The sequence below is a fragment of the Scleropages formosus genome, chromosome 2, assembly GCF_900964775.1.
Source record: "Scleropages formosus chromosome 2, fSclFor1.1, whole genome shotgun sequence".
In the NCBI taxonomy this organism is placed as follows: Eukaryota; Metazoa; Chordata; class Actinopteri; order Osteoglossiformes; family Osteoglossidae; genus Scleropages; species Scleropages formosus.
The window spans coordinates 32,163,162-32,232,967 of NC_041807.1; the positions used below are offsets into that span (position 1 = coordinate 32,163,162).

The window sequence follows — 69,806 nt, forward strand, 5'->3', positions numbered from 1 at the left end:
AAATACGAAATAGTTTGAGCATGATTTTGTAATGTCACAAATTAAACTGCAGCTGGAAGTGGACTGATCCCAGTCTGCAGAGTTTTCACTTACTATAGTATGTTGGTAAGAAAATATTTTATATGATTTGTATTTCATGTCCTCTTAGTTTGTTTTCTTTTCTCAAAATGCAGCGACTTCATTAATATCCATTCAGTTGTTTGTTCAGTTTTTTCCCTTCGTTGTTCCTATTTTTGACATAATGCTTAAATAATACTTCTATTTTCACATGGAAAAATATGGTTATTAAACCATGGTTATTGTATGGTTATGAAATCTGAGGGTGTATTTGCCCTCACTTTTCCTCCAGAAATGTGAAAATACAATATAGTCATTTATCACTGAATGATTGATTGATTGATGGTGTTCGGAGACAGAACGTGTAGGAGGTGGTTGTGAAAGCAGCCCGCTTGACTCGAACTCATGTGTCCATAACCGAGATAGATGATGTCACCGGGGGAAAATATCTGCCTGCCCTTTTCACTGCCTCCACCTTCAATTACAATATAAGGAGTACTTGCGATAAAGCAATTCGTAGAAGTTAGCAACCGGCAGTTTTCGTTAATCTATTCTTTTATATTTTAGGTCTTCTGACAATTGAACTGAGGTTAAGTACATAATTCCAGTGTAAACTGTAAAAGGCCCTTTAAAGTGTTCTGCAGCTCTGCATTATAAAATTTTATCCAGAACACAAAATTTATAAGCATAACATAGCAGCTTGTTGGGAGTAGCTGGTAGGGTAGTGGTTAGAGCAGCTGCCTTTGTATCTAAGGTTGCTGGTTCAAATCTCACCTTCTGCTCTACTGCCCCTGAGTAGGGTCCATACCCTAGTACATGGCTCCAGTAAAAACCACCCAGCTGTATGAATGAGTAAATAATTGTGAGTAAGTTGCTTTGGGGAAAAGCATCAGCTGTAAATGCGAATCGAAAATGCTCAGGTTTATTGGAGCACGCCTTACTGCAAAAGAAGATGTTGAGCTGTTCCGTTCGCTCTTACGGACGAACGTGTCGACGGCGAAAACACGGACTCGCGGAATTACAACCTTTCCTGAATTGCGTGTCGTGGGGAACCTGTAAAAGGTCTGGCTGTAATATGGGGAAGTTTCCATTCTGCAAGGCCTCGATATAATTATGTAGATGGTGTGTGGGCGCTCCCCCGGACCACGGAGAGGCAGATGCGTCTCCGGGCTGCGACGCAACCAGTCAAGTAATCAGCGGGAGGGCAGGGGGCGCGGGGGGTATGAAGGTTGCCGACCGCAGGGGCCGAGTCGAACGCCCCTGCAGCGCGCGCTCCCCGCGTGGCTCTCGCTGAGTCCTTAGCGTGGCCATGCGGAGTGTGTGCCTACCCTCTCCTGTCTGCTGGGACCCCCGTCATTTATCACGCTCGATCGTGTAAAAACTGCACCGCTACAGCACCGCTGTACAGGGACACCATTTGGTTTAACTCCGCTCGCCTCCTTGTACGAGTTCACGTGCGGCCGCCGGCCGTACCCCGCGATTTCCTCGTATTTCCAGAAGTAAAATACAGAATTTGTAACAGGACAGTAAGAGCTACAACAGATTTTTTTTCTTTCGAAGCATTTTGTGCTGGATGTGGCAAAAAGCGCAATTTGCGTGTTTCCCAGGTGGGAGGTGACACATCTGCTCCGTCGCGACCGCGGTATATCAGCCGATGCACGCAAAAGCACGGCCGCTGCCACTTCCGCCCGCGCTGCCTGAACCCACGGCGGCCCGTGGGAATCGCCGCAATGCTAAATGCTTCGGGAGACTGCCTTTCGCTCCACTCCGACGCGTAGTTATGGGTTCTGCTGAGCTGCAGTTAAGCCATCGCTAGACCCCACTCTCACCCGCTGTCCCGCATACGCCACGCCGCAGCGCCCTACCACGAGGCACGTCCTCGTACGCCCCGCTTCATCCCTTTGCCGTCGTCCGTACCGGCTATACGCACAACAGCGTGCCCCGCCGCGACTAGCTGCTCCCCGCTCGACTTCCAGCGCGGGCCCTCGTGGCAGAGCGCGGTCGGGCCGGACGAGTCCAGGCAGCGTGCCGCCCGGTCCGGTGGCTCTGCCCGCCTCAGCACCGTGCCGCAGTCAGCATTGTTGCATATTTAATGTCCTGATGAGCGCTTCCACCTGCTGACACAGGCAAAGTGACAGAACAATACACCCCACCCCACCCCCTCCCCCAACTCCTGCCCGGAACACCATCATCAATCCAGTCCGCCCCCCCCTCCCCGCCCCACGCGCCTCCCGTTCCCCCCCTCTCCCTCTCTCCGCCGAGTCCTCGCCCTGGTCTCGCGGCTCTCTCCTCCAGCCCCGTCCTGCTGTCTCTCCCTATCGCCCCCACGCAACCCCGCTCTGTCCTCCTCTCTTTGGATCCGTCTCTCACCTCCTTTTGCAGCTTTTCTCTCCCCTAGTCGGCGGAGAAAATAGGGTTTATTAGTAGGCCATCCCCTGCTTTTCCGAACGCCACGAGAGCACCGAACGAGTAATGCGCACACGTGCCGCTCTTCTCCGTCCTATCCCAGTAAACTTGCGGTCACCGTCAATATGTGTCATTCGCTCTGCGTTGAATGCAGCGTTTTCTCTCCGCGCCGCCCTTGCATGCCTCGGCGTTCCACCGCTGGCGTTCCTTTTAGGGCTTTGCTGAAATTTCGCGTTCATGACCAAAAGGGCGTTGACCGGCCGTCGCCGCCTTTTGTCTGCGGGCGTTACATCTTGCCGCTCAAGTTGCGGTAAAACACCATAGTTTTTGACTTTAATTTTCTCTGTTCTTCGGTAAGCACCGTCAGCCGTGCTGCTTACATCTCCGTGCGGGTTCACGTCCACGGCCTGGCGGTTCCCACGATTCCCGCGGTCGCCGGACAACGCTCGTGTAACGTTTGCAACAGCAGTTCGAAAAGCTGTAACCCGTATTTTGATCGCAGCGATCAAAGTGTCCTCCTGATCTACTTGGGACCCTGCGCTCCTTTGTCCTGCGTTACGCAGGAGAGGTGTGAAAATGCGCTCCGCGTCCCCATGTGCACGTACGCCATCTGCACTCCGTTCCATCGTCTGTCTCGTCCGTCCCTCCGTCAGGTTCATCTGTCCAGCTCCTGCGTTCTTGTGTTTTCCTCACAATACGCTGGTTCCCCCCCGCCTGAGATACATACTTCTTTACATTCCATAGCTGCTCTTGTTCATATGGGCATATAAAGAAGTATGTCTCCCAAGCAGGGTCTTTCACTGCACATTTCTCCAGAAAACAAAAATGACGGCGCAGGGCCCCGGCCCCCAAGGGCCTACGGACCATGATTCCCAGCCCGGGCCCAATCTCAAACTTATTGATTTATCTATATTTAGACTGAACAGCCATTACCTTTAAGCTTCTGTCTTATTACGGCACTTGCATGATTACTTTTTTCAACAATTTTGCGCTGGGAGCATCACGAAAGAAAAAAAAAAACGACACCTATAACAGTTTTGCAGCGCTACGTGGAACCCCGAACGGTGCCTTGCAGGCGAAGTAACTGTGCAAAACTATTCAGGTTATTTTCCACCTCATGAATCACAGTTTTTATTTCAATCCTAAAAGCTCGTGCAAAACAGATTAAAAAAAAAAAAAAAAAAAAAACAAGACGGCACGAATTAATTTTCTCTACTTCATAAAATGAATCAAAATTGCACGTTTAGCTCTTTATTTTAAGCATCGCCCGGTTCGTTCCTCACTGCCCTTCTTCGCGCTTCACACCAGCCTATATTAAAATTGCGTTCCGGCAAATAAAACAGACGGGCAGGTGTCCTGCAGGAGGACGCTTTCCCGCACAAGTTACACAGAGCCGCACACCGTTCACCTTGAGTGTCAAGCCAAGAGACGCAGCGGCAACGGAGGAAGACGCAGAAAGACTGGCGCTTACCTACAGGACAGCTGTCAAGTTCGTTCTCGTTCTCTTCTGAGAGAACATCGCACCAGAAGGAAATAAGACGTGGAAGAAACACCTCTGTGTTCTCTCCTTTTCCTTTAATCCCTCAGGTTGCCACTGCAGTCGTTCTCAGTGGGTCCCTCTCTCTATCTCTCTCTCTCTCTCTCTCTTGCTCTCTCGCGCTCTCCCTCACACAACCCCCTCTCTCTCTCTCTCTCTCTCTCTCCCTCCCTCCCTCTCTCTCTCACAGCTCTCTCTCTCCTCTCTCTTTCTCCCCCCCCTCCCTCTCTCTCTCTCTCTCCCTCTACCTGGAAAAAAACATAAACTTTTATTCCAGACCGGAGCTGCTCCAGTTCTCTTGCTCCTCGGATCTGGCCAGCGGAGAGAAGAGTGAATGGTATGTGTAATAGCAATATGAAGCTTGGGGATGGAAGCCTCTTTTCTCCTCTTTCGCCACTTCTCTTGCTCACTATCCCTCTATACTTTGCTCGGCATTACTCTCTCGGCACGCCCCGGTCCCCGTTTTCTGCCCCCTCCTCCCAAAAGCTGTTTTATCGGCGGGCTGAATGCACAGACGGGGGAAGGCCATGTTGAATGGACAGCTTTCACGCTCTGGTGCCCAGAACAGAGTTTTTTTTTTTTTTTTTTTTTTTTGCTCTTGGATTTGTATGTGCGCGTGTTTGCGGCCGTCGTAGCGGTGCATAGCGTGTGCTGCGGGTACGGTACCGAAACGTTCCCCAGTTGTCACGGGGTTGGAAATCCACTCAACCGAGGCTCCGCAGCAATCCCCCTTCCCACACACGGAGCCGTTGTTTCTGACCCGAAGCTCCTCCCACCGCCCCTGTCCCAGTAGATCAATACCAATTTATAGGCAAATGTGCAATGGCTGTCTCGTGCTTTTAATTAATTTGACTGAATCGTCTCCCGTCAAGTCCTTAATGAATAATTTGAAGGGGGTTTTAAGTAAACCGAAAGGGAAGGTGCCGGGTGGCGAGGCGGGCCGGGGGGCCGCAGCGGCGGCGCCTTCCCGATTCTCCCCAAAGGCCCGTTTAGCCTTCGCTCCTGGCGGTTTGATTGTGCTCTGATGTGGGAGCCTATGTGTCTGCGGGTTGTTTCTAGTGCAAATGAGGAGCACGGAGACAGCAAGCACTTCTGGGGCAGAGAAGCATGCATACCAAGGCCCGGCGCAGCGAAGGGGCCCGGCCCGCGCCAACCAGACAGTGATCGTGGCCACCGTGACTTTGCAGGCATTTTCGTGGCTCACAGACATCTTCAACGGGGCACACTGGAACACACTCGCTTTTTAACAGTGTGAAATTACAGGAAATTGATGTTTATTTGGCCTCGGTAGGTGAATGCACCACTCGGGCAATTTTTTTTCCGAGGTTGCGAATATGGCTTTGCTCAATGGAACAGAAAGACTTTACACGCAATTACGCCGCAGGGAAAGAGCAATGAGATACACACCGTTTTGCTAACACGCTTTTCAAATCAGGTGGAAATGCGACACAAATGCGACAGTCGGCCTGGTGCAAGGGAGAGAGAGACCGAGTTAGCGGGAAGGGGAGGGCTTGGCGTTCCGATGCTTAATATACACACGCACGTTAAAGTCAGTTATGTGATACCTACAGGAAAAAAAAAAACAAACAAACAAATGATTTTCGCGCAGTTCTCACCTTCCCACAGCTCGGCAACCCCACACCGCATATACCCACGTGCGTAGCGAGTAATTAAACTAAAAGTCCTTCTCATAAATCAAAGTGGTTTCATTCCGTCTCTCCCCGGCCACTGTCAGCGAGAAGCAGGTTTGCGTAAATCACGGCCCGCGTGACAACAACGCAACACACAGCCCGGACAAGTCTTGAATCACCTGCCATTGGCCCATTATCACAAATTAACGGCTCCCTGTCCCACTTGAGCCGCCAGGCGTCCGCCGCATTGTTCGGTTATCTCGGAGAACACGTACGACTGCGCTGGAGGAGTACCGAGATAAACTCGGCTTCCCTCTGGAAGTTTTTGCCCGAGCGCCGTTCGCTGGAGGTGTGAGGCTGCACCCTGTTATTTTTCAGAATACACTTCCTTCGCAGGGCGTATCAGGCAGGGGTCCTTCGTGCCCATTTGGGCAGCAGTTCGTTAAAAAGCCAATTAATTAAGAAGCACGTGTTGTTTATTACTGCCTCGTCACATCTGCGATTACAAGTGTGTTTATTGTACTTGCGTGTGCCTGAAAATAAATAAAGTCGAATAAGTATTTCTACCTTTCAGGCACCCTGCTTTACAAGACAAAATTTTTAACTGTGTTTATTTTATGTTTCATGCTGATGCAGCTGTGTGCAGGCCTTCGGTTCGGTCGCATGAGCTACTAGTTATGTTTCTCACCGATAGTTCATGACGGGTACGACTTCTGCGATGAATGCATGCGCTGTAAATTAGGAAGGATGGACATTTATGGTAAGGCTGCGTTTTAGGGTTGGAGACTAAAGGTGGATAGACAGGCGACTGCCCAGTGCAGCAGAGGGCACTGTGCTTGTTCCCAATGGAGTCACCCTCAACCCCCCCTCCCCCCAACCGTCTCACGGCCTTCGACTACCGAGAGCGTCCTGCAAGACACACATGTGCTTCTCATATCTATAGATGGACAGAGATGCTCTCTCTGCCCTAAGAGCCAGCCAGGCTCGATACATACGAGCACATCTCCCCAGAGCCAGGCTCTATCAGCACCCCCTAGACCCATGATCCAGAGTCGGGTTTCACCCGTCGTCGGCCTTTCGGAGTCTGCTACACGCAAAACTATACCAATCACAGCAAGTTGCCTATATCCTCATAAAAATCTCGACTTTTCAAAAGTCAACTTCGAACATATCGCATAAAATAAAAGTTGGAGTGGAGCTATGATTATAAAACACAATGTGATTGAAAAAGGCAAGTTTGCTAGGACACTTTCGGTACAAATGCAAATTATTAGAACAGACAGAAGATATGCATGAGGGGCCAGTTTTTAAAAGCACGGGGTCCGTTTGTCGGCGACGCGGAAGTTAGTTCAACTTGCTGTTTTTATCCTAACTACAGAATGATACACCAGTTAAAGGGGGGCACAAATACGTTGCCTTTTTCTAGCTCGCCGTTTTTCATGCACCCACAACGTAACAATTTTATTTTTCTCTCGGACATCTTTCAAAAGGCTCTCTCTCACCTTGCAAAGTGATCGCGTGTCAGAGGTCTAATGTTTCAATGTAGATCATCCCAATGGGGACTGCTAGCACTGCAATTTTTTATGTGCTGCGTGGTGTACAAAAGACAAAAAAAAAGGGGGGAAGTACGATTTTTCAGCGTCAACAACAAAAAAAACCTAAAATGATCTCCCAGCATATTGGTCAGTTTCTTTTTTTTTTCCTTTTACAATTAGGAAATAGTTAATTAAAAAAAAAAAGGTGCAGATTTGAGAGGAAAAAAAAATCTTGCTGGGCATAACCATATTTCACAGTCATCCTGAAACACAGTATTTATGAAGGGCCCTTCTTTCAAGCTCTTTTGAATGCGCCACACTTGCTGTTTACTGTGCGCTGCTGCTGGTGTCCCTACCGCTTTGTAAGCAAGAGCAACTTTGACAAGCGCAGGATGCTGCCTGACAGCAGACCTGCTCTGCACTGTCACTGTGGAAAAGTGTCGGAATCGCTGAAGGATCGGGAGAACTGCCGGAACTACCGGCGCAGCCAGGTACACACGCGCGCACGCGCGCACACGCACACACACACACACACACACACTCACACATTCACACACGTACCGGTGTGACGACGATCCAGCTGCGGCAGCCCGTGTGGAGCAGTTTGCGGAGAGTCCGTTTGCTGGAGCTGAATCAGCTCTTGAGGGTTAGGGATGCGGAGAGGAGGGTCAGGGAATCGCGAGGAGGTAGCCTGGCCTCGCGTCCCACCCCCCGCGGCCAGAGGAGGAAGAAGAGGAAGGGAGAAGGGAAAGGCCAAGGAGGAAGGAAGAGAGGGCCTGTCCAAAAACAGGACTCTTTCGCCCTTAAAAAAAATTGTGTGGAGTTAGATTGATGTTAATTTGTTAAAATCAAAAAGAGACGAGTGACCGCTGCCTCGTCCTCTTCCTCCCTCCTGTCTGATCAAAATTCATTTAGTAAAAGCGAGAAAAAACAGAAACAAATTGACGGGAGAGTGTGATGGTGGAAGGTATGCAGAGCTGAAGGACAAAGCTGAGAGAGAGATGGAGCAGAAGCGAGAGAGAGAGCAAGGGAGAGAGAGAGAGAGAGAGAGAGAGAGAGAGAGAGAGAGAGAGAGAGAGAGAGAGAGAGAGAGGCTGCTGTCTCTGGAGCTTCAGGGTGAGGGAGCAACAGAGACGCAGCGCAGCGAGGGGGATCCTTGGGATACGGCCCCCTGCCTCCGTTCTCTCCGTCCTGTCCATCCCATCCCTCCCGTCCGCAGAAGCCCTTCAGGTGGCCGCAGCCTCTCCCCGCGCTCCGCGTCCTGAGGTCACTGGCGGAAAACCGGAGGTCCGAAGCGAACAGGCACGTGTGAGAGTTCGGACAGAAAAAGCAAAATTTTGAACGTTCAAAAATAGCGATCCGTCCCGAGAAATGAGACGGTTGTGGCCGCCAAGAACGAAGATGCTTCAAAAATATATAGACAGAGACACCACGCATGTACTGCATTGAGCTTTGAGTGTATTTACATAGCAATTAATATAAAGTAAAATAAAATTAAAAACAACAAGAAAAAAATACACAAAGAAAACAGACCCAGAGGCAAGTGGAACAGAACTGTAGTCAGAATAACCACCACCTTCCCCGGGCTTATATACCTAGGCAGGCGTGAGGGACACACACACACACCCCTGGGTAGCCTGCTACCCCTCCTCGCTCACACCGCTCACACTCTCACCCACACCGGTCCCTCCCTGGCCATATTTAGTGAAGCATGGCAAAAAATAGCTTTTGTAGATCATCGAGCGAAGGGGTGGGTGGGACAAGGTTTGGCGAGAGGGAGTTCCGATCCCACTCTCGGCCAATTGACTAGTCTACCCTTTGCTGCCCTCCCCAGCCCTATTGGCTCCTCCCCTCCTCCCTGTCATCACCCTTGACTGACATCACTGGTTTCCTCCCTCGCCCCAGCCCACACGAGCACACATACATCGCACAGCACCATCCCTATAACCAAGATGGCCCCGATTATTTTTAGACAACCCAAATAAAGAGGTGTCCACTCTTCCACCCATCTAAAACCCACCCCCTCCCCGTTACGCCCCGCCTGGTGCCCTCAGCCTTTGGCCCCTGCACCACGGCATGGTGGCAAGGTGAGATTGGGTGACACTCATAGGGTCTTACTCTATGTATGGTAAGGAGTGGTGCACTGCTGTTGAGGGAAAGCATGAGAGAGTCTACGCCATTGTGACTAGTGGTGGCGCGCTTGTATTTATCCAGCTGCGCTTCCCCGTGACTCTTTATGTCGTACCGTGTTTCTTACACTCTTCCGTAGAGTTTGTCTCTGCGTCATAAGTCTGCTCGTCCAGGCACGCAACGGAGGGCCGTGCAACCAACAAGGAAGTTTCCAAAGAGGGACCGTGTCTTGAGAGAGCGAGAGTGCAAGAAGGGAATTGAGAGGACGGCAGCGCTGTGGGGATAGGAAAAGAAAAAATATTGATTTCTACCTTAAAGAGGCAATCTCCGCTGCTCAAGAGCTCCTGGGGAAAAAGAGGTGTGCAGTATAAGGTTGTCATCATAATCTGCTGCATTGTTGTAGGACTTCCTTTTATGTATCCTCCCATAGTGAACATATTTCTCTGTCAGCCACCTCTTCGGTGCCCAATCGCATCTTGATGCTGTGCTCGAAGACGAGTTACGTGGGGAAGCCATGAACCCAGCGGGTGGCCCATTTCGGTAATGCTGTAATGAAGAGTCCTGCAGCTCCGCCTTCGTTACCTGGATGCCTTCAGCTCAGTTTAGGGTCTTAAGTTTGAAGGAAATATTTCATTGAAGACTGCTGAAACGGATGACTTTGTTTCAGTCAAAGATCTCTTGGAATTTTTCGGGGAAATTTTGTTCATTTAACAAAGTGCCTTCATTCGAAGAAATGGCATTTTTCGTTTTAACATCCAAAAACTTTAATGAAACGTTTCGGCTCCTTCTTTAAAAAAAAAAAAAATAAAAAAATTAATTATTGAAAAAAATTTAAATGTAATGAATTCCGAATTGAACGAAACAGAGTTTTGAAAATCTTCAGTGCACAACGGGTTTAGATTGTGTTTCGAAACGCGAGTGACCCAGCGAGTGAAAAAGTTACGCTAAAACACACAAAAAGGCAAATCTTCTTGCAGTGTTTTTCAAAAAGAAGGGGGTAGACATTCTGATCACTGAGTTTCTGTGTTGCAGAAAAGGTGTGTTCAGACTGATAAAGTCCTGGGTCACAGGGTATCTGTTTTTAGTGGGTTATTTTGTATGTGTGGGGGAGAGCCGAGCTTAGATGGACGGTTTGCTCACTCTCGGAGTAAGAGACACCTCAGGACTAACAAGCTTCCGGGCGTTTGTGTACGAGTGAGGGAGTCGGATCTGTACTGACAAGTTGACAGGTGTGTGTGAGACAGAAAGACAGGATGGAGGATTACCACACCTGTGTGTTACACAGACATGTTTTATTCATTTAGCTGACACTTTTCTCCAAAGCAACTTACAATATTAAGGTTATAATTATTTACCCAGTTATACAGCTGGGTAATTTTACAAGAGCAATTCAAGGTAAGTACCTTGCTCAAGGGTACTACAGCTAGAAGTGAGGCTCAAACCTGCAACCTTGGGGTCCAAAGGCAGTTCCTCTAACCACTACACTACCAACTGTTCCAGCTTTCTTGCCTCTCTATGTGATTGAGTTTAATTAAGAGTTACTTTGCAGAGTTTGCATTCATCAGAGACAAAGCAGGATATAGACTGTTGTCTGTGTATGACAGCCACACACACGTAGAGATGTAGAAGGTTCTCAAGGATTTAGTATTTTGACCACCACTTGGTCATAGTTACATGTACATTTGCATTTATTTATTTATCAGAAACTTTCCTCCAAAGCGACTTCCAAAGACCTCTATGTAGTGTTATGAGCCCACACACCTTATTCACCACGGTGACTTACACTGTTAGATACACTACTTACACTGGGTCGCTCATCCATACGTAGTTGCCTTCCATAATTTGCCTTTTCAAGGTAGACTCGGGAAATGAGATCCTCATAGTCACTTCTTTAACTTGGCAGTGCCGTGTGGACAGTTTTATCTGCCTTGTGTTACTCTGGCACTTTGGTTGCCAGTTGGCATTCTTGGCTCAGGTAAAACACACCCCTCACCTAAAATACTAGCAAGAGTGTTTAAGTAAAACGTTTTATTTTTGCAACGGTCATTTGGTACGACAGCCTTTAATAACAGCTTAAGGACTGGAAAACATTCTTTTGTATTGTTATATAGTGATGATATTAGAAATGTTAGTAATGAATTAATACTAATACACGTCAGACAGGTGCAGACAAATGATCGAAGAGCAATAATAACAAGCTCAGAAAGCCCACAAAAGTGAAAAAAGACTGAAGGACACAATTGCAGGACACGCTGGCCTTATCAGATGGCGTGACTGGGCCCTTGAGTAAAAGCTAATAATACCAGCAGTGTGGTGTGTGTGCGCAGAGACACGGTAAGTGAGAGGAACACTCTTGTTCTAATTGTGCTCACTTACGGTATCCGTGCCACGGGCGACGGCGGCGCGACCCGCCCACCAGGCGTTCCCTGGACGCATCCTCCGAGAGCGCGCGTCACCCGCAACTAGATTTCACGGCAGCCCTCTCCCACGCTACTTTGCCCCGCAGCGTTTTCTAACGCTCACCCAAGGCTCGCGTCAGTCCGCCCGGGGCCTTTCCGTACCTTCGGTCGGGTAAGAAGGTGGGAGAGGGCGGAGGGCTCTTGGCTGGGGTGCAATTAGCGTGTTGATGGGCAGAAGGACGAACGACACATCACAGGATATCAGCCAGGACTTTTGAAGAGCGCGAGAAATGAGAGACTTGTCTGACCCGGTGAGGGTTCCGAGGAAGTGTGCCACGGAGTCCTGGAAGGACAAAAGTCTGCTGAGAATGATTGATTCTGTTAACGCACATAACGAAAGGCTGATTTTGTTCGGTCCGCACGCGCTGACAACGAAAGGTGGGGCAACAGCAGCAGGCCCTTAGTTTGCGTCCCATCGCAATCCTCATGAATTCATGAGATGCTGTCTTTTTTACGCTCTTACAAAAAAGTCAAATCTAGTCCACCCAACAGATGATAAATTGAAATGACCTTAATGTTTAATGAACGCCACCCTATGTCTCCGGCGCCCGTGAGCTGCAGCTCGTCTTGGAGCGGCGGGAAGGAAGAGGCGGCGGTGACAACATTTGCCGTCCCTCTCACGCTGCGGGGTGGAGGATGGTGCCTGGAGAGGGGGCCGATGGGGGTCCCGCACCGGCCGTGCACCTATTTGTAATACTCCGTGGCCGGGCTGCTCCTCTTGATGAAATGAGCTAATGAGGCCATTGATTAATTCTCATTTCCGCAAAGCAGAGCGTTCGCTGAGGCCCACCGCAGAGTGACGCCGGATGGTTTTCTTTAGCCATCTTTTCATTTGCGCGTACGGTTTCAGCCCACCGTTGACGGGCAGCGAATCGTCACAGCCGGACAAAGTGTGACACCGGTGCCACGTGACCCTTTACGTGATGCCTGCACGGCAGTTACTATATGTGCTTTTTGCCCCTTATCCCGTAAGCCGCGCCCTCCCTTCTCCTGCATCCTGTCGGTCACCTGCAGAAGCGAGCGCCTTTCTGTCCCGCGTGTCGCCAGAGATGCTCCGATCTGCCCAGCTGTATCTGCTGACTCCGAGCCGAGCGGTTTGCAGAAGAGCGAATGAAAACAGAATGTTTGCTTTGTGTTTTTATTTTTAGAATCCACTGTTTCTAAATAAGAAAGATGCACCTCCGTACGTTCGGCCAAAAAAATAAAGATTAGATAGCGTTACGGATAAAAAAAACGTTGCAGGGGCACAGGTGATTAAATATGAGATGTGAAACAGACCTTCCACACAGTGATAAGAGCTGTCATGTTTAAAGTGGGGGAATTTTTTTAAGCGCGATCTTAATTAAGCAACCTGCTCGCTCCGGAATACGGCTTCCAGTATTGGCACAGGAATCACGGCAACCAGATGGTATTTGTGCTGTGGTTCGAGAGTAGAACACAGAAGGTTAAGTGGTCTTGATAAAAATGGTTTCCAGTTCCCTGTAGTTTTGCCCTTTGCTGGTTTGCAGTGATTGTTCTCTAGCCTCCTGACTCAGTAATCCGGCTCAGGGCTGCGGACCACTTTCATCAGGCATTTCTCCTTCTGTGCTCTAGTTTCCTTTCACTCAAGTTGGACCCCATTACACGAGTCAATATCTGGGAAGACGGTTTTATCTAAAGCATTTGGTTTAGCTGAACATCACACACACACACACTCGCACCTCATGTCCTATACAGGGTCACAGTGAGCCGGAGCCTAACCCGGCAACACAGGGCGTAAGGCTGGAGGGGGAGGGGACACACCCAGGACGGGATGTCAGTCCGTCGCAAGGCACTCCAAGCGTGACTCGAACCCCAGACCTACTGGAGAGCAGGACCTGGTCCAACCCACTGCGCCACTGCACCCCCTTTTAGCTGAATATTTTATTTCCTAAATCAAGACAAGACCAATATCATACTGAGCAAACACACACTGCTCTAACAAACATTGGCAGAAACACTCTTTGGACTCAAACCAACCACCTTGTGTACCTTAACCTCCTCCACTTTACTCACTTACCACAATGCCATCCTGAGAAGTCTGCGAACATCAAGGTAGCTCCCGTTCCCTATGTCATCCTCCCCAAAGCTTCTACCGCTAGTGTGTGTGTTGTTTACCATCCCCGTGATTTAATGGCAAAAGAGTTTTAACCAGTCTCGTGACTGAGCCTGAATTATAGCTCCCAGACAACGGTGGAATAGTGTGTCAGCGCAGAATCAATAAAAAGGTCTAAATATATACTTGTCTCTTGTAACCGAAAAAAGCTGAGAAAAAATAACTCTTTTTTTATGAATATACTGTCCAGCTGTAATTGTAGAAGGGAAGCATTAGAGGAGGAGCTCTTGTGGAGGTCATCTTAATGATCTTACGCACAAAATGTACGTGGAACGGGAAGCGTGCGTGATGTGAACGAGTATTTATGTCAAAGTCCGGACCGTGCGAGATGTGTACGTTTGACTTGGCATAAAAAGTTATTCTGCGGCAAAGCACGCTCTCACCCCACACAAGCCACTCGCTTTGATTAACTGTATGTGTGCGTGTCTATAAGCTGGGGTACGCAACGGGCGCTTGATGGATGCCGCATTTGATAACTTGCCTTACTCCACGCGTAAAAACATTTAAAAGATGGCAAGGAGCTGCGCAGAAGTGCTGCTTTTTAAAGATGTACTAGAACTATTAAAGAGATGTAGTAGAACCTCTCACTCCCTCAGGACTGCTGCATCCTTTCCAGGGTTTGAAAAGGTCTGAAAACACATCACTTTAGACTCAAATCTCTCCTGATCTAACAGTTCCATGAATTTGCATCGCTCCATCTGTCACGAGCACCTATGTATTTCCTATGAGACTCAGATATATAGGCAGCTATGTGTGTGTAATGCACACGGGCAAAAATAATGGTGTGTGTGCAGAAGTGACTGTGCTTGTTAATCGTGCATCTGCATCTAATGCTGTTCACGTGCTGAGAAATGCACTCATGTACTCTGAATTGTATGTTGCTTTGTAGAAAAGTGTTTGCTTAATGAATAAATGTGGATTGTAATATGCAACAAGAATATCTTTGGTACACTGTTTTAGCGTGATGGACATCGGAACTCAAAAAACACTACTTCACGGGGTCCGTTTTAAAAACAACCCTGAGAAATGAGTCAGCCAGCGTGACCGACGGAGCACATCGGCAAACAAAATGTGACTTATTTTAACAAGGGAAGTCGTAATAAAGTGAGCAAGAGTGACATCTGGGCATGAGAACAATAGGGTTGCATTTCCACACTGATACAATGGTATCCCCTTGGCCTCGTCAGACTACTCTATTAAAACTTGTCGAAGCGTTCGCATGTATCTCGTCTACTTGTTTCCCTGCACTGGCTTCCTATAAGCTGCCCGGATCAAATTTAAGACCCTGGTTATGGCCTACAAATGCATTAACAGAACTGCTCCCAGTTATTTACAAGACGTGATCAACCTCTATTCCCCAGCCAGACCCCTTCGCTCATCTACTTCTGCTCTCTCGGTGGTCCCACGCACGAAAGGTAAAGCTCGGAGGTTCTCGGTTCTGGCTCCGTTGTGGTGGAATGACCTCCCCCTCTCTCTCAGAACTGCTGAAACTCTTGTCTACATTTAAGAAGGATCTTAAAACTCTTCTCTTCCGGACTCACTTCGCCCATCATTTCTTAAGTTCATACAAGGTATAAATGTTCACGATCATGCTTGACTCAATCCTTTACAGAGCCACTCCTGCAATGTAACGTAAATGTTTATATGTGACTCAAAAAAAAAAAAAACTATTCAGAAGGTGATTAGAAATTGGCAATATTCTGGTAAAATTCTGCAGCTACTTGTGTGATGAACGTCGGTGAATATGGTGAAGGAAACAAACTAACTCTACTTAAGAATCGCACATCCTCAGCTTTGTTTCTCCTAATGTAATACACACACTGTATTTTCTATGAGACGTACATCGCTTTGGATAAAAGCGTCTGCTAAATGAATGAATCTAAATGTAAATGTAAAATGTTTCTATTTGCCTTCATATTTTACAGTGGTGCTTTTCGGTACTCTCTTCATTAATGTGCATCTTTACTTGGTTTACTTGGTGTTGTCTAATATTTCTGCTGACATAAGGCTTTGAATGAACGCTCATGGGCTGTTTATCTAAGTGTGACTTCTGCTGATGACACGTTGTCACATTTCCTCCTACCTTTTTTGTAATCCTGCTAAAGTTTATCTTCTGAAGCTGTAACCGGTTGCACTTATTGGTACAAATCTGTTATAATATTTCAGATGAGTGTTCCATCCTGTTACTTCTCCCTCTCTGCAGGCATTCCTCCCAGAGCATCAACGAACCCAAGCTTCACTATTATTCACACCTCTGCAGTCATCCGTTACTCTACCACCTCCGGCCCTCGGAAATAACAGCGGCTGTGAACGACACCAGTGGAAGAACATTTGGGGCGCTGTACTGTTAAAACTTTGCTCATTAATCAGGTCGAGTTTATTGCTCGCCCCTTGCATTACAATATAATATTTGTTCTGACTCATAACAGCAAATCTTATTAAGCTCTCATACCATACCGAATGTCTTTTTAAGCTGCTGTTAAACTCTTTTACTTGTAACGTGCTTGATTTTACGTCTTCAAGAAGTTGCAAGCAGCCAAGCCTTCATCTGAAAAAAAAAGTCCATCTAATTCACGAAAGTCTATTTACTAATTTCTATCTTTGTATTTGCTAAGAAATATGTGAAATATACGGTATAAATAAGTAAATAAATTTTAATCAATTTGCTTATGTAATTACACATATTTTGTTTGTTTTTTTGAGGGCAGCATGGTGTCACAACAGGTAGCATCACTGCGTCTCAGTGCCTGAGCTGTTCAAGATTCACATCCAGCTGAGTCTGCATGGAGTTTGCATGTTCTCCTCGTGTCCACATGAGTTTGCTCTGGTTTCCTCCCATGCTCCAAAAACGTTTCAAGTCGGTCAGTGACCCTAATTTGCATGTAGTGTGTGTGTGTGTGTGTGTGTGTGTGTGTGTGTGTGGCTGCCTAGCAATGGACTGGTGTCCTATCCAGAAATATCTCCTAACCTATCATCCAGTGATTCCAGGATAGCTTCCAAGCCATTGTGACCCTGGCAAGGGCAAGTGGTTAACAGAAGTGTGTGAGGAAGTCTTTATTTGTAACATGTTGCGTGCTGGAGCATCCCGCTGTGACCATGTGGATTTTGTATATTTTCACTATGTTTTTCTTGCATTTCCTCCAGGTTCTCTGATTTTTTTCCCTCAGTGCAAAGATGTGTGTCAGGTTACCTAGTGAGTCTAAATTCCCCACAGTGTGTGTGACAGAGTGTGTGGATGCATGAGTGTGTGATTGCCTTCAGATGGGCTGCCGTCTCATCTAGGATTGACCCCGCCTTGAGTCCCGCCTTAACGTTGTTTCCAGGACAGGACACTTGCCTTAAGACAAAAGGTTACTGATATTGGATAGGTTGTTTTAACGTTTTTTTTTATGTCGTACACTTAGAGTGGAGGTTAAAAAATCCATTTTCGCTTTGGTTCCTCTAGCAAATAGGAGCTGCTGATAGTGTCCTGGTTACATCTGTTGCCTCAACAGTTTGAATCTCACTTCCTGCTGTAGCATCCTTGAGAAAAGTGCTTACTCTGAATTGCTCGGGTAAAAAGAAATGACCCAGCTGTGTAAATGGGTAAATAGTTATAGGTAACTTACCAGTCAGGTAAATGTAGTGGTGTTAGATAATCTATTAATGTGACAGAATGTGGATGTTTAGTCAAGTGCAGATTTGCTATTTTATATTAAATGTATTCATTTAGCCGATGCTTTTCTTCAAAGCGACTTACATTGTTAAGGTTACAGTTATTCCAAGCTTATAATTATTTATCCATTTATACAGGTGGGTAACTTTACTGGAGCAATTTAGGGTAAGTACCTTGCTCAAGGGTACTACAGCCAGAGGTGGGGATCAAATCTGCAACCTTTGGATGCAGAGGTAGTGGCTCTAACCACTATGCTACTAGCTGTCCCCGGCTGTCCCCAAGCTGTCCCCCCATTTCCAGAGGCCTGCTCGGATGGGAAGGTATAGTACAGGTTAACTACTCAAAGATGCACTTGGCTGACAAAATATTTTTTGTGAATAGCAGTTTTTGTGTGTCTTGTAACGCAAACACTTGGTTCTATATCACGTCAGTGTCAAGGTCATTTCTGCACTCAATAAACTCTTGTTAATATTTTTCCACTTAAAAAAAAAATTATTCTCAGTCAGCTTACAAATTATAATCAAGCCATGACTTGAGTATTATTAGTGGCTTTCTTTAGGCAAATACACTGCTGGTCAGATGGGAGACGTTCCTCTGAGGTCTAGGAACCGAGAGCGTGACACATTGATGAATCTTGCGCTCAGCTTGCATAATCATTTGCCTGGCCGCTTGAGGATGGGCGATGGAGGGACTGCTGCGTCGTCATCCTCTCCGGGAAGGGCAGAGAAAATCCGCTACACTTCCTGAGTTTTGATAATCACAGACAGGAAGCGGTTAGGGTTTCGCACCTTAAATTACCATACTCTGTCGTCCATCCCATCTGTTTGCTCATCTGCATAGGATATTCAGCCAGGGGACTGCAGCTCTGCCGTTCATGTTCTCGAGGCTGACACTCCAGCGGGGGCTTATGCGCATCTCCTTATTCCTCTAGGAACAAGGGACAGTCCTGTCGCTGTTGCAAGTGACCCAATATGGAGAAAACCCTGAGTAACATCTGATGCAGAGGAGAAACCAAATGCAGTCCGGTTTTTCAGAATTGGAGTGAAAGAAAGGGATTCATATAGAAACGCGGTGTGTGGTGCAAAGGAAGGGCGGACTTTAACCACAACAAAAACCAAGGGCATGAGAATGTGCTTGATGCTCAGCGGAGCAGTGAGCATTGATGCACAGAGACGCATCTACATGCTGTGTTAGGAAGGCGCACAGTCTGTGGTTCGTGTCTTGAGACAGTTCTACTACATGTTACGCGAAATGGCCTTATTGTCATCCGTCCGCTCTTCCACTGACGAAGCGTTTTGCACGAAGGGGTCTCGCCCAAACAGAAACAATAAATAAGAAGAATGATCGTTTCAAAAGCCCTCAAAATACACCTGTCCCTCACTAAAATCCCCCTCTGCCACCGAGCCCACCTTTAAACACTGTTGATAAAATAGCTAATATTTCTATCATAAATGCTGCTTTATGAGAAAAATCGGGGGAGGTGAAGAAGGGGCATGCCATTGTTCTTGAGGTCCAGGGGGAGGGGCCCCCAAGCCTTTTTTTAAATAGGGGAGAGGGAGCAAGGGAGGTGGAGACAGAAGGAAAAAGAAAAATGAATAAAACTAGAGCGCTAATCCAGTGATGAATTTGTGTGTATTTTTGTAGTGACAGGTTTGATTTATCACTAACATTTTATTCAAGGTCCAGGAATTAGTGAGAAAAGCCATGCAGGATGGAAATGGGAGACCAGGAAATATGTTGAGCTGAAGGCTTACTGATACTGTGGAGAACAATATTATTATTTGATTATGTTTTATTTATGTGTTCAGCGCTTTCGCCACACCGGCCTCGCACCTTGTTATTGATGATGACGCACCGTAAGTGGAAAGGAAGGTTTGCAGTTTTGCTGCCGGTGTGGGAGAGAATGACTGGGAAGTGCGTAAATGGGGCTCGCGCACAGTGTGCTGTTCCGCAGCAGGAAACACTCTGCGGGTCAGCGGAGGTGTACACACTCACACCATCATATCAAATATTGTTGTGCATTGGGGGGCACGGTGGCGCAGCGGGCTTGGCCGGGTCCTGCTCTCCGGTGGGTCTGGTTGGGGTGCCTTGCGATGGACTGGCGTCCCGTCCAGGGTGTCCCCCCTCCCCCTCCGGCCTTGCGCCCTGTGTTGCCAGGTTCGGCTCAAGTTCGCCATGACCCCGCTTGGGACAAGCGGTTTCAGACAATGTGTGGTTGCGTAGGTTGTGCATCTGGGGAGCGGGGAGGGGCAATTTGGGTGCGGGAGGCTCTGCAAGAAGGAGAAGGAGGTTTTAGAAGGTGACGGGAGAAGCTGTTGAAGGTCAGAGGTTTGCGGTGTCACTCTCTTGTAGAGGAAGTGAGGTCCAGGGGTTTTGCTTTATCACCTCTGTCCACCGCTATAACCAACGCCCTCCAGGAGGGATTACTGCCAAACGCTCGTCCCATTGCTCTCCTACGCTCCTTCAGACGCACACGTACACACGCTCACGCTACTCAGGCTACCTAGGTAGATTGATAGGACAGGGACTAGGGCATTTGTTATGTCTCCCGAGTTCTTAGGGAAGCTTCACACTAAGAGGTGGACGGTAGAGAAAAATGGCCAAAGGTCCCCGGTGCCACAATCCAGGAGTGTAGCATCCAGCAAGGAGTCCACCGAACACTGTGATTTATCACCGCAAGCCACGGAATCCTCCCCAGCCCTATCTTTTCCTTTGTTTTGTTAATGATGTGCGTTTTTATGCTGCAGGTTCTGTCTTCTTTTCTACGTGTTTTTATAATAGAAGTGCAATCTGGGGACATTTTATTAACATAATGTATTCATACCTGATAAAGAATACCAGTGCCATGGAAATGAAACAACTATGAAATATTCTAAAGCGTTGTCAGATTCGTCTGCTTACATTTACACTGAACCGCCATCCTCATATTAGACTGGGAAATTACATGTAGAGCTTTTTACAAATAACACATTTGGAGGACTCATGTTATGGCGAAAAACTATAGACACGTTAAAGGCAAAAGTATATACTGTAAATACAACACAGACACAGAGATTAAGACCCCTTTGTGGACACAGGGAGCTGTGGTGTGTTTCACCAAAGAGAAAATTTACAGCACAAATACCCCCCATGAATTAAACATACCTCAGCACATTAAAGTTAATATATTACCATACGGCGCTACCTTAATGATTCTGCTCTCGAAGAAAATATCCCAAATCAGTAAATAAATAAATGCAATGTGTGTTTCCTACATTAATATCATGTATTATAAATAACACTAATCAGCTCTGGTGAAAGTAAACAAGTGAAAAATGCTGACCTTTTACTCAAAGCCTGGGTCTAATTGCGATACGTGACAGAATTGTAATGCTTGTTTGTGGACAAATTAAGGCCTTTACTGGATCCTCTGCAAATAAAAACCAAATGATGTAAATGAAAAGCAGATCAATGCCACTTATACTAATATTTCCCATCATAAGCGGTTTTCATAATAAAAAGGTTTATTACAGGTTGCTTTTAAAGGTTGGCACTTGCAGTTTATAAGTTCAGAGCTTGCTTTGTATGGGCTTGTGATGCAGGCTTAGTCTGGGGAAACAAAACAAGGGGGAAATGAGCAAATTCACAACCCTAAAGGCAAGTTATGAGCTATGGCCCCTGGGGTTGTGGGTCCAACCTGTATGTGACCCCATTCCTGGATCTTAAGGTCAAGGATGTCCTCTTCTATGCTCACATTAAGATGTTCCCCACAGCAGTGCCGAGGACCTTTTCTGTGCCGGGATGCCTAACATTTTTTTCTCTACCCCCAAGTTGCCTATCTGAACGCCAACTGGCGTGTTTCCCATTTTTTTTTTTTTTTTTTTTTGTCTTAATTTATTGGTTGGCTGAAGAAAATCCTCTACAGTTGTATTTGTGTTGGGTTTGATTTTTCACTTGTATGCCTAACTCAGGAGCTCTTAAGGTTTAAACACTTGAATTGTAAATAGGGTCACTGGGGTGAAGTGACTTTGCTCCTTAATTGTTTAATTGTGACATCACCGCTTTGGCTTCCTCAGCTCATTCCGAGAGACTGCCGGGCTTTTAGCTGGCCAACACGTTGGATGGAAGCCATCGTGAGGACATTTTTTAAAGTCGTGGTGTAAATAATCTGCAACATTTACTCTTTCCCTATTTCTCCCGAAGGGAACGGTGAGTGTTTCGAGGGCCCTGAACTCCCCATACTTTCTCTCGTGGAGAGCAGAGAGTATTTTCAGGGTCCCTTGCTCCCTCCGGTCTTTCTCTGGATGAAAGGTGATCCTGTCAGACATGTAACCCAAGCTCTGTTACACAAGCTTGTTGCAGCCGTATGGTGACTATTTTTGCGTGGCCTCTAACGCTTGCGCTTGTCACATTTCATCTCACGCCGTGCTCTGATTTGTTGAGACAAACATACTTGCAGATTGGCTGCCGGCCTTCGGTTCCATCACCGTCTGCCACACCAAGGTCGCTGTCCTGGAAGAAAAAATTTTTAAAAAATTAACATTTCTTCCCAGCAAAAATAATGTGCCTGAACATCTGCGGGAGCATGCCCTGGAATACATACAACTTTAACTGTATATGAATGAGAGGGTTTGCTGATTAGGGTAAGACTGTGGTGTCGCAGGTGAAGTAAGAACTGAACAAGTGTCCGTTTGTTCAGGTGTTACATGACAGCCCTGCTGCCTAAAGGATTTCTGCGGGCTGTTACTGTAAGGAAGGAAAATTTGCCGTTACTCATTTCGGAGTGTACAGTACTCATGATTTCTGCTTGGTAAGAGTGTAGGGAAGTGGAAACGAAATCCCTCATACCCGTACACCCTTTCCATTACCGGGACTGGGGTTGATGACAGCCGCCTTAAACACAGCTGAAGGGATCAGTACACAAAACTATTTCCAAAAGTTCTTTGGTGACTAAAAAATGCTGAGTCAAGGTAAGCTGTGTTGCCTCATGGGGGGCACGGTGGTACAGCGGGTTCTGCTGAGTCTTGCTCTCCGGATGGTCTGGGGTTCGAGTCCTTCTTCGGGCGCCCTGCGACGGACCGGGGTCCCGTCCGGGGTGCGTCCCCTCCCCCTCCGGCCTCGTGCCCCGTGTTGCCCGGTTAGGCTCCGGTTTGCCGTGACCCGAGCGGTTTCACTCAATGTGTGTGTAGTCTCACTATAGGCCAAAATGCATGTTGCGTGACTTTACACCAGGTAGCGCAGATGATCCACCACAGTGGGTACTTTTTTCTATAACTACCAAACCAGATCATAAAGCATCAGCGTAAACATTAAACTGAATGGTTGAAAACAGCACTGGAAAATGACCCTGGCACATAATATTACACACAATGACAAACGGGTTTAAACCAACCAAGTGGAACTGAAACACCCCGAATATACCGTAAGTCCGCTATTGACCAAGCGATTCCATTCAGATCTATTTCCAAAGGTTTCCGTGGAGTATTTCTCGAACAAGTGTTTTTACGCACATTGCAAGGACCGGGCCCGTTTATTGGTATAGATTGTTTTTAATGAAAAGTTATTCCTGGACACATTATACATTATCTCGGTCTTTGTACTTCTCAAAAGCGGAGAAGATTCAATTCATTATGAGGGATTAAATATCAATTTAAAGACATTTCATGTGTGTTAAAGCACTTACTGAGTTAAAAGTGTAGGGACAAATGGGTGGGAATGCAGTGGGGAGTGTAATGCAAGCCCTGCATTTAGATCATAAAATGTCTTCTAAATAAAAATGAGTGAACCTTTTAGAATGGGTAGCTCTTCTATCTGTCTGAACATTAAAGTGGTAATACAATAAGATATTCCGCTGCATGATTAAATGTTTCATTTTAATTTATTTATTTATCACTCTAAGCTATTCGACGCACGTATAGGAGACACTGGCAATGGCGATGACTTTTTATCGACCATCCTGATTGGTGGCTTGCTGCACATCACATAAACTATCATCCGCTGTTTTTGTATTGAACAGAAATAATAAAAAAAAAAAAAGCTAATAAAATTAAATTGGGTGGAAGTGTCGTTGTAATATAAAAGGAGCAGTGTAAATGTACCCAAGTGAGCACAAAAGTTGACAAGATTTCACACTTTTTTCCCAAGTCTATCTTACTATCTCTCTCTCTATCTAACATACAGTTATATATCAGTGTATATCATTGTCTTTATATAAATGTACAAATGTTCTCTGTCTCTCTCTCTCTCTCTCTCTCTCTATCTATAGATACATATACTGTATATATATATATATATATATATATAACGTATAGAGGGAAAGATCAGTGTCTCAGCTTGCTGACCGAATCGATCAATAGCCTATGAATATTCTTATCAGTGTCCTAGGTTCTGAGAGAGACACGTCAACGCTCAGCTCAGGAAAAGAGAAAGAAGGCTGAAGAAAAATCCAACGGGGCGTCTGAACTGAGGGACTGCAGGGAGGACTGAGAAAAGCCGTATTTGACGAGGCGGCGGGGCTGGATCAGCGGACGTCACGTGGCGTTGGAGGAACGATGTTAATAGGCGGCAGAACAAAAGTACGAACCCCTGGTGACTCTCCTGCCCCTGCTCCTGTCCTTGGCACAGAATTGTTAACGCGGGACTATGTGACGACAACACAGGTGAGAATGCGGAGGCATTTTAGACATTTTGAGAAAAAAAAAAAAATCCTAATGTGCAAAAAGGTTCAACATCTGGTCCGTGCCTGGCATAATGGGGCCTTGTAATGCCATTAGGGTCTTAACAAATGTACTCTGCGATGGGGAAGCATTCCACGTTGATAAACCTAATGGGCAGTGTGTGGAGAATGCTCGAGTAGCCAACCTCCCCCCCTTCGCCAGAGCCGTAATTGGGATAGATCGCTGACAGAAGGGAGAAGGCGGGGCTGGGCACGGGGGAGGGCATGGGAAGGTGCAAGGCTAGAAACAAAAGGTGTTCTCCTTCTGAAGGACAGGCTACAATCTCCCTGGATTCATCTCTTAAGTGATACTCTGAACCTGTTCTATTTAATCTGCCCGTCTACAGCGATTGCGGAGTGAAGAAAGGAAAGGAATCCATCACGGCCTTTGCGTTTCTCTCTCTTTTATGAAGGTGGGCTCGCTTTGAGAGTGACTGACCTGCGCAGGGGGTTCATGAGGGGGGCAGCTCAGCACTGGATCACTTTACTACCACACGAGCCTAAATATAGCTGCAGGCTCTCCGTTCCACTTTCAGTGGGTACTACTGGCTACGTCGGGGGGCTGCGTGGGGGCGGGAGGTGGAGCGCGAGACGGGCCAGCGGCGGAGGGGCTCTCCTTGACTCCGCGACACCTTGCTCGGGAGCACTTTGGCGTTTCTGCACAGTTCAGCAATATCGCAATAAGCTTGCGGAGGAGGAGGGAAGTGATGGTGAAGCTGGATTGTAGAGGAAGCCCTCTGTGCTGCATTACTGAGGCTTGAGCCACGGAAGGTCTGCATCTCCTTCAGGAAGATCTCCATGCCTGATCCCTGGTGTTGGCTCATGAAAAGTGAATTCCGAGCCACAGATCTGAGCATCACAGTCAGTAAAAATGGTCAGAACAAATAGGACCACAGACTTCGAGCACTACTACTGGGACAGCTGGTAATGTGGAGCTGCTGCCTTTGGACCCAAAAGGTCACAGATTTGAATCCGACCTCTAGCTGTGATACCTTTGAGCAAAGTACTTACCCTAAATTACTCCAGGAAAAATTACCCACCTCTATAAATGGGTAAAAAATTGTAGGTAACTTAACACTGTAAGTTGTTTTAGAGAAAAGCATCAGCTAAATGAATAAATGTAACTGTACAGCTCATTAATTATATTGTATACCTTTATACCTAATACCTTTATACCTAATCATGCCTTTATTTGCAAAATTTTGAATGGACCTTTACATGTGTATTGGACTTAGTGGCTTTTAAATGTTTTCCCTTCTCAGTTCGGCAAATACCTACTGACTGTGGTGCACAGGACTTTAAATCACTGCCAAGCTCCACCAGGATGTTCAATACCACAGTATTAATATTGGAATTTGCATTTTGGAAAGATTTTTTTGTGCAGTTTGCGAGCAGATGGTGACAAGGAATATCTGCAGGGTTCCTCCAAGCTAAGGGATATCTAGAGAGCTGCAGGGTCACAAGGTCAAAGTGACCACTGACATCCCCCTTTACACAGGTTTCCGTTATATGACCCTGATAATGTCGTAGTGAATGTAATCATTTTTCAATGGTTCTTTCACACCATTTTACATTTACATTCACATGTATTCATTTAGCGGACGCTTCTCTCCAAAGCGACGTACATCTCGGAGAAATATAATTTGTGCAGTAAAATTTTGCTTGCATAAGGGGTGCGGTGGTGCAGTGGGTTTGACCGCATCCTGCTCTCCGGTGGGTCTAGGGTTCGAATCCTGCTTGGGGTGCCTTGCGATGGATTGACGTCCCGTCCTGGGTGTGTCCCCTCCAGCCTTAGGCCCTTTGTTGCCGGGTTAGGCTCCGCCTCCCCGTGGCCCCACATGGGACAAGCAGTTTCAGTCTGCGTGTGTGAATTTTGCTTCTGTAACATTGCATGTTTCACAAACGGTAGCGCAAGTGTTTTCATTTCCTAGCTGCGGCAACTAACTGTTTGTCCGAGTCACTAGAACACCGAAGGCCATGGATTCAGTAAAACAGTTGATCTGAAAGCCTTTGCACCATGATCTGCCTGAGAGGATCTTCACTAAAATTCGCTGGGTGTCTCTCAGCGCCCGGCCACACTCCCGAAGTCTACAGCTGCTCAGGTGTGTTCGCGTTATGATAGACGGCTTCCCAGTCCTTTCGGATCGGTTGCTGCTGATATCAGCGTCACACTCGTATATTCCACTGTTGTGAAAATGTGTCCCGCGTCACGCTCAAGGTGTGCGCGTGTCCTTGCCCTCACCGTCTCAAATTAGTTTCTTTTTGAAATCTGGAATATGCGAGTAACTCATGGAGGAAAGTTTTTGCAATTATGTGTGTTGCTCTATATTCATTGTCTATATTCATTCTCTGCAGTTCTTCAGCAGAGCGCTGGAGACAATATAAAGGAGCGAATACATTCTGCGCCGCTCGAGTTTTTCAGTGAAAACGAATCGTCATAATCCAGATCTCGACGCGTACGCGGATATGATTTCTCGAAACTTGAAAGCTCTTTGATTTTTAATTCTTTCAAGCGCAACGCAGTGAATATAGAAGGATACATAAGTGCAATTCTGTGATGGTCCTGCTAATGTTTATCGACAGCGTGAGCAGATTGAGTTTGCTTAGATTTCGGCCTGCTGTTGTGCTGCCAATCGGGGGCCGGTGGGGGAGCGAGAGGGCATTCCATTACGCAAAGTGACACAAACGGCCCCCGCGCTCAGAGCCAGGTGCCTGGCAGCCGCACTCTGGGGTTAATAAATGGAGCCCGAAGACGGTTGACCTCGCGGGGACATTGTTGGTGAAAAATGACACATTGACACATGGGCACTCTCCTCGAGGCATTTCGACCTTGATTTCTTAACAAACCGCCGCTGACGTTTAATAGACTTTCCCCTAAAATCCACTCCACGCCAGCCGGACCCACCAGCCGGCGTCGCCACGGTTTCCGTGCGGGTTTGAGCGCGAGATTAATTGCCGGCACCGGCTTGATGTCGCCGCGTGCCACGTGCGATTAAATCTATGGTTGGGGACGATGTGAGGACTGTCATTTTTCTCTCCGTTTCCATGCCTTTCGGTGAAACAACAGTTACCTTTTCCTTCTTAAACCCCTGCCCCGGGGGGGTCCCCGCAGTCATCCTCCTCCTCCTCCTCCTCCTCCTCCTACTCTGCCGCACCGTCGCTTTATATTCTCAACTGAGCACGTTTAAGCTCACCGCTTAGCCCGCCACCCCACGCCCGGCGCCGACGCCACACGCGCACACACCCCAACACACCAAAAGCACAGTACATACTCTGAAAATGCTTCTCCTTGCGATTAGAACAGGAAGCAGCTTAATTAGTTTTTAATGGATTAATATGTTATTGTGTTGTTGTAGCGTTGCTATTGCCAGCGCATAATTTTTGTGCTAATTATGGAAGTGAGCATCATAATAATCACAATTAAAGTGACAATAAATAAGAGCTATTGCAATTACTATCACCAATGCTGCGACGACTAATAGCTAATAAAAATGCAGCTCTCAGCTCTCTGCAGAGTTCTGTGCATTATCTCTCCATGGCCGGATGCAGAGCGTGGAAGAAGCGTCTTCCTGTGTTCCCTGTACGTCCTTGGCTGCGCGTGTGTTAGCGGACATCTTCGGCGACTGGGCCTGCGTGCCGGCGTACGATTCCGTAAGTGCGGGCACGCGTGCGCTTGTGCGTTCACGCCCATGTCTTCATGTATTTCGTATGTCTGTGCACGTTTCTCCGAGCCGTACGCGTGCGTGTTCGGGTGTGCGTGTGTGTGTCTGTGTCTGTGTCTGTGTGTGTGTGTGTGTGTGTGTGTGTGCGTGTGTGCGCATATGCATACTTGAATGTGTGTTGTTAGTCTGCCTATGGCGTGTGCGCACATGTATGGTGCGCGTAAGTGTGTGAGCACGTATGTGCGTGTCCGTACTGTATCCATATGCTGTGTCTGGGTATATCTGAGGATATGATGTTTGCGTGTGTGTGTGTGTGTGTGTGCGTGTGTGTGTGTCTGCATGCACGAGCGTGCATGTGCGCATGCACTAGCAAAGGATGGTGGCCGTTCCCTCTCCCTCTTCCCTTTTCTGGGCTGGTTATCATTGGGGGCGGCTATAAATGGCAAGGCCCTTGTCAGGATGTGATTTAGCTGCCCGTGCGCAGGCAGGACGGCTGGGGGATGTGGGCCATGTGGCGGGGAAGGGAGCCTCTGTCTCGGCCCGAGACGGCCAGCTGAGTTTACTAAACTTCCAGAGGAGCCCGAAATAGCCCTCCCCTCCCCGAGTGTGTGTGCGCGCGTGCGCGCGTGTGCGTGCGTGCGCTGCCCTTAATCCCCGACGTAGACCGGTGGCCCCGGCCACTTGGGCCTGCTGATAACCGGCTCGGCTGCGCGCAAGCGAGCCTGTGCCGTGAATCGCGGACACGTGTTTTTCGTGCCGGGGTCTTCATTTTATTGGGGCTATTGCCATATGCTGAATTAATATCGCATAGAATTGGACAGATCCCCTAAATAACGCGTTTGCTTTTGAAAAACCGAGCGGCGCTTTTTTATTTCGTCCTAAAAGGCCCACATAAAGCAGTACCGTAAGCCAACATTCTACCTCTCGGGAAAGCGGAATCGTTCATCCCTTTGAGAGCCATACAAAGTTCCAGTGAGTGTTTGTTTTCTTTGTGGTTTTTTTCTTTTCTTTTCTTTTATTAAGCGCAATGGGTGTTGCGGGTGTTGGTTTGTTGTCCGGCCCCGTCGCGGCCGCGCGCGGAGCCGCGCGAGAGCCGAACGCGGGGTCTCCGTGACGGCAGGATGGGAAATTCGACACGGACGTCCCGGTCGTCCCGGTCCCGGGCCGGAGAGAGAAAGGAAGACGGAGAGGCCGCCGATAAAGCCGTCGAGGAGATGGCAGGTTACAGCGCGCTGTGATTCGGGAGCTGATTGCTGTTAAATTGACTCCTTCTCCCCGCGTGGACGCCGCTGTCAGGGCTGCGCGTCTCCCATTGTATTTTACATCAGGTTCCCATTCAGCCCCGTCCCGGCGGAGCAGCCAGGCATGAAGAGGACAGCTTGACTAATACCAGACCTTCCGTGGTACCCGCTCGCCGGAATGTTAATGCCTCCGGCTCTCGCGCGCTGGCACCGCCTCGCAAGCCACCCCGGGGACATCTCTCGCGATGCGGATGCCGTCCCACCGACCGTAATTAATATCATTACCAAGCATTTCACGGTTTAAAAATACTAAACGGTTTCACCTGAGAACGGTTGCTCCAGTGAACAAGAAAAGTTTGCGTCATTTCACATCCCTGCTCCGCTGCTGCAGCTGGCGCCGATTCGGAGGAGCGCTGTCGGCGGCCTGCCCTGTATGAAATATCATTTGCGGACGTGGAAGCTGCGGCGCTCTAATTACGAGCCAAAATAATCCAGTCGTATAATCTCCTCAATTCCGATGCGTGTTGTTAGAAGAGAGGCAAAAGCACAGGAACGTTGTCTCATTTCATCTCGCCGTTCTTCTCCTTCAATCCAGAGCCACCAATTACCCTGTAATTCCTTCAGCACGACTGTTTCAAATACTCCGGAGAACGCAGACACCACATTAATATTAGTGCTTCCCAACTCTGGCCCCGAGGTCCCGCTCGGTTGTTTTGTTGTCGTTTATAATTAATGAGGTTGATATAAAAAAAAAAAAGTAGAACCGTGTATCCTTGGTGTGATTTGAGCTCGTCATGGCTGATGAAATTGAAATTTGGGAGGATATAAATGTGAGCGCGCACACACACACACACACACACACGCAGCATGTGGGATGTATGAAATGGAAAATGAAGTCCGCTTTGCTTTCTTCTGTGAGTGTTTGAGGCGGTCGGCTGCGTGACCGCATGGGATCCCGAGGTGTCGGAGGTGGTCCCTGGGCCTCTGTGGGGGGAGGGGAGGGGGGGGGCTTGCAGAGAGAGTGGAAAATCAAATAAAACAGGTTAGAGAAAAGTGCAGAAATGTAATAGTGCATAAGTGCAACAGATTGTAGCCTCAGCAGAAATCCATGCTACAGCAGCATGAACTCTTGGACGATGACAGGTGTGTGGATTTGGAGTTTTACCCACTTTACTAGTCAAACTGAGGCCTTTTAAGACAGATTTAAATTAAATCTCTTTAATAAATGATTATGTAATTATTTCTGAGTTAATGACTCTAGAACTGCTTATTTTTTTCACAACTCATTTGCATCCTTTTCTTTGATGACCGCAGATGCATTTCGCAGATTCATTCTTGTTGCGTATCTGTATCACGTGACTAAAAATAAATTGAAGGGCTGACGGAAAGGACGGCAACGACGTGGCTCCCGGGACGAGGGAAGGCGGCGTGCGGAAGAAGCCGTATCCATGCTGAGCTGTGATCGCACGGTGCGCTTCCTGACGATGTCTTTGCACACATCGAATCGATGAATTTTTGAGATCGCACGTGATCCGCGAACGGGAAGAAGCCGAGGCCGGGACGGTGATACGGAAACGCAGAATGCCTTGACCTCTAACCAAAACGTCTCCGAACTTTGCCCTTTAGATGCTCCTGGTGCTACTTTGAGCCGTAGGACCGATGCGTGAAAAATGAACATTGCTGGAGAACAAATGGAGGCAAAGGACATTATCTGAGCTCTAAAGGCATGCCACCGATGCAGAAATTGCGCCGTTTTTCTCAGAGCGGGTGCGGGGTGAATAGGGCTTTAGATTGTGGATGAGAAGTGCGCAGGGTGATTGAAATGTCCAGAGAGCAGGAGGGCGGGTGAAAGAGAGAGCGAGAGGAACGGCTGCCGGATCGGGGGCTGTCAGTACTGGCCTCCGCCCAATGCCATCGAACTTAACACCCGGTTCGCATTCCTCCGTCACCTGCTCCGGCCTCCCCGTTCCTGCTGCAGGGGGTGAGATCAGGTAGTGCCGCACGGCTCGGGACACCGCCGCTGGCCGGATTTCAGTGCCGTAACTCGACGCCATCGCTCGTTCACCCCGCCTCCCTTCCCAGCTCCCCACCGACTCGCTAACAGAAGGACCGGCGCGTTCTCAGATTTACCGCACCTGCTGTCCCTCGGCCCGCCGCGGCCCCGGTCCCTCACGCGGCGGCGCTCCCCGGATCCCGCTTACAGGGCCGACGGCCTCAGCTGCCTCGGGCCGTCCGCCGCCGCTCCGCACCCCTTTTTTGGAAAGGTCAGCGGGAGCGGGGAGACGTGTCTGCTCCGGGACACAGTTGGTGCTGCTGTCAAGTGCTCCCGGTCATCACTCTTTGTTCACCCAAGGCCACTCGCGTGTAGCGCTGTGTCGTATGGGGAACTGCGAGCAAACGGGACGGACGGCAGGGGGCACAGCGGCCAAGGGCACGAACTTCACCCGCCTGAGACCGGGAGGCACCGTGCCTCCGACCGGCGGCAGATACATTTGTGTTTCACGCCGTCAGGTTTGTTTTCCATTCGAGGAGATAAGGACCCCAGCCTGTATTGCTATCCAAATATAAGGTCAAAAAGTGTGACGATTTTCTGTTACGGCACCTTATCTTCCTCGGGGAGATGCGGGATAACAGAATTTTAAATATGGCGAAAAGAGCAGCGACTTTATAGGCCGGAGCACTGTAATCACGCGGGTGTCACGACCATTTATCAAACGCGCGGATGTCGTGACGTTGTTTTCGGGTTCGGCGCCGCTTTCGAAGCTGCCCTGTCATAATACACCGAGACAAATATCAAAATGCTTATCTAAGAAATGAATAGCATAACAAACGGATTCCGTGCATCTTAGAAGAGACGGATGTGCACCACGGGCCTACATTATGTAATCGCTGGTTCCAAGAGCGTTGCTAATGAACAGGCACATTACCCAATTATACTAACATTGAGGAATGACTTTTTTCTCTCTTTTTTTTCCCTCTGTGTCACATATTTGCACCCCCCCCACCCCCACCTGCACAAGCAATGGACAGGAAGTCGTAATTATAATTAATGCTTTTAATTTGCGCTGATAAGTGTGGCATTAATTGAATTAGCCCGACCTTGCTTGCACACTTGACGAGAAGGACCACGCCTGGTCAGCTTACAGAAGCAGAAGCAGATGGTTTTACTTACTGCGTCCGTCTTCAGCATTTCAAGGCCCGATCCATCCGTCTCCACTCTTCCTCTCCATCTGGATGCTTTTTCGTACGTTTCACGTTTAACTCGTTGTCCGCTTCTAAGCGTAGCCTTGCCGTTTCTTTTAATATATCTGGTCAAAAGTAAGTACCAATCAGCTGTTCGACTGTTCAGAGCTTAAAGCTGGATGAATCAGAGTGTGATTTGTAACATTTACTACCAGGCTTCTTAGGTGATTTAAACAATTCCTACTTAAATTTAAATTTTTTTATTTAAGTGCACAGGGGTGCAGCGGTGGTGTGGTGGCGCAGTGGATTTGGCTGGGTCCTGCTCTCCAGTGGGTCTGGGGTTCGAGTCCCGCTCGGGGTGCCTTGTGACGGACTGGCATCCTGTCCAGGGCGCGTCCCCAACCCCTCCAGCCTTATGCCCTGTGTTGCCGGGTTAGGCTCTGGCTCCCTGTGACCCTGATGGGACAAGCGGTTTCAGATGGTGCATGTGTGTTAAGTGCTTTTCTCCCAAGCCATGTGCAGTTATTTGCATTTAGTAGATCCCTTTGCATAAGGTGACTTACCATACTATGTACTCTACACTGAACTCCCTACGGTCATTCACCCATTTATAAAGCAGATCAATGTAACGCAATCACTCACACACACATTGCGGGCAGCTTAGAGTCACCAGTCCACCTGAAATCGGGAGGACATGCAAACTCCAAACAGAGTGAGCTGGATTCAAACCGGCATCCAAATGTACATCCCAGACGCTGTAAAGCACCAGCGCTCCCAGCTGCACTACTATTGTGAGGAACACGTTTTTCAGAAATGTACCTTTCATATACATTGTCTTTGTCATTGCAGTACAGCAGGGCTGCAGGGCTGTGGATTCAGAGCTCCAACTGTGTCCTACTCAGGTGTGGAGATGGTTTCCACCAAGTTCTCCATTTCTCCTCCGTATCCCAAAGACACGCATGTCTTCAGGTGAACTTGCGATTCCAAATTGCTGTGAATGTGTGTGTGCTTGTGTGCTCCCCTGTGATTGGCAGCAGTCTTATCCAGGGTGTATGTACCGCACTTCACACTGCATGCTTCCCAAAATTGACAGTAGATCACAACAACGCTCATTTGATCAGCCTTTTTCTGAGGATGTAGCGATAGGTGCGCTCACAGATATCTCTTAAGATTACGTCAATGTGCATTGAGAAGGATGGGGGGGGGAAGCACCGAAAGAAAAGCTGCATTATTCTGAACCCTGGCAGATTTTTAATGCGGGCAGACTTCTTATTTGGATTATTATTTATTGCACATACATGGGAAATATCTGTGAACCTGTGCTGTAGAGCTGTCGAACATTCCTATAAAAAGATGCAGAAATAAATTATACAATAAAAAATAACAAATAATGCACAAACTGTATTTCCTATGAGACGTACATCGTTTTGGAGAAAAAGGCATCTCCTAAATGAATAAATGTAAATGTAAATGTAAAGGAAATGCAAACAGCCGAACTAAAACACGCAATGAAAAGCTCCTTTGCTCTCTCTTTATTGAAGTCGCTAGTGGCACAGTTTTATTTTTTCAATTATTTTCTAGTGATATTCTCTTGGTCAGGACACACACCATGAGATTAAATGGGACGTGTTAAAGGAAATGTGTTTGATCTGACGGGGTGAGCGTGCGGGTGAGGAGTGGGGTGGTGTGGGGGGTGTAGGGGTGGGGCTGGGACTGGAAATGTCATTTTATCGCAGTTTGCTGTGCGAGAGGCACTTTGAATACTGATGTATGCTTCTTATGCGGCGTTATTTGTCCATGAAGGGAACTGTGGGACAGGTGCAGTAATCGGTGAGGTGTATGGTTGGCAGTTCGGTGGCGGGGGGGGGGGGGGGCGCCAGTAATGCTTTGTAGCACCTTTTTCACCTTCTGTATGAATCCTGGAATTGAAGTCAGCTTAGACATGAAATGATAACTTTAAGGACTTAGATATTTTAATTACAAATAATAATAATATAGCTGGTGTGTTTCTCCAAAGCAACTTACAGTTATTTACCCATTTATACAGCTGGCTCATTTTACTGGAGCAATTGAGGATAAGTACCTTGTTCGAGGGTACTATAGCTGGAGGCGGAATTCAAACCTGCAACCTTCGGATCCAAAGGCAGCAGCTGTAACCACTGCGCTACCAGCGCTAATGTTCTGCTCATCTGTTGTTGTAACTGGAAGGTAATGTGGTGCTTAAAGACAAACTTGCAAGCTGAGGGTTCCAGGAGTGTCCCTTCCGTTGTAACCCTGAGAAAAAGGGTGTTTATCTGTATCTGCCTGTGCTAAATGGTACAAACTGCATGCTGCTTTGGGTAAAAGCACCAGCTAAGCAGCAATATATTAACATGGAGTGAAGTCTTACTGTGGTACCGGAGCCTTTGCCAGCAAGCCCATAATGTTACTGCCGTCTTTGTGTGGGGATTGTAGCAATACCGCTTTGCCGGTGTAATGGCGCTGCGTTGCGGAGGGGACGTTGCGCCGGGTTCGGTCCACCCAACAGGTCGATCACTGTCCGGATCTGTAGTTCGTCAATGGTCCTGCACAACAATGTAAAAGGGCCTTCTGCAAACACTGAAATCAGAGTCGACCCTCGCTCACAGATATTTTTGTCTACTGTTTTATGAACCCCCCTCCTCACCTACCCCTGCCCTTAATAAGCCCTTGACGTGCCTCGAAGCGTAGAGAGCAGCTGAGGGGCATTTTAAACCCCGGGCAGGATGGGATCAGTAACCCCACCTATATGTGGACATGTGCTCCGGCGTTGTTCTCGTTGTTCACGTTGTCGACGTTGCGGCGGCAGCCCCGCTCCACACCTGCGGTACGCCACGGCTTCCTGTTTCTGTTGGAGCAAAGCCAGCGCGGCCTTCGGACAAAGGTCCGGGGAGCGGGATCGCTTTGCGCGCCGGCCCTTACTCGACAGTTACGTGTGGGTAAAGGATTTAGAAACCCAGCACGCTTTCATCCCTCGTTCTCAGCTGCTCTCGCGTCCCCTCCGCCCCACGATGCTCAGTCTATCGGTCCCGTCCATGTCCACCGTGGACGGCGGCATGAGACACGTGTTGGGGGGGCGGGGGGGGAAGCCGGATGTTTCTTCCTCTGATTACAAGCAACAAGAGGAACCTACATCGCTGATACTCTTTCTGTTGATTACAATCGATATTGTGTGTTAAACACCGGCATCATATTCTACTTATTACATACAACATTCATCCATCCATCCATTATCAATAACTGCATTTCTAGCACAGCACAGGTAGTCGTCTGGAGCCTATCCCGAAAACAATACAGCACTGGAGCTAAAATTAATGTATGCAGCCTTCTCCTGCCTCACGAAGGTTATTTGACTTCGAAAAACCCTTCGCAACGTGAATTATCGAAAACGGAAGAGTAATTACCATTATCTTCAAAAGGAGACGTTTCGATATGTTCCTGAGGCCCGAAAGTGACACGCGTTTGAGCGAAAACATCACTGAATCCTGTTAAAATGGTCACAGTGATTTCAGTGGTTAACGTTACATATTACCGTAACGCCGCGTAACAGGACACTTTTTCGTTACTCTGTTGCGTTCCGTGAAAGCAGGCGATTTCCCCATTTCTTTTGTTGCTTATCTGCAAACGATCATATCAAAATGACAGAATCTGTTATTATTTTGTCGTTACTAGAATTTAATTATTTCATTACTAGGACTTTGCATAACGTGTTTTTACACTTGCCGCACAAGCGCTACACATTGCGGCGACCTTTACTATGTCTTTGTGCCGTGGTTGGTTCGTATATTTTACTATCAGCTGACACTTTGTGACAACTTTGTAACTTAAGGGGTCAGGCATACTACAGTAAGCTGCTTACAATTTACCGGTTTCTACAGCAGGGTATCTTACTGTATCAAATCAGGGTAAGTGTTTCGATCAAGGGTACTCCAGCAGGAGGGGGGATCAAACCCAGGTCTTTTGGGAGGGGGCATCTCGAACCACTATGCTGCTCAAGGCCGCACGGGTGCGTGCGGACATACGCGTGAACGTTGTGCGCGTGAGGGAAAGAGGCTCCGCAAGGAGTGTGAAGTTTCTGGCTGGATGCGTCAGCACTTAATAGCGCGTTCCCCCCTTCCTCAGCGCAGGGCTGGAGAATTCTGGCCAGGCAAACTGTCGCAAACCCACAGTATTGATGACAGCTTGTGAGTAATTTTGAGCTGTGGTTTACTTTAGAATAAATCAATTATGAAAATTGACTCCTGGAAGTGTTTTACAATCCCAAACTGTGTAAACCTTTTTCCCTTGGTCAGATGTAAAACACTTATCTGGATTTTTTTTTTTGTAAGCCGCAGTGCTTGTCATTAGGGAGAATTATTAATTTCCTTTCCAGCTTGGTTCAGCGATACTGCTGTCCCGCGTGCCAAGAAAATCACAAAAAAAAAAAAAAACACTCCGCTTAAAACGTGATGCAGCTGAGATTTATTGTGCTTTGATATCGCTTCTGCTTTAAAACGTACACTCTTTCACATGTACTTCATGAGTAATGAACATAATAGCACAAGAAGGCAATGTGAAATGCTTAAAGAAAATAGCTGTACTGTCCAATAATTGCACTTGCTGCTCCACTTTCCACATTTATGCTCTATGTCCAAATATACATTGCTAATGTTGCCGCATGCCATTTAATTTTAATGCATGTCTAATGGATTGACTGATTTATTTCTTATTATTTACTCTATTATTTAAAATTGATCAATGTGTTTAATCATTTATTAATTTATTTGTTCCCTTTTGACCCAGTTGTTTTAGCTGAAATTACTGCTTTAATATTTAATATCTTCTGTAGACATGTGTTGTACGTGATGGTTTGTCGTTTGCCTTAGCTGTATGATGGAACCTCGTGAACGCGACTGCGAGTGTGTCGTCGGGAGAGAGCGCTATATGAGAATACGCGCTCCTGTAATTGTGTCGTATTTGTTGGCGTCCACGAAAACTGGACCGTCAGCTGTTTTTGACCATGTTTAGCTTGCGGGGCGCTGTCATTTTTCATGCATTATTGGCGCCTCTTTCGATCATCGCGGTGAGTCGTAGGTGAGCTTCGTAAGCCGTCGTCCTTAGTAAGGTGCATCTGCGTGCTGATATATTTTTATGTTTTAATCTTACTTCAGATGTTGATACTGGTATAAATTTTCATGCATTAAGTATGGAATTCTTTCCTTCATTTTTTAGAACCTTAGATGATGCATTTCGTTGCTGTCTGCACTGAATTATGTAGCTGTCTTGTCTAGGCTCTCGGTGTCTAACGCTTGCGCGTGCCCAGGGTTAGTGTGCCAAGGCAGCGCTTCGCCACGGAACGGGCCCTGGTAGGCCAGACCCTCTAGTGAGACCGAATGGCCCCCAGGTCAGGCCTAACCGGACACCTCCCTCCTGGCACCTCTAACATAGCTGTGTAGTGACACAATAGCTGTGCAGTGACACAATGGCTGTGTCCCTGTGTTGCGGGGGCCGGGGGGCCATCCCCCGATCTTATCTGTGGGTCCGTCAGCAGTTTCGACTGGCCCATTTGTCTACTCCACGGCTTTGATCAAATCTGCCGCTGCAGCTGAAACGGGTGAGTGCGTGTGTGCGTGTGTGTGAACATTTGTGTTTTAAGTGTGGATGGAGATGGGTGAACTCGCTGCATGTGTAATTAATGTCAAATTATAGGTGGGGTCTGTTCTTTCTGTCCTGCCCGCCTGTCTTTCATGCATACTTGTTACGCTCTGCTGCGGATCACGAGCGAAAACTGATGTTACATTAACGTTTGTCCATTTTGCTGACACCTGTCTCCAATAGGAGGGGGTGTGGTGGTGGTGCAGTGGGTTTGCCCTGTGCCTGCTCTCTGGGGGGGTCTGGGGTTCAAGTCCCGCTTGGGGTGCCTTGCGATGGACTGGTGTCCCGTCCTGGGTGCGTCCCCTCCCCTTCCAACCTTACACCCTGCGTTGCCAGGTTAGGCTCTGGCTCACCAAGATCCCCACTTGGGATGAGTGGTTTCAGACTGTGTGTGTGCGTGTGTCTCCGATGCGGGCTCTTTGACCGCATGACGACGACTCTCCAACCACCGTGACTCCTTCTCCCCGTGCACTTACATTTGACATATTCTGCTAACATCCCTGCAGTGCGCCCACGTGCTCACGCCACCGTCCTCTTTACGGACGTGGACTCACAAGCTGAAGGTTGTTGGTTCGCGTCAGTTCAGACTTGCAGCAGTTTCATGAAACATCCTCGACGTCCTGAAAAGCACTCTTTTATTAGCGGTTTTTATAAGTTGGTTTGAGCAAAAATCTTGAGTTCAACAACAAATTCAGAGTTTCCCAAAATCAGTGTATTTCAGGGTAAACCAGCAATGTAAACACTCACATTACTGGGTTATTTTGCTCCATGAAATCACCCCATTATTCATATTTCCATTGTGAGTTGACTGAATACCTTTATTTCTTATCCAAAAAATATTGGTTCGCAGACCAGAAAAATCTTCTGAAATTCATTAATATAGCAAAATAAAGGTAGTTTTACGCAAGGCAAGCAATGATACTGCCAACATATGTTATAGCATAACAAAAATATTATTCGTAGTTTATTTTAGAGAGCAAAATGCCCATTGTGGGAGTAAATTGACCACATAAATAATGCCATGTAACAGAATGAAAAGCCTTTTGTATGAAAAAGGTGCTTGTTTTCATGAGCCACGGTACTCGTTTTTCGTTGCGTGAGGCCTGAGTGTGGTTTTGCTCAAGCACACCAGCGATCCACTTTGAGATTTGCGCTCTGGTCCTTAAACTGGCTGCCCCATAGAGTTCTACCCGCATGCCGATGCATCCCAGCACACCCCCAGCGCACATTCACCATGAAATCATTGCTCCTCATGTCCTCCTATGCGCTCCACATTACGTCAGTTCCAGCGCATACCCCTCATCACGACACCGTGAAGGAAATTCAATGATCGTGTCGTTGGCGGATGCAGTTTTAAAGGTGGGAAAAGTTAAAACGCGGAAAAAAGCTGAATAAGTTACGAGTGGCTTTGGTGCTCTCTGGGCAGAATTACCGAGGTCCCCGTGCCACGTCGTACATTAAAACGGACCGAAAGCACTTAAATTAGTTCTATATTGCACAGTTTTCATACTGAAAATATGGTTTTGTCAGGAGCACATTCTCTTTGAGCACAATCTCGCGCTGCTACTTCGTGCGGTTGTAGTGCCATCAGTACAGTATTGGTTCATTTACCATTAATGGGAATCTGGGATCCAAATGGCCAAGGTGTCTTGTTCTCTCTTAAATTCACTGCTGAATTGCTGTGGTTAAACATTTGCTGGAAGATTGAACCGGCTCTTTAATTTCTATTTGCAGATTCTTGGCAAAAGCACCCGCTCCTATAAGCAGCTTCCTCTCTCACTCCGCCGCTGTAGATTTATCAGCATAAATTGTGTAAAAAGGTAGAAATTTGAGGTTAAAAGAAATGCATGTTGATGGCGTACGATTTTTTTTTCTCTCTGTAATTTGTAATTTGGACTGTGTCCAATCCCTCTCTGCACCCATTGCTAAAAATGGCACTTTAACTGCATGCGGCTGAAGAGAATATGTCACACACTTTAGTTCTCCTGCCAGGCTACATGTTTCATAGTAGATTTTATGCTGCGGAGGGAAAGTATCGCTTTCTGTAATGACTGTCAGACCCAAGTGTTCATAAATTAGAGCCACGTGTATTTCTCTTATTAACGGCCTCAGCAGCAAATCACAGCGTCCTTACTGCGTTTCACCTAATGTTTATGAACGTACGGTGTTTTAAAAGAACAGAGAATAGTTGTATTTGGTTACCCCCAGAGGAAATTTATTTTAAAAATGGCAAAGGATCCATTCTCCAAGGTATCGGAACGGCACGTCTTCCTCGCGGACCTCGCCTTTCGCAGCTGCTGTCTTTTTCACCTCATTTATTAGACACCTTCTGAGTGTGCGTAATCAATTATCATAATTCTCGGGTAACGTGTTTTTAATGCTTCCTTTGATTCGTATGATTATTTGGCGTATTGATCCTCCGCATGATTGATTGCTTAATCTTGTTTGCTTTCATGTTCACCTTTGCCTGCGCGGTGCTCAGGGACGGTGTGACGGTTCACTTACGAAGAGCCCGACGTCCAGCCGCACCGGGTTCATTGACCCTGCTTGATCTCCCCTCTGCGGCGAATCATCCCGGAGCCCCGGCTCTCGCTTCGCAGGATACTGAGAACCAGGCAGGTGTGACGCAGGTGGGTCAGGTCGTTCGCCTGAACGCGCTCCCTCTATTTGACCTGGGCTGACCTGTGCACCGGCGTGCAGACCGTACACTTAAAGTACCGCTTGCGAGGGACCCGTAGCCCCACGCAGCCCCTCCGCACCCCCCCCGCGTACGGCACCCTGCTGCCCCTGAAGGTCAGCGGCACTTGTTCTGCTGAGTCCACTGAACAGAAGCCCGAGACCCGTCCGGCGATTGACGTCCATAAAGCAAACGCAAAATGACAGGTGTCGCTGGAACCGGCCACCTTTTTGGTCCCTCCCCCCCCCCCCCCCCCTCCGCTTCCATTCCATTCAGTGTTGATTCATAGTTTATTGTTCTTTGCGCGTTCCAAGGTCGTGCTTAAGGTGGGCCAAAGTGGACCCCGGAGGAATGTTTAAACACACCTGCCGGTGAAAGCTGCCCCCCCCCCCCCCAAACCCCCCTGTCTGCTTGTGGCACATTTGCCTGTCAAGGAATTTCTTTACCTGGGGAGATGCTAAATAGAGTGTGGGGTCCCACTGGGGCCTCTCTTGTTAAAATTCAAAATCCTGTCCAGCGCTTTGACAGAGGTGGTAAACACAAATTGTGTCACTTGCACTGGTCCACTCCTCATTCTCCACTTCATGCCGACAGACCAAACCAAAAATACTGCAGACATGATACGCAAAATATTTTCGTAATACTTTATATATTGCTTCTTAATCCATATTTATGGCACATTACCACGGAACTGATGAGGTAATTTTGCCCATTCCTACAGTTATACTTATACTGGAAGTGCTGCCGGTGCTTTCCGCTGTGTTCGACACTGTCAGTGTTGAGCGAGAGACAGACACACACACACACACACACACACACACACACACACACACACACACACGCTGCTGCAGCTCGGTCTTTGGCAGAAACGTAGTCAATGCAGAATGGATCCATCACTGCCTCCCCTGGGTTCACAGACAGCTAAATACAAATTAGCAGGACACCAGCAGACCTAATAGATTCAGGGGGTGGACCCTTCCTGCCTAATTAGCTTGCCGTCCACTTGCTTCACGCCGGAACAACGTTCACGGCGGTTCTCACAATGGCTGGGATTATCTCTGCATTCAGAAAGAACTTTTAATGAACAGCGGGCTTTTAATGGCATTTAAAACTGGGCTAATCCTACGAGGACTACGTCAACAGAGGTTACCGAGTCGAGAGACAAGGGTGTGTGTCGCGTGTGCATAAGTAGCGCTGCTGTCGATCCCTGCTCAATCTGTGTGGAGTTTGCAGGTTTCCTCCGGGTGCTCTGGTTTCCTCCCATAGTCTAAAGACATGCTGTTCAGGTTCCCCTGTAGTGTGAGTGACAGAGAGAGTGTGTTTCACTGATGTATGGATGAGTGACCCAGTGTAAGTAGTGTAAACCCAATGTGGGTTTCCTCCGGGTGCTCTGGTTTCCTCCCACACTCCAAAGACAGGTTGTTCAGGTTACCATAGTGTGTGAGTGACAGAGAGAGTGTGTTCCACTGATGTATGGATGAGTGACCCACTGTAAGTAGTGTATCTAGCAGTGTAAGTCACCACGGTGAATAAGGTGTGTGGGCTGATAACACTACATAGAGTTCATTGGAAGTCGCTTTGGAGAAAAGCGTCTGCTAAGTGAATAAATGTAAATGTAAGTGAACGGGTGGAATCGCATGTACTTGCGTGCGTGTGTGTTTTGTGGCTGCCAGGAGAGTGCACACAGATGTTTCTGCACGTAGGTGGTAGCTCATGAAGGAGCAGATTGTGTGAACACATGAGCATGCTTGCTGGAGGTTGAATTACATGTTCCTGAGTGTGTGTGTGCGTGTTTGTCTATATCACTGCATCAGCTGTTCTGTTTTGCCTTCAGCCCCCGTGTCCCAGCACAGGTAACCCCCTTCTCCGACTGGAGCTGTAGGGCTCGGTGGCACGCTGCACCGCGCCGCACCGCACCACGCTGCACACACCTACCCTGGTGCACTCCTCCCCTCCCCCCCTCCCCTCCCCTCGAGGAAAATGCATGCGGGTGCGGCGCACTGCCTCAGAGCAAAGTCCTACTTGAGTTTTCAGGTCATTCTCTCCCCACAGACTCTCCCAGTTGTCATCCTCATTTGCGTCCTTTCCTCAGTTTCCGCACGCAGGAACACATTTGTCCCTCGCTGTGTTGTATTACAAAAACAATTGCGATGCATTCATTTAGCGCCGCGAAGCTCTTTGCCTCGACTGCGGCACGTGGGCCTTCGCCGCTGCTCCCCGCTGCTCGGGCCTTACCTTTGGGGCCGGGCGGGTTTTCCATTCTCGGCTCACCGCCGGGCTCTTTCCCGAGAACCTCCCTACCGCGGGACTCTCGACACGAGCTTCTCCAGGAAACGCGCACGGATCCGCACGCGCTGTCGCACGGAGGTGTTTTGTCAGGAGGCCGTTTCTGACACCCCCAAGCTGCTCCGCTGGAACATGTTCCCAGCAGAACAAAAGGGCAAAGATAGCCATAAAAGGAGGAGTCTCCTATTATTCTATATTCACTTCTTTGAGATGTTTTCCTGGCAGTTTTTGGGAAATCAGCAGTACTTTGACTTTTTAGTGCTGCGTAATTATTGGCATTTATATATCTTGTCTTTGGTGTAATACCTTCGTATTTCTAATACTAATAACCAGTTCTCTAATGCAGGGACATGGTGCTCTGGAGCCTATCCCAGAAGCATAGGGTGTGAGGTAAGGCACACCCTGGACAGGACGCTAGTGCAATCACACACATTCACACACACACACACACACACACACCTCACTGACTTGTTCTTTCCATTGTAACGCGTTTTCCGTAATTGGCGACTGCAGTAAATACGAAATCTGTATTGACAGAAATCAGAAAAGGAATATCTGCTATGACTCCTCAGTTAACTGCGACGGCGCGCCCTGAACATGCAGCGAAGAGATGATTACAGGTGATTAGTGTTAAATGGCAGGTTGCGTGGGGACACTGCTGACTGCGGGCACTCGCCCCAACCCCCACCCCCACCCCCGCACCCGGCCCCTCGCCGACAGGTCTTGAGCTCTGAGCTCCAAGGATCGATGCTGCGATTCAGACAGAACCAGACAGCGACCAGCTTGTCTCGACTCAGCACTATGTCTTTCTTTCCTTTTTTTCCTGCCGCCCTCAATCCTTCGCTCCGTCCGCTGCGATCACCTCCGCTCTCTTCGCGTCCGCAGTCCTCCGGTCTTCGCTCACGTCGCCTCTTTCTCTCGCTTCCTCTGTTGGGACGGTGCAGCACAGTCAAGGGTGAGACTCCATTCCCCGGTGGCATACAGCAGCTGCGCCCCTGCTTTCCAGCACGGCGAGGGTGGCGCCCCAGGGTGAAGGTGAACCGGTAGCAGGGATGAGGTCAAGCACCATTTCTGTGACTTCCCTGCATTCGACCCCTCTCATTTCTCTTGCCGTGTCTAGTAATACTCCGCCAACGCGCTGTCTGATATAGGGGCAGAGGGAGGGAGACGGAGAAAAAAAAAACGGCTCGACGAAAGACTTTGATCTGGTCGAGTGAACCAACCCCTTTTTCTAATTTACATCGTTCCGGTAAATCAGCTCAATTAAACTGACTCTAGGTGTAGGCCCGATAGCCGCGGTGCCGCAGTGCAGCTGTTAAACAATCCCCTCTGCTGGTCGCATGGTGCAACTGCACAAGGGCCCCTTCTCGAACCCTGGGTTGGATGGATGCGCTGAGAAGTACCGTCGAACGTGTGGGATTTCGCAATAAGAGCCTATGAAGTTACTAATGTAATTTATATTAGCGGTAATTTTTGTGGTGCGTCCACAGTGTCGGAGCGGCGCAAATATGCTCGTGTACAAATATCTGAGCGGTACACACATGTTACCGCCTGTCAGTTTACATTTTAATTGGGTATAATTTATAATTCAAGAGGAGGGCACCATGCATGAGAATGTTTAATGAAGCTCCAAATATAGCTGACTTGAGAAAAGTGCAGATAATCAGTGCGATTCACTTCCGCGAATGAACCGTTTAACGTTAATAACTGTTACATTAAATAGGATGAAATGGGAACAATCCCGCCGAACCGAGGGCTGCGTGCGGTCCTGTTGTGACCGAGTGTTTCGGTGACAGGCGTGTTCACGAGTGTGTGCTCATGGGAGTGCCTCTCCACAGGAGTGTGTGTGTGTCTGCAGGCTCCCGCCGCTTTGCGAGACCCTCGCGGAGGACACAGGGTGCTCTGGCCAAGGCACACGCACTCCCCGACTCCAGCAGCTCGGTGCGTCCAGGTGCAAGCTGCGTCGGTCCTCATTATGAGGTGTCCTAGTACAGCTGCAAAGGCGGCAGGGCACTGGAGGTCGGAGGTCATGGAAGGGAAGAGCCAAAAGCAGAACTAGCTCCGCACAAGTCCATAATGGCCATTTATCAGCACCGCACTGAAGTGAGCACAAGCTGACATTATGACATGACTAATTTCAGACCGGACTGATTCAGGAAAATCGTGGACGTGCGAATGTGTGTGTCTGTATGTCTGGATATGCTGCGTGGTCCAAAAACAGTTTTTAGCGTTCTCAGTTCAGAAATGTGTCCCTTACACAAGTCCTGATGAATGGATGTTGTCCTGACCGCCCTACATCTGTTCTTATGGGGCGCTGGAGGGACTCGGGGCTCTTGGGGGAGAAACTGACCGTTTGCTGAGCGCTCGCACTACGCACAGACACTCCGGAGCCAGGATGGCACGGAAGAGCAGCCCGAGCGACTGAACACTTGGTCGAACGCTGTGCCAGTTTCTGCGCCCGTGGCCGTTCACAGCTGACAACTGCCCGGCGCTGCTCTTCAAGGTACGTGGTACAGGGCTATCATTACTGGCCGCGGACTTCATCGTCTACCCATGATTCACTGTATCTCTGACAGCGGTGCTCCTGTGGAGTCAGAAAATGTAAAACTCTCGCCGGTAAACAGTTTATACTGGAGTATTTATAAAGGTCCAGGTTTATTGATCCGATTGGTTAACGTATGATTGGTGCCCGGTCTTATTGTATTATTTCCCACAACCGTTTGTGGTTATCGAGCTTCTCCGGTGATGGATACATATTACATTCGTGCACTGTGTCCGCAGGGCTCACACCAGGAAGGCGATTTTAAGAAGCTGGACGCTACGCAATCCTTGTTCAAAGAAAAAGAGATCTGGGTAAGGACCCCAGGGATGCCCTTGTGAATTTGTACAGGTTACCTCTATTGGAAAAGGAGGTTTTCTTCATGGATATTGACCGCTCCAGGGATATGAGCGAGACAAAAAAAAATGACTGGTATGTGCACATCAGCACACACTCGCAGACCAGTACATGGATATTCTTCGAGCCACTGTCTCACTCTCTTGCCCATCATGTGGATGCCCGGGAGCCTCGATTTTTTTTTTTTTTTTTTTTTTGTCTCTTTCCCACCAGGCCATTTAGATGTGAATAATTCAGGAATAATGCAGGAATTCAGATATTGGTTTTCTCCCGGTGCATATCAGAAAGCGGATGGCGGGGTGCAGTCTCATCTCTGCGCGGAAGCGAGCGCGGCTGTAAGTGCGTGCGCGAAACTTTCAAAGTTAGGATTTCCCGTCGACTGTCAGGCGGGGGGGGGGGGGGGGGGGGTGCGAGCGAGAGAACCTGAGAGAGAGAAAAGGAACGGAGCCAAGAAAGTAAATGAATTTTAAAACGAGAAATTTCCTTCTGTCTGCAGATTTTTTTCTACCCTTGGATTGCCCTATTTATACAGTGCATTGATTTTACAATGCATCCATGGATTGATTAGAAATGCCTGACTCCTCCCCTAGGAAGCGCTCTGCACGCCGGCACTTTTTGATCTCGTTGAATCGCTCCCAACGGGGAATCAATGAGGCCTGCATTTCCTGTCTTCCCGTCCAGCCGCCCTCCCTCGCCCTCACCTTGTCCCGCACGGCCCTTTCCCCTCCGGAGCCCAGTCGCCCCCACGCTCCGTGCCCAGCTCCCCACTTCTGAGCACTGAAGCAACTGTCTGTTTTAAATGAAGAAAGGAATAAATTGTTGTCATGAGAGCAGTGTAATCAATCAGGCCGGATAAAGAAAGGAAAGAGGCGTAGAAGCAATGTGCTTAAAAATCAATTGCGCAATAAATATGAGTTACAACACCCCGAGGGAATATATCGCTTCTGCTCTCGGATGTGCGTTTTACAAATGGATTTGCGTTTTAATTTAACGTAAGATGATGTGCGCCCGCCCACTTTTTTTTTGTCTTCTGTTGGATTCGGTTGTTTTTTGTTTGCGGGGCAAATACAAGAGGAACGGACACGTGGCCCAGAACTTCGTTTTTCGGTTGCCCCACGTGAATCACGAGTGGTGAAGACGCGATTTAAACAAGTGACGCACACTACAGCCACAACCTCCTCCTCCCTTTATGCTCCCAAAAAATTATGTGTCTTCAAAGTACAAACATTCTGTGTTCCTATGCATCTACATGCATGATTTGTCCATAAGTAACTGCACACGCATGTAGGTATACCTAGAGTGACCACATGAATGTTACACTGATAACTGCACACATTGTATATTGCTAAAAGTGTTACTCTCATATAAAAGATGAGTACATACGAGAATGCAAGCAAATGCTTATAGTAACAGTAGTCAATAGAAACTTGCTGCGTCACAGCACCTGGATGGTGTGAGAGCACATGGGTTCGATCCCTGCTCAGGGTGTGTGGAGCTTGCACGTTCTTCCCGTTTCTGGGTGGGTTTCCTCCGGGTGCTCTGGTTTCTTCCCGCAGTCCAAACACATGCTGTTCAGGTTCACCCATAGTGTGTGAGTGACAGAGAGAGAGAGTGTGTTCCACTGATGTATGGATGAGTGACCCATTGTTAAGTAGTGTATCTAGCAGTGTAAGTCACCGCGGTGAATAAGGTGTGTGGGATGATAACACTACATAGAGCTCATTGGAAGTCGCTTTGGAGAAAAAGCATCTGCTAAATAAATAAATGTAAATTTAATGTAAAAGATCCCCTATTTGCGTGTGTGCTCGAGTACAAACAGTCTTTACTCTCGCGGGGCGAAGGAGAGATGAGGTTATCGGGCATAACGTGGCACAGACTGATAGTTAAGGGCCATCATTGTGCGAGCAGTGAGAGGACACACAGATGGACTGCCAGTCATCCCACCGTCAGCTCTGAACCGCTCTTCAACGCCACCCCACCCGCTGACTCTTATGACGCTATTTGCGAAAGAACAGCGCTGCTGGTAACGAAGGGAATCGATCCCCGTATTAACGGGGCCGTCGCGAGGCGCTAATAAACGTTGCCTGATTCTGTAGAGGTTTAATTAGCTCAGCCCGAAAATGTGCTTACAGGGCGGCCTGCCACTTGGACGTCACCTCGACCCGGCTCAGACGCTCATTTCACGGTCCAGTGGGACCCGGATCAGGACGCCGCACTCTCCTCTCTCGTTATTAATGCGTCGGTTACGGAACCGCGCTGCGTACATATTTATTTTCTCCACACGCCGTTGGTCTGTTTGTCCATCCACACCCACACCTGAAGCTTTTCTGCTGTCTTCAGATAAACGCCCAGAGCACTTGTTGTCCCGGCCCTTAGAGGCTGCGTTTCGGAAAGCGGCGTTCCCTCACGAGAGAGTCCTTCGCTGTGCAGCTCATCAAATCTCGACGGCCTAACCCTGAATTACAGTAACTCACACACACACACACACACACACACACACACTGTCTGAACCGTTTGTCCCAGACGGGGTTGCGGGGAGCCAGAGCCTAACCCGGTAACAAAGGGCGTAAGGCTGGAGGGGGAGGGGACACACCCAGGACGGGATGCCAGTCCATCACAGGGCACCCCAGGTGGGACTCGAACCCCAGACCCACCGGAGAGCAGGACCCGGTTCAACCCACCCATTACAGTAACAGTAATGTTAAATAAATATTAAATAGACCAATCTAAAAATATATCTTGGAAGCCAGTGTTTTGCATATCTCCTAACAAAGGACCACTTGCAACACATTCCTCTGGAATTAATTTATCATATTCTCATTCAGCCCTATTTTACACATTATTATTAAGTGAAAGTGGTTTTTTTTACACAGTGCTTTGAGCACCGTCTATGAAAAGCATTTATTATTGCTGCATAGAAGTTATTATGGTGAGAGAGAGAGGTATGAGAAAAAGGCACGATGCAGATTGAGCCCTAATGAGATTTATGCAACATTAATGTTTTAATTGGTGAGTAAGTATTTAATTTCAGAGTAATCCAAAATATAATAGCTGATGATTCCATAAAACTGTGTATGTCTTTGCCTCGGCATACGTAATGTATACAGTGCGTATGGGCCTGGAAAATAGACAGCGTTATATTAGTCTGAACATCAAAAAAGGTGGAACCCATGTTCCTGATGGTTAGGAAGAGCGTGAAGCAGCCAGTTTATGCAGAAAACACTGGGATTAAACGTGGCCTCATGTTTTCTGGGACAATATGTTCATGTAGAGAGATTCAGCTTTCATGCAGGCATATTATTTTAATGAGCTATTTGAGTGTACGGTGAGTTTATCGATTTGAATTCCAAACCAGCGTTTCCCCAGTGAACAATTGCATCCGAATTTTTAACTGAGTTTGCATTTTAAATCAGTGCTTTCTTTGACACATTTGTCACTCGATGCCTTGATTCTGACTCATTTCCACAGAGAACGGCTTTAAGAGGTTAAAGCAGGATGTTCACTGGCCATTAAACACCTATTTTGCTTTCTTTTTTGTGTTAATTGTACAAGGGGATGCGAATGGGAAAGGCAGTGCGGGGATAAAGGCACATGTGAGAAAAGACTCATGAAAGCACAGGGAGACGCGACTTAAGGAAAGACCAAATACTGCATGTCGTCGGTGCATCTCAGTTTCTGGAATGTTCATCTCCTAAAGTGATGTATCGTATTTTTTTTGCTTTGTTTTCCCAGTGCTGAGCAAACAATGGGCTGTAATGCGTTATCTTCTGGAACTTTGCTGCCCTCCTACGTAACAGCATCCTGTGGTCCATGGCAGAAGATATATGACGTGTATTGAGAAAAAGGTAATGAGGTTGAAGAAGCCTCCTGTCGAGGTAGTGACCATGACCCACAGTAGACTCCTCCACCTCCCAACTGGTGGTCCAGTACGGCCCCAGGCTCGTTTGTCACGGCGCTGTCGATGGAAGTCACTTGCCTGATACTGACTGCATCTGTGAACGAGAAGGACTCCATGCAAGAAAGATGAACTTCCAGGTTAGGACGTCTGTCCTCGCACTGCTCTGCTCTCGCTCTGCACTGTTCACTTTCCACGTTATGATGCTGCTCGCCGCCGAGAGATCGGCACGTTAACCATTACGTGGCCATGTATATTGCCGCGCATCATGACAAGCATGCTCCCCCAGGATCTGCACTCTTTCTCTCCAAGTGGAAGGAATTTCAGTCATAGTATTTGATAAGATTTAAGGTGGAGCTGCAAGCATAACCAGGAATTTCAACCCTTAGCTAAAGTATGACTAAGCATTTTTATTTCGCTGCCTCTCATATTGGCTGCTCGTTGGCGCCGGTGCGCTAAAAGCTGAGTCGAAAAAAGTGATTGGTCAGACCACTTGTGAACACAACTGTGAGCAGGACAGCGAGTAGCGCTGCTGTCTCACAGCACCTGGGTGGTGCGAGAGGGCGTGGGTTTGATTCCCACTCAGTCTGTGTAGTGTTTGCATGTTCTCCCCATGTCTGTGTGGGTTTCCTCCAGGTGCTCTGGTTTCCTCCCACAGTCCAAAGACATGCTCTTCAGGTTCCCCCGTAGCGTGTGAGCGTGTTCCACCGATGTATGGATGAGTGACCAAGTGTAAGTAGTATATCTAGTCACCTTGGTGAATAAGGTGTGTGGGCTGATAACACTACATAGAGTTCATTGGGAGTTGCTTTGGAGACAAGCATCTGCTGAATAAATGAACATATGGTTAGTACAGCCCAGAAATATAGCTCTGGAAAGCTGTAATCAATAGTCAAAAAACCCAGAAGTCACAGCTTTCTGTTTGCTCAACGTGTTTTTACCTAAATCGGCTCGCGGCTCAGTGAAAACGTACGGAATTCTCGGCAATTACCGAAGAACTTCAGGGGTAAGTGCCTTGCTCAAGGATATTAGAACACATTTCCCCCCGGGGAATTTAACCTGCCACCACTTGGTCACAAGTCTAATTCCTCCTTCTTATACCACCTGCTGCCCCTTCAGAGCTCTGCCAAATGCAATATCAAAATTCAGCGGAACCCTTTGTCAAAGAGCGTGCCGCTGAGGCGTACACCATCCTAATGCAAAAGAAGCCATAACTCAAGGCCGTGTTGTGTCAAGCAGCCGGCGTTAGTGTCATTGCTGTTGGCCGGCCTCTGAGGACCTGGCGCCGGACGCCTGCGGAGAATCCGACTGCTGTGGCGAGCTCCGTCTCCAGACCTGGCTCCGCAAGCGATGTCAATGCCGCATATCAGAGGACTCATTAAGACGCACAAACGCAACGGGCAGCAAACTTCCGGGGCGACTGAAATGCTCCTCTAAGCAAATTGCCTTCGTTCTGAGAGTCCAAGCGCTGCGATGTATTTCCTTTCAATGAAGAAACGGTCTTTTGCGCAAAACATTTAATTGTGAAATAAACCTTTTGGAGAAAACACTCACCGACTCGGTCACTGGTCACTTGTCTAGGACAATAACCGTGTCCTAGATCACAAAACAAGTTTTAAAGTCGAAATAGCTGTGTTGAGTTTTCCTTACAAAAGTGAAGAAATGTTCTGCTTAATAAAAGACAGTGAACTGTTTAGCAGTAAGATGAGTTGGACTGTATAATCTTCGCATGACCCTCCTTCCTCAGAGCCGGACATTTCCAGCTCAGCTCGGCTTTTAATTCTTTTATCTGATGCACTGAGAAGGAGCTTTTGCAGAGCGATAAATAGGTAGGCGACAGGATTTCGTATCTGAAAGGTATCGAAAGGCACAAAATGTTTTACTTTTTGCACAGAGGTTTCCGCTTCTGGCTCTGTTGGGGTGGAACGACCTCCCCCTCTCACTCGGAACTGCTGAATCTTTGTCCACATTTAAAAAGTCTCTTAAAACTCATCTCTTCCAGGATTCACTTCGCCCATGATCTCTTAAGTTCATGTAAGGTATAAATGTTCATGCCCGTAAGGTATATGTGTTCATGATCATGCTCAGATCAGTCCTTTACAGAGCCACTCCTGCAATGCAACGTAAATGTTTACATTTATCTCAAAAAAAAAAAAAAAAAAAACTAGTACTAGGAAGGTGATTAGGAATCGACAATATTCTGGTTAAGTTTTATGCAACTACTTGTGTGATGAACGTCGGTACATATGGTGAAGGACGGAAACTAACCGTACTTAAGAATTACACGTCTGCAACTGTCTCTCTTCCTCCTAATGTAATGCACAAACTGTATTTTCTATGAGATCTACGTCGCTTTGGAAAAAAGCATCTGCTAAATGAATAAATGTAGATGTACTTTTTTTCCAAGGTGTAAAACTCCCATGAATCAAATCATTTATCCATGGAGAAATCTAAATGTGCTTCTCTTTGTCAGTGAACGAGTCATTATTGAACACCACGGTGTAATTTTGGTCTATAATCTGACATCCCATTGAGGTATTTATTCAGAGCTCATGCCTGGCTGTAGCGCACTGGTGTTTGGCAAAAAGCACACCGCTGATAAAAAAAATACTGGCTGCACTCAAATATATACAGTACTGTGCAAAAGTTTTACGCACTTTGCGGAAAAAAGCTGTCAAGTGAGAATGATTCCCAAAATAATGCTCTGAATTTACATTTATTCACTCAGCAGACACACATTTTCTGAACCGCTTGTCCCATACAGGGTTGCGGGGAACCGGAGCCTAACCCGGCAACACAGGGCATAAGGCCAGAGAGGGAGGGGACACACCCAGGACGGGACACCCGTCCATTGCAAGGCACCCCAAGCAGGACTCGAACCCCAGACCCACCAGAGAGCAGGACTGTGGTCCAACCCACTGCTCCACCACACCCCCCTCGCTCAGCAGACACTTTTTTCCAAAGCAGCTTACAATGGATACTATGTAGTGTTATGAGCCCACACACCTTATTCACCATGGTGACTTACACTGCTAGTTACACTAGGTCACTCATCCGTACATCCATGGAACACACTCTCTCTGTCACTCACACTACAGGGAACCTGAACAGCATCTCTTTGGACTGTGGGAGGAAACCAGAGCACCCGGAGGAAACCCACACAGACATGGGGAGAACATGCAAACTCCACACAGACTGAGCAGGGATCGAACCCATGTTCTCTCACACCACCCAGAGGCTGTGAGACAGCAATGCTATTCACTCTGCCCCAATGCCACTCCGCTTATGAACTACTTAATAAAGTTCCTACAAAGCTCAGTAACCATCCATCGTCAACAACGATCGACATCCTTGTCTCGAGGACGACCGCCTTGTGTCTTGTGGCAACACTCACCCTTGCCATGGTGTAAGATCTGAGAGTTAAACTGCCACATGTGACAAAACCTCACATTTTCGGTAAGTTGTCCCTCGTCCAGTTTTATTGCCTCTATACAGTGTTTCTGGTTCAGTTAATCGCCGTGCCGTACAAACACCTCAAGTTCTCTATTTGGAACGTGGTTTATTACCATTTTACTTTCTTTCTTTAACGACGTACGAAATCCTTCTTGTAATACTGTAACTTTTCACAAAAGGAATGCTTGGAAATCTAAAATATGCTCTTTCCAATTGACACTAATGCAAAAGACATTATAACCGCCTGAAACTAATATTTTTGTGAAACATCTAAGTGCCTAAGACTTTTGCACGGTACCGTATGTTTCCTCCATGTGCAAATAACGGGTGTCATTCTTGGCATTTCGGTACGTGTCCTGCGAGGAGAAGGCGAAGAGAAGTCAGAGCGCTGGTCTTGGAGCTGCTCTCAAACGGGGCTGCTCCTCTGAAGCACTTAACATTCCATTACATTATCTGCTTAGATACCCTTATCTTGGTCAGTTTACAATTCACTAACAGCATGGCGTCCATTTATAATGAAAGGGTGGAAGTAGCCCAAAGAATAGACTAACTGTTTTCAGGGGGGCAACTGGGCTGTTGAACAGAAAGCTGAGATTTAAATTCGCAGCATTTCACCATACGGGTTTACCGTTTCACCGTGTATCCTCTCGCACCGTGGCAACGAACGCAGCAGAAAGGTGCGTAGGATTGACTTTTTTACTCTCTTCCGGAGGGAACGGCCCCACTACACCTCCACACAATTTCCGGAGCCTCTGCGAAGGTTAGACGGCCAGTGAGCATCCTGGGGTGGGACTGTGTGACACGTCACCTGGGGAGACCTTAAAACTTTACACACAGCTTGGGGAGGTGTGCCATCTTCACTCGGCTCTTCTGACCACGGAAAAAGCTTCTCCTTTCATAGGCCGAGGACCCATTCAGAATGTGATGACAGCCTAGAAAATCAAATAATTTCAGAGAAAACACCGCACTGAACTTAGTTCACCGACACTTGATTACGCCACATAGAACTGTGCCTCATCTCATAATTGCATTAAAATATTTCTGCTTATAAATTTTATTTAATTACCATGAATGATAAGCTTTTCTTTTTACTTTCTATTATTTTCAAAGCAGTGAGCGCACTGGCGTAGTTAGTTTGTCTGTGTCTGCTCTCCGGTGGGTCTGGGGTTCAAGTCCCGCTTGGGGTGCCTTGCAATGGAGTGGCGTCCCGTCCTGGGTGTGTCCCCTCCCCTTCCGGCCTTGCGCCCTGCGTTGCTGCCTTAGGCTCCGGCTCGCCGCGACCCCGCCCGGGATGAGCGGTTTCAGACAGTGTGTCCGTGTGTGTGTATTTTCAAAGCAACCCTCTGCGCAGACCAATCACAGACCCCATGAAGATCATCCATGAACACTTAAGGGGTCCACGGAACCCGAGTGAAAGAGTGCCTGTCCCTTTCGTCCTCTATCCAGATCCTCCATCGCAACATCTGCCCGAAGGAGAACAGCCGAGCCGGTTTTGCCACAAACGGGGAAGTCACGCAGACGCACCGGTGTGTTACATGGCTCACCGCCGAGGGCGCGGTGCCTTCCACCCGGACGCTGCTGCTCTCTGTCAGGACCCATGCTGCCGTCAGCCTGCTCTGCTCCTCAGTCGCCCCGGCGATCAGCACTTTGCCGGACGGCGCATCGCCGGAGTTTGCCTGCTGGTCGGCTGAGCTGAGCAACAGCCCCCGTTGCGCTCCGCATCGCAGGTTTGCCCTCTCAAAAACAAAAACGGCAGGAGCGACAAAACACCTGGCAGAGCGCTCATTGCAGCTTTAAACATGAGGCCCGTCTGCCCATTTCTCCATCCACCTCGGTTCCAAAAACAAACGCTGCTTTTTTTACACTCATCCCAGCCCTTGTTTGCTTAAAAAAAAACACAAGAAACCTTCTTATAGTCCAAGAAAAAAAGAAATTCACTCGGCCTTTTAGAGGATTTTTAAGTAACACAAATAATCACTGACAGATTGTATAAACTGTAACAACGGTTTGAATTGCACCGAACTCACGCATTAAAACAAATTTATAATCGATGCCTCCACAAAGAGGCGAAATACAGACAGGGCCTGTAAGAGTGCATTTTGAGCAACGCAGAACCGCTTCATGGTACTTTGGCCTCTTGTGCTGCACAGCGCTTCCGGGAGAAGAAGGACTCCTCGCTTTGCAGGTGGAAGGCGACCTGCTCCGGAATCGATTTGTCCCCCTCACGACCTGTAGCACCTATACACCTTGTCATGCTGAATTACTTCTGAAACGATGTTAAAACACTCGTGTTTCACTGAAATATGTAACATCCTATTTTTTTTAACCTTTTCAGGGGCAAAACAAAAGCTTCTTCTTGGGAATCTTTCAGGATTTATGCATGTATCTGCAAGCATTTTGTTTCTTGTGTGTGTGTGTGTGTGTGTGTGTGTGGGGTGGTGTAAATTGTCCCAAGCCGCTATGCTCAAGGTGACAGCTGTATTGATTCCCTCTATCTTTGCACACCCTCTATTGTTGTGATCCCTTGGCCACCTGTCGTGATGTACCAAGGCTTCAGTAAAAAATTGCCTTATTGTTTTATTTTAAAATTTATGTTTTTTTCATCTTCTTCGGTTCCACACTGGCACTGGATATATTGTATAGAAACAATTATGTTTAAAAGAAACTCAGGTCAGAGGAAACGGTCGAGAGACATCACATCATCCTGCCCTCGGACTGCTTGAGTCGAAGCTCATTGGCAGGTCCTCTCTTCACGCTGGTCGCATCCCCCTGGAGGTCCCTCCAGAATCAGTGCTCGGTCCAATACTTGTCTCACTGCACGTGGCGTCACCCCCCCATCAGTTCTCATATCGCTATTCACAATCATGAAACTCAAGAAGCTCTCTGCCCCACCCGTTAAATACCCACATCCCCACGTTGATCCGTACCAGCTGACCTACCCTTCTGGGTGACCAACCGACGACATAACAACCTGTCCACCAAGAACATTCTTGAGCCCGGTTGCACCTGGTTGCACTTCACGGTGAGCTTCTCATCACCGCCATTCGCTGCATGATGATGCCGCCATCTAAAAGAGGTCAAGGAGTTCGCTTCATTGAGAACCTCCGTGGCTTTACTCGGAAACGCCATCCTGCAGATTCGGTTCAATACAATCGCATTCCATTTAGTTTTCCCGCTCAGCGACACAGAGCGCTGAACAAAGAATCATGAGACAGATTTCTCCTCTGCAGCGACTAAATAATCCAAGCCTGCCTCATTGCACTTCCCATCTAACTGCTGTTCCTGGCTATGATAATACTGTATATAACAGCTACAATTTCCTCTTGGGCACAGCCGTGCAGCTCATCTTCATCTTGCCTAACCGCTCCGACGTCTCGTCCCTCCTGACCTCCCTCCGCTAGCTGCAGTTCAGAAACCTCATGCTACCTTTTTTTTTTTCTGGGCTGTCCAGAGCACATCTCCCCCCGTACCCTGAGGACCTCATCAAGCCGAACGCGCCATCAAGATCTCGAGGTCCGCATCTTCCGATCCCCCAGTTAGCGCATCGCTGAAAGGTCAGCAGTAAGAACCGCACTCGTCTCTTCTCCGTCCCGGGCCCTCGGTGTTATGATGATCTATTCCGGTGCGTGACAACTTCTCAGTGAGTCCAGGTGTTCGTGAAAAAGGTTCAAAACCCACCTCTCCAAGCGGATTTCCCACTTTCCACCCCTTGCACAGTTGTACATACATCTTTCAAAAGCATAGACGTAGAGATTGCACCAGTGTGTCACCATGGGCCCGGTGGGAGGAGCTGGCTCAGTTTTGGTCGCTTACCTCATGAACTTTTCTTCCCTAAATTTACATTTTATGGCTAAACCAGTTAAACAAATAAATGTAAATTGAACTTATGATCATGCACAGCCAGTAGTACAAGAGTGAAATATTCAACATGTGACTGCTCTTTATTAAAAAAAAAAAAGAAAAAACTGTTTAATATAGTTTGTAATTAGTATAACTATTTCGGCAAAAGCACTGTTTTAGATGCGAGCAAAGCGAAAACAAGTGTTCCATTATTTACACTTTGTTAGTCTCCGAGGAACAAAAGTAATGCGTGTTTTAGTAGGGTGTAGGGTGTTTGCTAAAATATGATGTTTGAAAAGTATGTATTTTAAATAGAGATGGATCTCTATGTGTTTGGAAAGTAAAAATATTGCGGTGATTTTTCTGAATATAATTTTTCGACATGGGACACATTTCCACAAGGTGTTTCAAGGCACCAGCTCACGCTTCCCGGGTTGGCTCTGCTAGGGGTGTATGAAGCAGAGCAGCTTTCCACACAGCCGGATCCTCCTGCAGAAGGCAGCGTTACAGCAGCAAGGCAAATAAATCAATAAATGAAACGATCAGAGCGTTCTTTTTGCTCCCTGCTGGCTACACTTGGGGTAAACTATCGAAACGTCAGTTGACAGCACAGTTTCATTTTTTTTCCTGTTTATCTTTCTCAAAAAGCTCCAGTCACTTATCTCCGGTTGCTGCGTCCCCCCAGACGGACCCGTAGAGGACCCAGTGAGAGCCGTGTCCTCCGCCAAGCTGATGCTTCTCAGGGGGCTCCGGGATTAGTAGCGCCAACCGAAACGAGGTCCTGGAGCTGCCGGAGTGACAGCGCCGAGCCGCTCCCTGATAAGCATTAAGGGGACATGTGAAAAAGCGCAAACACGTCCCTTTCGATCCCCAGTAACCCCCTCCACCCGCAATCATGGTCTCCAGTTTCCCCAGACTGGGACAGCAGGCAGATCTGCATTGGCTTATAGGCTCCAACCACTTGCAAGGGACAGCTGGTGGCAGAGTGGTTAGAGCTGTTGCACTCAAAGGTTGCAGGTTCAAGCATCACCTCCAGCTGTAGTACCCTTGAGCAAGGCACACACACACCCATTGTCTAAACCGCTTGTCCCGTACGGGGTCGCGGGGAATCGGACCCTAACCCGGCAACACAGGGCGTAAGGCCCAAGGGGGAGGGGACACACCCAGGACGGGACGCCAGTCCATCGCAAGGCACCCCAAGTGGGACTCGAACCCCAGACCCACTGGAAAGCAGGACCCGGTCCAACCCACTGCACCACCGCACCCCCTCTCAAGCAAGGTACTTACCCTAAAAATATTGCTCCAGTAAAAACTAGCCACCTGTATAAATGGGCCAACAGTTGTAAGTAGCTTAACGTTGTAAGTCTCAGCTAAATGAATAAATGTAAATTAAAAAGCATCACGTAAGTGAGTAAATGCAAATAAGAACACAGTCACTCGTGGAACATGGGCTCCTTTCTGTGTCACGGAAGCACTATGGTCACCTGCCAATAACGTCTCCGATTTGGGTTCGTAGAGGGCTGAACCTGCTTTGCTTAAATTAAAGTACACATTTTTCATTTATTTCATATTTTGACAAATATATGCTTCCATCTCTCTCGTAAATTCTCAGTGGCAGTTTCCACAGAACAATAGAAAAACTCCTGTTAAGTCTCAAAAATCATGAAACCATCATATAGAAAAGAAGTACTTTGGGGCTTAAAGGTCATTTTAATCATAACCATAAGCTCACGCTGTTTATTTCTGATGTTTTACCTCAAGATCCGTATCATCCGAGAAAAGATAAAGAGCTCCGAAAGACAGCGTTTAAAACCGGCTTTGTCGGTTTGTAGCTGTTGTTTGTTTTTAATCCCTTGATCGATGCTTTAAATAATTGATTAATTACCTCGTCTTCGCAACCCTTCAAAAAACTCGGATCGATACGAGGCCCGAGGACGGCGCACGCATGTGTACACGTGTGAAGCACAAGGGGCCGGAGTCGCACGAAGGGGTGCGGCGGCTCAACGGGAATCTTCGGCCTCTTCGAGTCGCGAACGGTGCCGAGCGGTAAGCTGTAAGCCCACTAAAGCCTGCTTAGCGCTCGCAGCAATCTGATGAGACGGCCTTTCTGCTTTATTTAGTGAAGTGCTGCCTAATATGATTACAAGGAGCGAGCGCCCTGCTTTCCCCATTCTCAGCAGTTTGCCTGCAGAATTATTACAAAGAGTCCCTGGTGCTGGTGCAGCAGGTATGGTGGGGGGGGAGGGGGGGGGTCACAAGAAATTGGGCAGTGTGAAAGGCAGAGGCAGAAGTGTCCAGCTCTGTGGTCGCTCTGACAGAGGACACGGTAAAGGCAGGTAACGGTGAAACAGCCCCTGTCCCAGCACTCGCCCGTTACACCGAATAAAGCTCATCGTTCCTTCAGTTTAACTGCGAAAAGTACTAAACTGGAGCCACAGTGTGCTCTCTTTGAAAGCAGCATAAATTTTGAATTTGAAAAATGTTATTATTATAATAGGGTGGGGGGTGCGGTGGCACAGTGGGTTGGACCGGGTCCTGCTCTCCGGTGGGTCTGGGGTTCGAGTCCCGCTTGGGGTGCCTTGTGGCGGACTGGCGTCCCGTCCTGGGTGTGTCCCCTCCCCCTCCGGCCTTACGCCCTGTGTTGCCGGGTTAGGCTCTGGCTCCCCGCAACCCCGTATGGGACAAGCGGTTCAGAAAAAAAAAAAAAAAAATTTCTTATAATAATAATAAGAAGTAGATAGATAGATAGATAGATAGATGGTTCCCCCACTCCTGTTGGTTTCCCAGGAATTCTGCCGGTAGCGCAGCGGCGTCGCAGTGTAGTTTGGTATTTGAGCCACTAGAGGGAGCCACGGGGGCTCTTCAGTTCGCATTGTCCCGTTCCTGTTAATTCTCGTCCTTAAACACAATCAGTAACTTTCAGCGCTTCCAGAATTATTCTTAAGCCTTTTGAAAGATCAGGACAACGTTTTCATTTAACTTTAATGCGTGTGTAAAAAGTCATGGCCATGACTGCTCTCAGAAGTAAATTCGCAGCAGTTTTGTTTCCTGCCTGCGCACTGATTTAATACAATTGACATGGATGGAAAGTGTGATAGAAGGGATAATGTGTCACTTTGTTCTCTCTTAAATCCATCTGTGGATCTCTGCCATCAGTCTGCAGTCAGCAGTGCGCTACTTTCCCATGACTTCTATGATGCTAATCTGTGGATCTATTCAAATATTTAATGGAATACGCAATAATCTTAGCAGTTCATTTAGACTTTGAGTTATAAACACGATTTGCAGGCTATGATATGTTTAAGGAAACGTTTAAAATGCATATACTGAAATAAAAAAATGAACTACAGCTCGCATAGTGTGTACTATATGGGTGATAGTATTTTACTGCTGGAACAAAATCAGATTATGGTTTTACAGAAGAACATCAAACTATAACATCCATATACATCATTCAAGCATTAAATGTGCAGTACAAAGCAAATTTAGTCAGTTTTTCTGGCAGATCTTGTAAGTAAAAAGCGCTTACATATTGCCTTTTCGGATTTAGTAACAGGTAGTTTCAACATCAATTCATAAACAATTAATCAATTTCTGTGGTCCATTATTTCTTTTCATACATTCAGAATAAATGGACATCACAAGACCACAGTTTTCAAGGAATAATTCCCTTTTTGCACTTTTTAAAATTTAAAAACGGTTCAATGAAACCGAATTTATAGCGCATCACCTGAACTGGAATGATGTTTTTGATGTGGCGTTATATTCGTCACTATTAATGTTACTTTATTTTACATGTACACCTGTGATGCGTTTCTGCCGCTATGTCGTGACATTATTAAACGACCTCCACAGCGAACTAAGTGCTCTCTTCCCATGAAGTGCGTCCGCACACCTTTTACACAGCGTGGTAAACAGTGGCACAGAGCCGTGTACACAGTGCTTGTGGTAAATGTGCTCTACAAACACCTGAGAGTCCAGGTGACCAAGGGCTGACCCCAACCCTGCAGGTCATGCACAGGTCACAGAAAGGACCTACCTGTTACTACTTTATATCCAATGTCTTCATTTACTGCACAATTACACACACACACAGTTCGAAACCACTTGTCCCGAGCGGGGTCGCAGCGAGCGGGAGCCTAACCCAACAACACAAGGTGTAAGGCTGGAGGGGAAGGGGACACACGCAGGACGGGACACCAGTCCATCACAAGGCACCCCAAGCAGGACTCGAACCCCAGACCCACCGGAGAACAGGACCCAACCAAACCAGCTGCACCACCACACAACCCCAGGGCAGAATTATAGAATAAAAAAATCATAAACATTTTTTCCAACACTACATCCAACACTACAGGATACATTCAGAATAAATGGATATCACAAGACCACAGTTTTCAAGGAATAATTCTCTTTTTGCACTTTTTAAAATTTAAAAACGGTTCAATGAAACCGAATTTATAGCGCATCACCTGAACTGGAATGATGTTTTTTGCCGTTTTTTTTCTTCCTTCATGTCAACAAAAACTTTATACTGTAAAGTAAGTCCTTCCAGGTGTTTTGTGTCATTATTACAGCGATAACTTGCCACCTTCAGCTCATACGCGGACATTTAAAAGGGTTACGGTTCAACATGACTAGTGGGCAAACTTGCACAAAATGAGCATGAAAACGTGATGTTTTTCGAGGAAAATATTATGCCACCAAAACCTTTGGCGATGACATCCCATCGCAAAGAGGCTTAACCTTCTGTGAGGAATTCAACAACTATTTTACATGGATGTTTTCAAAATAAAATTACAAGACACTCCCCTTAAATATGTCCATAAGTGGTTTAGTGATGTTTATAAGTGGTTTAGTGAAGTGCTGCCTAATATGATTACAAGGAGCAGGTCAAAGGACGTAACTGTATCGCTGGATCTTGCAGCGTTTCCACTCTCAAGACCCAGGGGTGCTGCTACTGCGACCCCATCTGTGTTCTAGGGGTCATCGCAGAGCTCAGGAAATACATGCATTGCCTACCACATCAGTTGCACTCATGGGCTTTGGCACATGTATACACTGCGTGTGTCTTTCTAAGTGTGTGTGTGTGTGTGTGTGTGATAAGCGCAGTCAAAGGTCAGTGAAACTGGCAAGGCAGCGCTGATGCTGGCAGTATCTCTTGCATAACCCTGCTAATGATGACAGGTTGTATTTGACAGAACAGCTTAGACATTAGACCTGACTTTTACACTCTCCTATATAACAATGACCGGAGCCATTTAATGTAACTGCGGGGTTAAAAAAAAAACATTGGAACACATTCCAGTTACAAGACGTAGTGAAAGGAAAGATAAGAAATGTGCTTTGTGTGTGTGTGTGCGTGTGGTTGAAGGAGGGGAGGACATCCCAGGCAGGAGGCTGTGTGTCTCCCGACTCCTTCTCAGCCCCTCCATTCAATTCAGATGTGCTTCATTGATGGTCCAGGGAAGTTCCTGCAACGCCTAGAAGCTGCTGGTGTTCGTCAAAGTTCTCCCCACGTGACATACCCAGAATCCTTTGTCGCCGGATGAAGTTCACAATTCCGTGAGACGCTCCTGTAGACTGACGATATTTAGCGCTGCACGAAACTCACATTAATGAGAACGTAATGTAGGGGCCATTTCTTCATCAGTGAAATCAGTGGTGAGTCATAGTCAGGCGTGTATTTCTGCTCCCTTAGAGCTCATAGAGGATATGGTTATGTTTCATCATCAACGTAATTTGCTAAATATCGAAACGGAAAAAAACTGTTTTCGGAATTAGCCAGAGCAGCATAAACCTGGAAACAGGTGGACGCGGAATTCCTTTAAAAACGAAAAGACGTTATTCTGTAGGCCCCATATATAAAATATTCCTTAAGTGTGTGTGTGTGTGTGTTTGTCCAGTTCATTCATAGTCTATTACCCAGAAAGAAGGACGCGGCTGCCAGACCACAAGGATGGAACGCAGTGGACGCCTCGTCAGGAGTGCATGCTGGGAGCCTCCTGCTTCCCCTGAGCCGAGCCTTCATCACATCCTTGGGGTCTTTGAGCAAAGGGTTCGAGAGCCGTGACGAGAGCTCCTGCCTTGTGCTTGAAGAACCCAGGTTCGTATCCCTCCTCGGGCTGCAGCAGCCTTGATCAAGGTTCTTACCCTGAATGGATACAGTAAAAATCACACAGCTGTACAGTATAAAAGAGTAAATTGTGGTCATTTGCTTTGGAGGGAACCACCAGCGAGATTAATAATTAAGTAAAGACAGAAGGACCGCAGACATCCAGCGAACCGCCCGAGTGAACTCAGGGCTTTTTGTGGTCTCTGGATGTTCTCGGTACAAGGTGAGAGCAACGGCGTGGAGCTTCAAACGCTGCTCTCTACTGTATGAGGCGCAGCACGTTTACCACAGTGCCTCTGGGAAGGCTCGGGTTCGAGCTCAATCCTCACGCTGCTTTCAGTTTCGCTGGTGGTTAAAGACTTGCTGGAAAGGTTTTTCCTGAGGGGTCTTTCATCGTCGCCCATCAAGGCGTGTGAACTTGTGCGCCGTGACGGCGGCGGTTAACGCTCCTGCATGCAGGAGATGCGCTGTATCTGTGTGCTACGCACCACGTGATCGGTCCAGTCCAGTGGGATAAGAGTTATGGGAAAAACTGCTCCTGTGCTCTAAGCACTGAGAGAAGTGGAGAGGATAAACACTGTCAAACACACATGCATGAAATATATGTTTTTATTCTAAATAGTCCAATTTCAGCTTAATAGAAACAAAGAGATAAAAAAAAAGGGTTTTTAATGGTTTACATACAGTATTTCTGTAGCACATCTGCACTCAGCCCTTGTGCTCCACGGGAGCTGTTTGGCACCACAAATCACAGTATTTCCTAAAAATACACACACACACACACACACAATTTTTAGTTAAATGCAGCGATTTATTTTTGAAATTTAAAAGAACATAGAAGCACCGGGTTCCACACTCCTCGTATTCAGTGAGGATTTTAAGCTCATGGACACGTGTGTGTGTGTGTGTGTGTGTTTGTGTGTGTGTGTGTGTGTGTGTGTGTGTGTGTGTGTGTGTGTGTTGCCACCCCCATGTCATCCTGTGCCCACATTGCGTCAGATCTTCCACTTACATCCTTTTTACATCGTCGGTGGGCTCTGTTCCTTCCAGCACATTCTTCAGTCTCACTTGTCTCTGCCTGGTCCAATAGCCACACCCAAAGCATGTTGCTGCTGTAGCCCAGGGTCGTCCATTCCATGTTCTGTCCTCCACTTGTGTCCTCGGTGTTCAGAGGGACATGTCCATTGTCACTGTGACTGAGTCCAGCCATGCGGTTACTGATTGTCCTCTGCTGTCCCGTCCAACTTTCTCAACTTTGGACTCGTTTTTGAGCGTTTCCAATCTCCGCAGGGTGCGTGTGACACAGTAACATGATGCGTGGGAGACGCGGTAAGCTGAGCCTCATCGCTTGTGTGTCTCATGAAGGTCCTGGTCTGACTTAGTCCACTGCTATGGTACTGTACCATACCGTACCCCGCATGTTGCTATTGCATGAGCAGCCGAGGCTCTGTGCGGCTCTTTGTTCTGAGCGACGGCCTCCTGGCGCCTCTCTGTGCGGTTACTCTAAAAGATCTGCGTAAACTGACTTTTTATGGCCCCCGGGTTGAATATGTCACGCATTGTTTAATAAATATTCATGGCTCTGGGTCTCAAAGCATTCACACAATCCCACAATTGTGCAAAGATAAAGTCGATCAAACAATCATAATATTGGCCCTTTGCTTTGTTTATCACCCTCACCAAGTGCCCCTTATGCCATTACCGACATGAGGTAGTCGTTGTGCAGCTTACACTGGCCAAAATGGTAAAAAAAAATATTTTATAATTAACAATAATTATTTTGATTTCCTTACGCCCTGAGTTGCCGGGTAGGCTCCGGTTCCCCGCGACCCCGTATGGGACAAGCGGTTCGGAAAATGTGTGTGTCTGTGTGTGTGTGTGTGTGTGTGTATCTTGATTTTTTTATTATTGACTTTTTTAACCTCCAAACTCATGGAGGCAGCTGGAGTCCTACAAGGGAATTTGGGTGCCAGGTGTTTACATTTTGCTGAATCAGCTTGCGCCGCCCTCTGCTCACACACCTGGTCGGGGGTCTGGGGTAGCTGCCTGAGCATTGATCTCAGTAACCCTGAACACAATGGTCCCTATGACCGCGCCTGACTCCTGACACCCGTGACCGCTGCTTCACCCCTTGTCACCATCATGGCAGAGCTTCCTGTGGATTGCGACCCTCACCTGTATTCCTTCCAGTAACCCCCGCAGCCCCAACCTTCTAACCCAACCCCCACCCCGTCTTGCACAAATGCAATGCGGTGCCACTCCCTGACGTGAGCTCTTTGAAAATCCTGCCACGTTTTAGCACATCGTTACATTACACCCTTGTGCCCCCTACAGGGCATCTGGGGCAGAGCAGATGGGTGGTCCCTGCGACGGGCAGCAACGGACATGACCCTTTAAAAAAATAATGGGCCACGGCCGATTTTATTGCCTTCCATCACTCACAAGTTAACTAGTTCTACTAAAGACCTCCCAGTTAGTGGAATAAATCACATGTACACTTCATGTACAATACTGCGCAAAAGTTTTAGGCAGTTGGGGGAAAAAGCTGTAAAGTGAGAAAGCTTGCAAAAATAATGCTCTTAATGAATAAACTTCCTAAAAAGCTTAGTAACCATCTATTGTCAACAAGCGCTTGTCCCAAGCAGGAGCACGGTGAGCTTGGCTGGTCCTGCTCTCTGGTGGGTCTGGGGATTGGGTCCTGTTTGGGGTGCCTTGTGATGGACTGGCATCCTGCCCTGGGTGTGTCCCCTCCCCCTCCAGCCTTACGTCCTGTGTTGCCGGGTCAGGCTCCGGTTCGCCGCGACCCCGCTTTGGATAAGTGGTTTCAGACTCTGTGTGTGTGTGTACTTTCTTTCTTTAATGATATACAAAACCCTTACTGTAATACTGTAACTTTTTGCAAAAGGAATGCTTATAAATCTAAAATATGCTCTTTCCCATTGACACTAATGCAGAAGACATTAAATAACCATCTAAAACAAACATTTTTGTTTAACATCTGAGTGCCTAAGACTTTTGCACAATACTGTATGTATTTAGCTGACACTTTTCTCCAAGGCAGCTTACAGTGTTAAGCTCTTTACTGTTAATAGCTCCATTTCATTTTAACTTTGTAAATTATGTCTTAACATGGGCAAGTGATAAAAAAGTTAAAAATGCATGTTCAAACATGAGCAGTCATGCCCAGTTCTGTCGCATGCACGCAGAAAACAGATCAGAAACCATGTACTTATCAACAGACACAAATTCATCCATCACATCCTGATGGCCTTTGCTGCACCTGCATGCAAGTCTTTGTTCTCCAAGTGAGGCTGATCAGGGTAAGAGGAAGTCATGATTCTTTCACACCAGCTGTGTCCAGATTATTTACATTAACTCATTTTGCAGAATTTTTTCTCCAAAGTGTCTTGCACCGTTCAGCTGCTTATATAGGCTGCCTATTTTTATATTTGGGAATTTTCTACCACAGCACTCCGGAGCAAATGCCTTGATCAAGGGCACTGCAGGAGGTGAGACTCAAACCTGCAACCATCAGATCCAAAGACAGGGGCTTTAATCTCTGCACCAACTGCTGCCCATGTTACAAATTGCAGGGTGTTGCAGTGATGGCCAAGAAATGCTGGGGTAGTAAGAGTAGGGATAGGCTCTGCCACTGCCACATGCTTTGAGTTCCACTCTTAGTAATTGTGAGTGAATGAATGAATGAATGAATGAATGAGTGAGAACTTCACTGATCCTGAAGGAGTTCGCTGCAGCACGCTGTACGTACAGCAACGTGCTGACAAAGCAACATCGTAGCAACAGACAAAAACTGGAATCACACTATAAGTAATCAGTGCAGGAAAGATCTCGTCTTAATTTGTACTTTTTAGTTAGATGGATTAAATACGAGGGGGTGCGGTGGCGCAGTGGGTTGGACCGCAGTCCTACTCTCCGGTGGGTCTGGGGTTCGAGTCCCGCTTGGGGTGCCTTGTGACGGACTGGCGTCCCGTCCTGGGTGTATCCCCTTCCCTCTCCGGCCTTACGCCCTGTGTTGCCGGGTAGGCTCCGGTTCCCTGTGACCCCGTATGGGACAAGCGGTTCTGAAAATGTGTGTGTGTGTGTGTGTGGATTAAATACACTGGTTTTCTTTTTATCAGCATTCTTTACCCAGACACTCATTTTCACTCATGTCAGGTTACATTTGGATATATGTTTTTTACTGTGTCTGTCTGGTTGTGAATATTATTAGCACTTCTGAATATTGCCGGGTTACTGTATTATAGATAAAAACGGAACACAGGATTTTGTGTGTTTCCTGCATTTTGCAGTGTTCAGTAAACCAAGCAAAGTGTACTTATTAATAAGGAGGTTTATTTTTTTACACTGAGTGTGAGTAATTTTTCTGTAAGCAATGTGAGCCAACATGTATGAAATAGACATTCTCCTACTTTAAGGTGCTGTCTTAATAAGGAAAAAGAGATTTGAAGCGGTAACCATCTGGATTCAGTGGTACCCAGTGGATGTGTGATACTGAGCTGTGTGTGCGACGTCCCACATGCTCCATAAAATGCGGTGGCCTGCCGTGTTGTCTCCGTGGTATGAACAGAGAGAGTGTGTGTGAGTGTGTGTGTGTGTGTGTGTGTGTGTGTGTGTGTGTGTGTGTGTGTGGTTCTGGTAGTCCTGTTGTCTTGGGAGCCCCTGCAGAGTCATGGCGCAGGCAGAGAGATAGCAAGTGACAGTGTGAAATGAAACACACAGATAGGGAAGTGGGAGACAGGCCGACAGGAGCCAGTCCCGCCGCGCAGCACAGATTAGCCTGGCTCCTTCTCCCCCCCCCCCCCGCCACCCTTCACCCCCCCATGGTGTGTCCCTGCTCATTCCCTGGGAGCCACACACCCTGGCTCCACTGTTCCCCCTGAGAGTGGTGAGAGCCAGGCCAGTCCAGCGCTCTCTCTCTCTCTCTCTCTCTCTCTCTCTCTCTCTCTGTCTCTCTCTCTCTCTCACACACACACACACACACACACACACACACACACACACACAGACAGACCAGCTGACACTGTCTCACACATTGGTACAAATTCACAAACACACTGTCATACGTAAACACCTGTTTGTTTCCCTGTGATTCTGGGATTTCATTTTCATACTGACCTAAAAGCAGTTAATGACTAATAACCTCATTCCAATAAAAATGGAAAATTTAACTTTTAATTCTTGGTAATTTTGAAAAGACAAAGTGTTTTAAGAGGATGTCACGGGAGTTTTCATGACTTCAGAGTTTACAATCCTTTTCAAATGGTAGGTCTACACACACACACACACACACACACACACACACACACACACACACACACACACACACACACACACACACACCATCCGATGCAACTGTAGGCAGCAAGAAATAAAAACTGTTACAAATGTCAACATGAATGAGTAACCAATTCACACATGTAAAAGTGTCAGGAAACCGCTGTCACATAAACACACTCTGACTGAAATTTTGCGTGTGTTGCAAGCTTGTACTTTTGATTTTGTTTTCTCCTTGTAAAAAATACCTTCCAGAATAAAATTTTTAACTTATTTCTAAATTTAGATTTCAAGAAATCTCCCTTACACGCATTATTATTATTATTATTATTATTATTATTATTATTATTATTATTATTATTATTTCTCGCTTATCTAAGGCAATTTACAAAGTTAAATGATGATCAACTTTACAACTTTTTAAATTCATCAGCCATATGTTTTAAGATGTTAATTACACACATTTTTCAGCGGGACCGCTGAAAATTTGAACTGGGAAAGAACAGTTCTTTCTAAAATACGTGTTAAACCGTATTTATACCTTAAAAATTGTCTTCACGTTTCAAAGGAAGAAGTGGAAAACTGGTGTTAAACTTTAAAATAAACTTATTTCAGTTATTTTTCATATTTCTTCATGGCGCCTATATGCGGCTTGCTCTCCATTTAATTCGAAATCTACAATATGTGTAATTTGATGACATTATTATGTGTTTTGTGAGAATTAAACTGTTCGGAGCAGTTCTGATGTGAGGGTGCGGATGAGATCCTTTGTTGCCTCAACAATGACACTGTTACACCAGGTAAAATTAAAATATTTAATGTTGTTTTGTTGTTTATTGTGGTCATTTACGAAGTGATTTTAACGATAAATACTCCAACGAAATAAAAGGTTCATGAAAATGTTTTCGGTGTTCTCAGCTACGAATTGTTTGCATGGAACGACCTGTAGCCCTGCATTAATTTTGCGCGCACATCACTTTCATGTATGCGAATAAAAGTAACACAAGAAGCGCCGTCTCGAGACTGAGCGCGTGACTGATCCTTGGTGAAAACGGCGCCACAGCCCCGAACAAAAGCCTGACAATAAAATAAAATTAAAAAAAAAAAAACGAATCGGAACTCGAAACTTTCAATTAATCCATTTATGTGGACTTGTGCCTTATTTATTTCGTGTTTTACATTTGAGAAATTTTTGTACATCAATCAATTTTGTTGCATTATTCACAATTCAAAATCATTTTGTTCTTTCCGAATTAATTCGAATATTTTGATGGGATGAGCAAGATTAATTGTTATTAATTTTACTATAGCTGCCCGACCTAAACACTTCTTTTGTTTATAATATAATATTCTATTAATGTTATAAATAGATA

At 47.2% G+C, this 69,806-nt stretch overlaps 1 long non-coding RNA gene across 1 annotated transcript; it reads right to left on the bottom strand.

Moving 5' to 3' along the window:
• Nucleotides 1–34,464: 34,464 nt before the first annotated feature.
• Nucleotides 34,465–40,556, bottom strand: LOC108925572 (uncharacterized). The gene is made up of 3 exons (XR_001965416.2): nt 40,482–40,556; nt 34,714–34,888; nt 34,465–34,598 (listed from the first exon to the last, which is right to left on the bottom strand). It is a non-coding gene; the product is annotated as an uncharacterized LOC108925572 (long non-coding RNA).
• Nucleotides 40,557–69,806: the final 29,250 nt, after the last annotated feature.